This window comes from Saccopteryx bilineata, chromosome 3 (assembly GCF_036850765.1).
Source record: "Saccopteryx bilineata isolate mSacBil1 chromosome 3, mSacBil1_pri_phased_curated, whole genome shotgun sequence".
Lineage (NCBI taxonomy): Eukaryota > Metazoa > Chordata > Mammalia > Chiroptera > Emballonuridae > Saccopteryx > Saccopteryx bilineata.
Genome location: NC_089492.1, coordinates 201,133,213 through 201,196,533, shown reverse-complemented (window position 1 = coordinate 201,196,533; position 63,321 = coordinate 201,133,213). Strand labels below are relative to the sequence as shown.

General features: G+C 45.9%; 1 protein-coding gene and 1 non-coding gene across 3 annotated transcripts; one reads left to right on the top strand and one right to left on the bottom strand.

Moving 5' to 3' along the window:
* Positions 1–22,656: 22,656 nt before the first annotated feature.
* Positions 22,657–22,791, bottom strand: LOC136332378 (small nucleolar RNA SNORA42/SNORA80 family). The gene has a single exon (XR_010730648.1). It is a non-coding gene; the product is annotated as a small nucleolar RNA SNORA42/SNORA80 family (small nucleolar RNA).
* Positions 22,792–25,410: 2,619 nt separating this feature from the next.
* On the top strand, positions 25,411–42,742 carry THNSL2 (threonine synthase like 2). Of its 2 annotated transcripts, none has more exons than XM_066268541.1 (9): positions 25,411–25,532; positions 28,417–28,651; positions 29,707–29,901; positions 30,291–30,443; positions 33,336–33,566; positions 37,011–37,159; positions 37,279–37,404; positions 40,173–40,324; positions 40,869–42,742. In XM_066268541.1, exons 2-9 carry the CDS (start codon positions 28,429–28,431, stop codon positions 41,092–41,094), a joined length of 1,455 nt encoding a protein of 484 aa, XP_066124638.1. In that variant the 5' UTR covers positions 25,411–25,532; positions 28,417–28,428; the 3' UTR covers positions 41,095–42,742. The 2 variants fall into 2 exon arrangements, with proteins under 2 accessions (XP_066124638.1, XP_066124639.1); XM_066268542.1 differs by having other exon boundaries at positions 40,744–40,882.
* The last annotated feature ends 20,579 nt before the right edge of the window (positions 42,743–63,321 follow it).

Sequence of the window (63,321 nt, the reverse complement as noted above, 5' to 3'; positions counted from 1 at the left end):
CCTTCAGGACCCAACTGAAGAGTCACTTCCTCCAGGAAATATTCTCTAATTCATTAGCCTAGCCCTCACTGGGAAAAGGCACTGCTCACCTGACCTCATATGGATCACACCTTTGAGCTCCACTGTAGCCATTAGCACTCAACAACATCTGTCTTTGGATAAATGAAAATGTTTTCTTGTTCAAGCACATCCTTTCCTACTCTGGTCATCTGTCAGGAGAGGCCTGGGGCTGAAGGGAGAGCCCTACCCTTCTGTTAGCTGCTGTGAGGCTTTCCTGTGTAAACATTGTGAAATTTAGACAAGCCATTGGCAAGAGGCTGCCCAAGATAATGGAAATCGGTGTCTCACCTTGCCTGGACCTTACTAGCCAGAAAAACCATTTGACTTCATAGACTCACAAACCCTAGGGAAGGTGATGAGGGCTTTTGCTATAACCGTTGGTCTTCAGGGTAAACACAGGCATTGTTCTGCTTCTGATATACTCACTTTTTTTCAGAGTAAAATGAACGGGGTGTAATAGGGTTGGGGAGTAATGGATAGAAGCCAGGGAGGAAATATTCTGACAGGGTTTTATGTAGGAAGTTCCTCCCTAACTTGCAATTGTTCTAGTTAGGAAATAGAACAATTAATTACACTCAGTAGATGCCGAATGGTAGCATGACAGCAAGATTCCAGAACACGGAAACAGAGAAATGAAGGGCAGCCTCTGTCCATGGGACACCCAGCCCACGGCAGTGGGTGGGGAGGCCCGGGAAAGAAGACAAAAGACACCAAAGCACCGTGCGGGGTATGGGGAGGATCCAGCTATGAGAGATTAGCACGCAGTGTGCTTGCTTAAAGGAGCCCAGTTCAGTGTGAAGAAAAAGTCCTTCTTTTCCAATAACTTCTTTTCATCTGACCACCCCCTCCTGTGTCTCCTCTTGCCCTCCCTGCGCCCTCCCTCCCTGCTCTTGGCGACTGTGTCTCTCGTCCTCTGTCATCTGCCCTTCCAGTGTGCTTACCGACAAGAAACACGCATTTCCTCAGTGGATGTTCTGACCATAATTCAAAACTAAAAGTCTGTTACTGTACTTTCCTTCAAGAAATTCACGTGTTTTTCAGGTTTAAACCTGCCTCAAGCCTCAGGCGGCAATCAAATCATTATCAGGACTATTTCCAAGAAGCAGAAAGAAATGCAAAGGTTGTAATGGTCAACTAGGTGTTTTGGGAAGCTTTATCCAGTTGCTATTTTTGTTTTGGGCAGACAGTTATCATTTAAAATATTTTAAAAGGGAAACAAAAAGGTGATCCTCTTTAGTCTTCTTTTTTCAAATGATTGAATCGATTAGCATGATACTAGTTAACATAATCATACAGGTTTCAGTTTCCCAACTCCACAACAGATCTGTACACCAAACTGTGTTCACATCCCCCTCCCCATACCATTAAGTCTTCGTCCATCACCATTAATGGTTTTTTTGCTTGGGTTTTGTTGAGGTTCTTGCATTGCTAAACTTGCAATTTCCATCAGATTCGCAAAAATTTTGGCCATTATTTCTTCTAATATTACTCAGTCTCCCCCTCAGCTGATCTCTTTCTGGGACTCAATTATAATATATAGATGCGAGGCTGCTTATTATTGTCCAATAAATAACTGATGGTCTTTTGATTATTTTATTTTATTTTTCTCTTTGTGTTCCACTTGGGATGAATTGCTATGTCTTTAGCTGTTTTGTGTGTGTGTGTGTGTGTGTTTAATCTACTGTTAATCTCCCTAAGTATATTTGTTCATTTCAGACATTGTATTTTTCATCTCAAAATGTGTCATTTGTATCTTTTTTTTTTTTTTTTTCATTTTTCTGAAGCTGGAAACGGGGAGAGACAGTCAGACAGACTCCCGCATGCGCCCGACCGGGATCCACCCGGCACGCCCACCATGGGGCGACGCTCTGCCCACCAGGGGGCGATGCTCTGCCCATCCTGGGCGTCGCCATGTTGTGACCAGAGCCACTCCAGCGCCTGAGGCAGAGGCCACAGAGCCATCCCCAGCGCCCGGGCCATCTCTGCTCCAATGGAGCCTTGGCTGCGGGAGGGGAAGAGAGAGACAGAGAGGAAAGCACGGCGGAGGGGTGGAGAAGCAAATGGGCGCTTCTCCTGTGTGCCCTGGCCGGGAATCGAACCCGGGTCCTCCGCACGCTAGGCCGACGCTCTACCGCTGAGCCAACTGGCCAGGGCTCATTTGTATCTTTAAAATATATCCTTCCTGCCTGACCAGGCGGTGGCGCAGTGGATAGAGCATTGGACTGGGATGCAGAGGACCCAGGTTCGAGACCCTGAGGTCGCCAACTTGAGCATGGGCTCATCTGGTTTGAGTGAAAGCCCACCAGCTTGAACCCAAGGTCGCTGGCTCCAGCAAGGGGTTACTCAGTCTGCTGAAGGCCCGTGATCAAGGCACATATGAGAAAGCAATCAATGAACAATTAAGGTGTTGCAACACGCAACGAGAAACTAATGATTGATGCTTCTCATCTCTCTCCGTTCCTGTCTGTCTATCCCTCTCTCTGACTCACTCTCTGTCTCTGTAAAAAAAAAAAAAAAAAAAAAAAAAAAAAAAATATATATATATATATATATATATATATATATATATCTCCTTCCTTTTTTGTCCTCATGATGTTTTCCTTTAGGTCATTGAAATAAGTATGATAATACTTATGGTAGCTGTTTCTAAGGCTTTTGTGCGCTAATTCTATCATCTGTGGCAATTCTGGGTTTTTGTATTAATTGAGATTTGCTTATATTCATATCCCTTTTGTATTAACTGTGAGTTTTACATTGTTTGAAGCTTGATTTTGTTGGATTTATTGAGAGCATTGTACTTCGTTTGGCCAAGCAATTAGCTTTTATGTAGGTGTTTTACAGGTGGGTTTTAAAGCTTTGTTCAGGTAGGTGTAAGGTAGTCTTTGTTCTAGGGCACTTTAACCCATTGCTCAGGTGTAGCTCTGTGATGACTTGGCCCAATGTGTTCCCAGGTCTCTCCTTCTGCCTGCGCGAGTTCTGGCCGCTGTTTCTGGTGGTTCTGCTCATGCTTTGTGGAATTCTGTTTTATGCACTAGTTAGTTCTCAAAGATTCAAGGGTACTGCTGCAGATCTCTGAAACACTCTTTCTTTCCAGGTCCTTCTCTTGTACTACTCTGTCCCGTCCACTCTAGCCACCTTGGCCTCCTCGTGGTGTGATATCAGGGAGTCCTCTGGGCCTGCTCAGGTTTCCCGACCCGGTGCTGCAGCCTGGACTTGGCCTACCAGAAGTCAGCTGGGGTGCCTGGAGGACTTACCTTGTTTTCATCTTCTCTTAGGGGTTGATTTCCTGCATTACCTGTTGTTCACTCTCTAAAAATAGCCTTTCATTTATTTTATTTATTTTCTAGTTTTTATGGCAGGAAGGTAATTGCTGCAGCTATGTTTCACAGGTAGGGGCAGACATTCTGGACAAATTTTTTCATTGTTACTATTATATTGTTTCTTTTTTTGTTTTGTTTTTTTGTGTGTGTTTGTTTGTTTTTGAGAGAGAGACAGGCACAGACTGGGACAAACAGGAAGGGAGATGAGATGAGAAGCATCAGCTCAGAGTTGCGACACCTTAGTTGTTCACTGATTGGTTTCTCATAGTGCCTTGACCTGGGAGCTCCAACTGAGCGAGTGACTCCTTGCTCAAACCAGCAACCTTTGGGCTCAAGTCAGTGACCTTGGGCTTCAAGCCAGAGACCATGGGGTCATGTTGATGATCCCACACTGAAGTCAGCAACCTTAAGCTGGTGAGCCAGTGCTCAAGCTGACAACCTTGGGGTTTCAAACCTGGGCCCTCAACATCCCAGGCTGATGCTCTATCCACTGTGCCATCACAATATAATATTGGTCAGGCAATATTATATTGTTTAAAAAGCTCTCACCATAAATAAAAATTTCAAGTACACTTAATGTTGAATAGCATTCAGTGCCCAGAATAAATTCAAGGTTGAAGTAGAAACAATTGCCATGCCTGCAGCTTAGTGTGAGTACTTGACTATATTACAGAAATTAATTGTTGTCTGTACATCCTGTGAAAACAAAATACTTCTATAGTGAAATGTAGTTATGGTTAAGAAGAAAGTGATGAGCAGAAAGGGTAAAAAAAGTCTCATTAGTAGCTGGAAGGGAGCAACCAACATTAAAGGAAAGATGCTTGATGACTTGTTGCTTTTAAGGAAATTGCAAAAAAGCCAATCAGAAGGTGGTATAGGACCAATGCTTAGAGTCTAGGGTAAGTCAGGAAAATGAGAATTTGTGAATAACAGAAACTTCAAAACCTACAAAGGAGATGGGTTCTACCTCACAACGCTTTGTGACAGAGGGAAAGCAGCGGAACCCAACGTGCCAGAGACAAGTTCTCAGGAGTTTGGGTGTTGGGCTCAACATTGCTACTCACTAACTTTACAGATCGAAACTAAGACCAGAACAATCAACCACCATCTGTAGTCAGAATACAACAAAATGAGCCTGATCTCATGAGGGTCTTTTTAAAATCTGAACCTTTGCTTGTGTTAAAATGGATAACTTTTTTTCCATTTCAGGATGTCACAAAAGCAGACTGGTCCTGGAGCATCTATGTGATCTTGTTGTTTTATTAATGACTACACTTATGTGTTATTAACAACACATCTGTGAGCAGTTTGTTGTGAAGTTAAAGTGAGCAATCCCCTAGGGTTGGTCTGAGAGATACTAGGAAGGGTCATCTGCTTGGAATACTTTTCTGTGTGCCTGCTGTGAGGCCAAAAGTCCACCAAGTCACGCCCCACAAGAAGGGAGCCCACAAGCTGGCCACCAGCAGTCACACTGCAATGTGACATAATGCATTAGTTTGGCTTCCTCATAGCAAGTCACCAAGACTTGCAGAGAAATACCAGTTGGGTGGGTGTAGTGGTGGGATTAAAATAATTTAATAACCGGTTCTCTGCTCTAATGACTGTTTTAAGTATAAAAAAATGATATGCCGAAAGGTAGTTTATTATTTCATGCATTTAATCCTTAAATAAGAACAATAAAAGAGGTACACAAAACTAGATTACATTATAAGAAAGACTTTTAAAATATTATTGAAAAAATTATTAAATGATACCTGAAAAAATACAATAAAACTGTTATTTAAAGATATTTTCAATGACTGCTTGTTACTCCCTGGTTGTTTGGCACTTTTTCTCTTTACATTATGTTTTTTTTTTACTGAAGTAACAAGCGCAAGGGAATTAAAATGTAGTACTTCATTAAAGGTATAATGAGTTTTATGAAATGAATAAATAAAAATTACAATCATAGTTCTGTCAATTTTTTTTCACCTGTGGACGAAATGAACATTACTACAAGTGCTTAGAATACACTGTTGCACAGATGAATGTTAAGAAAGAGTAAAGAATGTAAATTTGTGATTTCCTCATTGGGTGGCTGCCCAGGCACCCACCTTAGAGAGAACCCCGACTATAAGTGCCTTTTAACAACTGGTTCGCCAAACTCAACAAAAAATTAGGTATCAGTTCTGCTGAACTAGTGAGAACGGGATGAATCCCAGCACTGGGTGGGTGGTAAAGAAAGGGGAGTAGAACTTGGAACATGAGAAATTCTCTAGACAGGACAAGCATGGAGTTTCAAAAGCTTGGGGCTGGTGGTTTTTAAAGAAGGACATTGAAGAGAGGGAGAGGAGACAGAGCAGACACAAAGGCCACTCTTGTGTTTGCATGGGGCAGGCTGTGGTCCAGGATCTCGTTCTTACCCACTGGTTTGTGTTCACAGAGTTTTAGTCTAACTCAGTGGCCACTGATTTACCTGGCATCCTGGCAAGGGCTATGCAAACAGTGCCTGAGGTCAGCGCTGTCTCTCTTACATCTCTCACACAGATGGCATCTTCAACCACACAGCGAGTTTGTCCTTAACCTTCATGGAGAGGGGACTCATTCCAGAGTGTTTCCTCTCTCTTGTTTGACCTTTACTTTCCCTGCCAACTTAGCTGTATCTGATCTTGTAAAAGTTCCCATCAAGAAAATGTTGGAGGGTTTGTATTTCTCAGTGCTTTTGGAAACTGCTAGGTTGAAATTCATGACCAGTTTATTTCCCTATATTTTTCCTTCCTCAATCTTACATTTTTTTCCAGTTCTGAATCAGACACTTTTTATGACAGCTGTCTCATAAATACACTGGTTTTTTCAGTATGACAACAGAGGTGTGGTTAGTTAGGTATGACCTGTTCTTCCAAGAGGCTTTTGTTCCCTTATGGGTATGCTTACCACATTCTCACTCACACCCTAACCTGAGACCCAATGGCATAATCATGATATCACAAAACTATAACAAACAACATTGATCAGATTTGGTGGTAAAGCCAAGAGTGAATTGTACAAAAGGTCTGTCATTCTAAATACAGGGTTTTAAGTGAGTGAGGATGGTTAATGTGAAGGTCAACAAAATAACAACAACAACAATTTAAGAGCAAAATTAATAAGAAAAATAGCTACATTTTAATCAAGCTACATTAGTACTAATTAAGACCCAAATGTATATAATAGTTGATTGGACATGAAATTGCTGAGCTCCCAAGTGTTGAGATGAGTCAGTTAATGTGGGTAACTGCTAAGGTTTGAATTGTTAGTGTTTTTGTATTGGGTGCTAAGCTGCGACATTTAATTTAATTTTATTATTTAACTCTAATAAAATAACACTGTGTCTTTTGAGCTGTGTCTGTTCCCTAACAGGATGAGTTCACATTCACTCACAACACCACCCGAATGTACCGCTGATGGTCTGTTTTCCATTTCTGCATGACAACTGCCTTTTTTTTTTTTTTTTGCCTTGTGGTTTGTTGTTAGAGTGTCTTTCCAGCTGAATATTCCTTCTTTCCCTTCCTGCCTCCCTATCTAACACGCACTGTCAGAATAAAATTCCTAAAGCATCACCTTGCAGATGTCCTCTCCCTGCTCAAAAACATAATTTCCTAATTACCTACTGGTTAAGTCCAAGCCACTGACTTGGCTACTTATGGATAAGACTGGTGACCACCATGAGTAGCAAGGCAAACTTCCATCTCTGGCATCATCTATAAGATACACCCTTGCTATGAAGCATATTGGAGCTGCCTGTCATTTCTTCCATCATCATTTTCTCAATGCCCCCACATCTCTGTGTATCAAAGAACCTATCCAGGCTGAGGGCAGTGGGTCAAATGAATTGACCCTTTCCGCCAGAGTTTATTGGCCCAGGGCAGAAACTAGATCTATCAGATTAGTTAGGTGACGATCTCTCCCACACATTTGGAAGTGGCCTCAGAAATCCCCGTTAGTCTATGTTGACACTTGAACAGGCTTCTTCTAGGCAGCCATGTTGGCACCCCATTGTTACCCAGAGCAGAGAACTGCCCTGCAGAGAGAAAAAAGGTAAAGCAGATGACTAAAAGAAAGGGCATTGAAAGTTAATAACAGGCCCTGGCCGGTTGGCTCAGCGGTAGAGCGTCGGCCTAGCGTGCGGAGGACCCGGGTTCGATTCCCGGCCAGGGCACATAGGAGAAGCACCCATTTGCTTCTCCACCCCTCCGCCGCGCTTTCCTCTCTGTCTCTCTCTTCCCCTCCCGCAGCCAAGGCTCCATTGGAGCAAAGATGGCCCGGGCGCTGGGGATGGCTCTGTGGCCTCTGCCCCAGGCGCTAAAGTGGCTCTGGTCGCAACATGGCGACCCCCAGGATGGGCAGAGCATCGCCCCCTGGTGGGCAGAGCGTCGCCCCATGGTGGGCGTGCCGGGTGGATCCCGGTCGGGCGCATGCGGGAGTCTGTCTGACTGTCTCTCCCTGTTTCCAGCTTCAGAAAAATGCAAAAAAAAAAAAAAAAAAAAGAAAGTTAATAACAGAAATAGCAATTAAGTGTGCCAGTACCTATATAGGCTGCTCCAGCCCTTTAAGGAATTATAAAAACACACAATGAAACAATAATCGCTTTCTGCTCATTGCTTCATCATATAAAAACAAAATGGAACTTATGCAGTGGAACAGCAGACTAGAAAGAGGATTAAGTAACAAGCTGGACACAAAGAGGATGCGCTGCTGGAGGCTTTCCTGCTGCCTTTACAGATGCTAGCTCCCACTCAGTCCTGTGTGCAAATGTCTGTTGGGGTGTGGTCCCCTGCTGTCCAGGCTCACTCTGAAGTCACAGCTCCCCAAGTCCGTATCGTGCTCAGCCATTGATGTCTAAGCACACACCTGGTCGGGGCAGCTGGGTCCCGAGCGTGAGACTGGTGCCCCGCAGACCCTCATGGCACCACGTGACACCATCTTCATGCTTGGCCTTCCCTGAGACTTAGGCAGGGCTACTTTGTCCAGCAGGCTTTTCCAAGTTTGAATTTTGAGGAAGGAGTTAAAGTCTCAGTCCCAAGGAGGTTTAGCACTGAAACAACCGGAACTACCACCTCCGCAGTTCTACTGACAGAGGTTTCGGGAATAAAGAATGGTTATCTCAAATTCAAACTTCCAACATACAAATCCTAATATACATCCCTTGTGAGGAGCAACACTGTTCCCTGCCCCTTCTCAGATAAACTCCAGCTGCTCATTGCATAAATCAACAACAGGAAGCCCTGGTGTCACCCTGGGTTCTTCCTTCTCAGATTCATACCCCAAATATTAGACTATTCTTCAAAACGTATTGCATATTCAAACCACTTCTCGAAACTGACACGCTGGTTGGAGCTGCTGTCACTTCTCACCTGAGTGGTCTCTTGTCTGCTCCTGCACCTGCTCCCAGACATAAATTAAGCCAGGCCATCCTCTGCTCAGACCAGCATTGGTATCCTTTTCACTCAGATCACGAGCCAAAGTTGTACTGGGAAAGAAGGTCCATGTGGCTTCTCTAAAGTCCTTCCACTCCAGCAGCCTGACTCCTGCTGGACCTTGGAGATGCCAGGCACAGCCATGCCTCTGGGGTTTTGCATTGGCTGTTCTCTCTGCCTGGAAAGCGCTTCTTCAGAAACCCATGTATTTGTTTCCTTCCCCCTTGGTACCAGCTTCCTCTATCATTGAGGCTTTGACCACCCACTTTCCCCAGCACCTCTGCTACCGACCCTACCCCCATGACAACTCTGCCTATCTAATGTAGTATACACTTCTGCTATTTGACATGTGTATTGTCTGTCCCCTTCCTAGCTTCATGAAGGCAAAAATGTTCACCGAGGGACTGGGACAATGCCTGGCACATAGTAGGCATCCAATAAATGTTTGTTGAATGAATGAATGATTGGTTACATCTGTCATCTCTTACAAATAGGTGCTGCCTTAGATTTGAGTGACCAAAATGGAGCACCAAGGGGTATTTGTTACCTTTCTTCCCAGAAGGTCTGATGCTAAGTGATGGCTATGGACTTGCTGGACTATGCTCAGGTTAAATTCCACCCCCATAGGCACTAGCACGCACTGGTGTACAGTGCTTCCCAGGGCACTGACTAAGCACTAATGCCAACTCACAGCACTTCTGTGGAGAGAGTGTGTCGGAGAGACCAAGGGGGATTTTTCGTTTCACTTTGTATAATTCTGAATTGATGGAATTTTTCCATATTTAGGCAATATTACTTTTATAATTCAATAGTGTTTCATCTTTTAGAGCAGTGGTCCTCAACCTTTTTTGGGCCACGGACCGGTTTAATGTCAGAAAATATTTTCACAGACCGGCCTTTAGGGTGGGACAGATAAATGTATCACGTGACCAAGACAAGTCAAGAGTGAGTGAGACAGATGTAACAGAGGGAATCTGGTCATTTTTAAAAAATAAAACATCGTTCAGACTTAAATATAAATAAAACAGAAATAATGTAAGTTATTTATTCTTTCTCTGCAGACCGGTACCAAATGGACCACGGACTGGTACCGGTCCGCGGCCCGAGGGTTGGGAACCACTGTTTTAGAGAATAAATTTGATGTACAGAGAGAAGCAGAATCTGAGACCATGATGACTGCAGATGGGGAAGCCAGCTGTAGAGACTGGTCCTGGAGGCTCCAGCCCCTGCCCGGGTCCAGCCCCTTTGCCGCTGGGCTGCATTGCCTGCCGTAATGAAATGTTTCAAGGAACAGGTGCAAACTACAGAAACAACTGGCTGATTTAAGCAGAAAGGAAATTTATCACAAGGATAGTCTCGACCCAGGCTTGGAGAAAGGGCAGGACAACCAGAAGCTGAGGAGAGCTGCAGGAGAAATTGTGCCACATGACTGCTGTGTCCCTGACCCAACACCCTGGCCCCTGGGTGCTGGTGCCTCCCCGGCTGCTGCTTCTGCTCCTGGAAACTGAGTGTTGCTCTCCTTACCGCCATCCTCAAAGGAGATTCACCCATCTCTGCTTCCTTCTACCGCTGGCTTTTGACTCAAAACCTGAGGTGGGTGCATCTGATTGGCCTACGTACATGCCCATCCTATAGCATCAAGGGAAGCTGAGAAAGTACGCAGCTCTTTTCAGCTCCCCCAGGTGAGGGTTCTCTAAACAGAAAAAAGGGTTCAGAAATGAGGCAGCCAAAGAATACCACAGGTAATCAGTGTCAAACAGCCTTTCGTTATAAAAATTTTGTCAGATTCAACCAACAATTCCTGACTGAGATAGAAACACATTTTGGGTGGTTTTAAAGGATAATTTGTAGGGGGAAAATGTGCCTTTAAAAATATCTCCTACTGTGATAGGCAGGTCCTCATTTTGTAACTGGCTACTAGAATAACTATCTCCACAGGAATGTGCTGAACCCTCGCTGGGAGGTGGAGGGCTGTGGGCCAGGTGAATGGACATGGGGTGGCAGGTTGGCCCACAGTGTGGGGAAGACAGGGCTGGGGCTATGGATGGGAAAAGGACAGGCTGGCTTTAGCTTAGGCAGGACAGAGAATGGCAGAGAGTGGACAGGCTGGCTTTAGCTTAGGCAGGACAGAGAATGGCAGAACCAGGGAAGGAGCTCAGCGGTGGGGGGTGGAGGAGACCCTGATGGGATGTGGTAGGAGACAAGCACAAAGAGGAGCTTGTGGGCTCCTCAGACACATCTTTGTTTAGCTGCTTGGCCCCCTCTGAGTGACAGATGGGAGCAGAAGGCCCTGGCCAGCCCACCTGGGCCACCTACTTACTGCTCTCAGACAGGTCAAGAGCACTCCTTTCCTTGAGCTTTGTCCTAGATCATTAACTCAAACCTGGTCCCTGCCCTCAACTTTTACTTTCTTCTATTTCATTTTCCTCCAGATTCCAGCTTACTGCTGATTCCTCCAGCCCATGTTTCTAGATTGTCTTCCCCAAAGTGGTCGTTCACTCCCCTGGCCAGCTCTGAGACCAGACTTTGGTTCAAGTTGGGTCTGTTCTAATTTGTTGCCCCCACTGCCTCCCCTTTCCTCACCCTGTCTAGGCTGCTTTGTCAAGACCTGTCACTAAGCATCTAGGGGTGGGGGTGCAGGTGCATGTCAACAGGTGTATTCAGTTGGGTAGTGAGTTCCACAGTAGCGGAAGCCTAGGAGGATCTGGGAGCACAGTGTAAAGTCACTGCACCTGAGTGGAGGAGGAAAGTACTCAGGAAGTCCACCTGAAGGACATCTTACTTGAACACTAAAGAACAGATGTTGAAGGAGTTGTTTGCAGATTGGACATGGCCAATAAAGGATAGGTAGAGGTGGAAGAGACCTCCTGTGACCCTCACCCCACCCCAGACCTAGACTCAGGGAGAAGGGCAGGGATACCCAGATTCTGCACCTGGGTTTATCTCCTTGCAAACCTATGTGCCTCCCCACCCAGCACGATGCAGTCAGTCACAGATATTTGCTGGGATACTACACGACTTATTTCTAAAACACATATTTAACTTTACAACTGTTGCTTAGTAACCCCTTGCAGGAAATTGGTGTTTTCTTAACCAATAACATGTTTTGGAGGGCCTTCTTAAGGTTGAATCCATATATTAAAGCCACTTAGAGTTGGTACACAACTACTTACAAAATACCAAAATGGTTCTTTTTTCCTTTTTCCACTGATCTTTTCTTGCCTTTCATCCTGGATGATGTATATATGTTTCCATTTGACACAGTACCTTCCATTTCCTCAGGTACACTTTCTAGATCCGTGATGGCAAACCTTTTTTAAAAACTGCCCACTTTTGCAGTGCTGGTCAACCTGGTCCCTCCCGTCCACTAGCAGGGGTTCCAGCTTTCATGGTGGGTGGTAGCGGGGAGCAACCAAAACCAAACGGCGCCAAGATTGGCCCACCATGAAAGCTGGACCGCCCACTAGTGGACAGGCGGGACCAGGTTGACCAGCACTGCAAAAGTGGGCAGTTTTTAAAAAAGGTTTGCCATCACGGTCCTAGATAAACCCCCCAAAAAGCAGTGCTAGGATTATGAATGAACCTGTTAGAAAACACTATACTTAGCTGGGCTAACATTCAGCTGGTATGTACCCACTGGGCACAATGGATTGTAGAATATTGACTAAGTCAGTAGTGGTAGATACTTTGCTGTGGCTCCCAAGCCTTTGAGTTGCACCCCTTCTCTTCATGACCCACCCACTAAAGGTAATGCCAGACAACTGGCCAGCAAATCAACTCTATGAGATGAAACACCAGGACAGCACTCATTCTCTTCTGCTTGGTTAGTGCCCATGCTGTGTTGGTCATTCAAGAATTTGACTAACCCCTTGTCCATTTAAATACTCTTTTCTCCTGAAATTTAGCCTCATACTTTTCTCTCTCAACCACACTATTTTAAAGTGGTGAATAAACATCTAAATGTTTAGATGTAAATAAAGCAAACAAAACCTCCTTGGTTTGAACTCCCAGACAAGACAGAGTTCTCTGTGCCTTCATGCACCAGCAGAACTGGTGTGTCCCATAGATGGTAGGCATAGAGCCATCCTGGTGAGGGTGGCAGGGGGTGTGAACTGGACATTTGGCACCAGCAGTGTGAACCAGTCTTCTGTGAAGAAACATTGGTGTGGCTTAGGAAAACCTCCTCAGCATCAGTTCTGAGAAACTCTTCCTTTGTGTCTCCAAAACAAGACCTTCACCTCCCTAATTCTTTGAGTGGCTAAACACCCCATTTACCTAGGATACTCAGTTTACAATTGGCCTCTTGATTCAATGATTAATAGCATCCCTTTCAGTCTGAAAAGTACCCCAGTTGGGATGAAAATGTTATAGCCGTTCCACATATTCTTCACTGCCTCTCTGGGTCTATAGGATGTAGTCATTGCCGATATGGTCAGGTTCTTTGATGGTAAAAACAAGATTTAGTACAAATCTTTGGTTCAGCACACCGACCTTGAGAGCGTACAGGATGTCTCAGGTCGTTTGTCTGGCCTCCTGCAGGATCATGGGAGCATTGGCTAACTGGAGTGGGAGGTTTCTGATGATCTATGCTCTGTCACAGAGTAGAAATTGTGGACTCCTGGCTCTTTTTTCTTTGTTGAGAACCCCCACTCTTCATCCCTCACCCCTATTAAACAGTCTCCTAGCACCACCAGAAAGTGAAATAAAAAAAGGTATTTTTTGGCCCTGGCCAGTTTGCTCAGTGGTAGAGCACCGGCCCAGTGTGTAGATGTCCCAGGTTTGATTCCTGGCCAGGGCACACAGGAGAAGCACCCATCTGCTTCTCCACCCTTCCCCTTCTCCCTTCTCTCTATCTCTCCCTTCCTCTCCTGTAGCCAAGGCTCCAATGGAGCAAAATTGGCCTGGGTGCTGAGGATGGCTTCATGTCCTCCACCTCAGGTGCTAAAATGGCTCCGGCTGCAATGGAGCAATGCCCCAAATGGGCAGAGCATTGCCCCTTAGTGGGCATGCCGGGTGGATCCCGGTCGGGCAAATGCGGGAGTCTGTCTGACTGTATCCCTGCTTCTAACTTCGGAAAAATTAAAAAAAAAAAGTATTTTTTAAAAAATCTTTCGTTATTTTTTCAAAATAAATTAATAAATAAACCCACTTCAGGCAATAAATTAGAAAGGAGATAAAAGGAAAAATATGTTAATAATAACCCATAATGTACACTCTACTAGACAGCTGTCCTGGTAAATTTCCAAAAGTCACTGTCATGGGGGAAAAGATAAAGTGATTGTTTCTAGATTGAAAAAGACTAAAGGTTACATAGCAACCAAATGCAATGCAGGAGGGGAAGAGAGAGAGAGATAAGGGGGAGGGGGAAGGGTGGAGAAGCAGATGGTCACTTCTCCTGTGTGCCCTGACCAGGAATCAAACCTGGGACATCCACACACTGGGCTGATGCCCGACCACTGAACCAACCAACCAGAGCCCCCACAGGTGATTCTAATGCACTGTGAGGGCTGAGGAGCACTCTACTTAAGCAGTGAGATAATGCAGTTACCCCACTAAAGTGATGATCTGAAAGAATTTGACATCTTAAATGTCAAACCAGGGATCCAGACACTAAATAGTGCCATTATTGTTTGCAGTACTGGTGGGACATAAGACATCATCTAATCCAATCTCCTTAGTTTTCAGGTGTGTACAGAACCCCCAAGATTTGAGGTTCTTGCCAAGGCTACCTGATTTTGCCCTTGTTCCCAAAAGGTTAGGGAGCTTTCTTACTCACTGTGTTGCCTTCCCTTGATTGTCACTAGCCCAGCCCCCAAAGAAGATGGCTATTGCAGAACAGTTCAGGAAAGCAGCTACTTGTCTAGCTATGCCTCTCCTCACCTAACTCTGAAGCCTTGTTCAAACTTGATCAACAGCATCAGGTAACAGACAGTGGTCCTGAAGGGCTAGTGCTGCTGCAGTGCGAGAGCACAGAGATCAAAATGAGAGCTGCCTCACAACATAGCAGGGGTGGCTGGACATAGAATAAATGCCTGAAATATTAATGGATCACCAAAGATCATGAAGACTTTAGAGTGGATACCGGACTGTATTAAAAGGATATTAAAAAAATTCTGTGGAAACATAAACTTTCTTTGCTGTACTCACTTCAGCTTTTTATTTTTCCTTTGATGCCCCCTGAAAAAATAGGCTAAGTCCAACATATTTGTCCTAAAGCTGAAAGCTGTCATACCAGAAATTCCACCCCATCAAGGCTAATGGAACATGAAATGTGTGATCTGTTTCCAAAGCAGCAGACTCATAAGAGTGAAAGTTTGTGGGAAAAAAAAATGCTGGGTGTCTTTAATCAATGAGAAGAGAAGGATGACATAGCAGGCAGCCATTAGAGGGAAGAGCCAATCACAAAATAACAGTGCTGGAATTTTTTTTTCAGAGGGCATCTTTTCTAGTCTATTTTAATCTCAAAGATAAAAAAACAAAACAAAACAAAAAACCCCAGGATTGTCCAGACACACCACTAGTTTGGTACCAGGATGCCAAACTAAAATGCTGCTGTCCTCACCCCTCATCCCGTGTTCTCCTCACACAAATCAACCCACCTTGTTTCTATTCTGTTGATGTCACTATGTCTTTTACTTTACAGATGAAATATAGCCCCCTCAGTAATATGTGCTGTGGGTGTCCCCTCATCACAGAGAATAGGACAGTCTCATGGATGCAGAAGACATGGTGGATACCAATGGAACTGAGTCTCCTTGGCAGGTGACCACCCTGCTCCAGTTCCTGCCAGAGAAGGGCGCCATCTGGCGGGCCCCAAACTCAACTCCTCTCCTGGGGCCATCTTTTGTCATATAAACCAGTGGTCCTCAACCCCGGGCCATGGACCAGTACCGGTCTGTGGGCCATTTGGTACCAGTCCACAGAGAAAGAATAAATAACTTACATTATTTCTGTTTTATTTATATTTAAGTCTGAACGATGTTTTATTTTTTAAAAATGACCAGATTCCCTCTCTTACATTCGTCTAAGACTCACTCTTGATGCTTGTCTTGGTCACGTGATACATTTATCCGTCCCACCCTAAAGGCTGGTCCGTGAAAATATTTTCTGACATTAAACCGGTCCATGGCCCAAAAAAGGTTGGGGACCACTGATATAAACCATTCAAACTCAAGAATTCTGTGCAGCAAGTCAGCTCACGTAGGGTTTTCAGTAACACAAGTATTTTAGAGGGAGTGCAAGGAAGCCCTTTGCTCAAGGTCAAGTGTTCTACAGCAGCTTTAGTGAGGGGGTCTGGGCATGAAGTGGATAGCAGGTAAAGAGACAATTTAGTGGAACCTAATTATGATGCTGAGTGAGCTGAGAAGCTTGCAGCTGTGCTGTGAGGAGAACTTGAGGACCCTATGGTGTCATGCATCTGTATCCTAGAGCAGTGGTCCCCAACCCCTGGGCTGTGGACCGGTACTGGTCCGTGGGCCATTTGGTACTGGTCTGCAGAGAAAGAATAAATAACTTACATTATTTCCATTTTATTTATATTTAAGTCTGAACAATGTTTTATTTTTTAAAAATGACCAGATTCCCTCTGTTACATCCGTCTAAGGCTCACTCTTGACACTTGTCTTGGTCACGTGATACATTTATCCATCCCACCCTAAAGGCCGGTCCGTGAAAATATTTTCTGACATTAAACCGGTCCGTGGCCCAAAAAAGGTTGGGGACCACTGTCCTAGAGAATACCCCAACATTTTGGAGAGAATCTTGGCTCTCCTTGCTGGGTGCCTCCTTATGCCAAGGCCAGTTGGCTACAGGTCAGATGCAGCCAGGGACAGAAATTGGAACTGACCCTTGGCTCAGTGCTTGTTCATAGCTGGAACAGAGAGCACAGAGTTCACTAGCCCTTTCTCCCATCTCTGCACTGTTCCTAAGGTTAGTGACTTCCCATTGATCCTCTTCTTATTGGGTGCAGTTACTCTCTGCAAGTGAGGAGCACAGGCAGAGGAGCATAGCCCCTGAGGACACTTGGCATCTAGCACAGGCCCTGTATGCTTTATAAAAAGCCAAACCCCAAGAGTACATTTGGTGCCCCTGCACTGATCTAAATCTGGGCCCTCGATTAAGTCAGCAGGGCACCTGCAACCAGATAAGGCCTGAAATTCTAAATGCTTGTTTTTCACCCCAGCACTTGCTGACCAGGTCCTGGAAGCTCTGAACCCATCTGCCTGCCCCTAGAAGAGTCAGGGCAACTGAGCAACTACAATGAGGGCTGTGAGGTCTTTACTGGGCAAGACTTCAAAAGGGAGTAGGGAATTGAGTTACTCCTGAAAAGGCAGATGGCTCTGAGGATCCCATCCCAAAAGGGGTCCATGAGCTTGTTACAGGAAACAATATTGATGGAGAATAATAGACACTCAGACAGCTTAATAGAGTAAGGAGAATGTATTAGTAGCCAGTGGAGCACTTGGGACTAGTAGCACCAAAGCACGAGCTCCCCGAAGTTAGATTTCTTACATCTTATATACCTTTTGCAGGGTCCATGCAAGGAGTGTGTGATTCCTTTGTCTGAGATCCTACATGTACTTCATGACTCAAGATGGAGCAGGAGAGTTTTGGTGGAGCAGCAAGGGGAGAAGGGTTTCCGGACCCCTGGTTCTGTCTATTTACAGATCTTGTTTTTCTTATGAATATCTTAAGAGTCTTCAGGAGATCCGTTAAAGATCTATAGGATGTGGCTGATCTGTAACAGTCATTCCTGCAGGCTCCTTCTCCTGCATTCCTCTGGCTTCTCTCTCTAAAACTAGGGTGAGAAGATAGAGTATTAGGCATGACCTTGAGGTGAGAGAGGAGTGAGGAGGACAGAAGGGCAAGGAGAGACTGAGGATACTTTGGTGGTCAGCCTCTGAGAGCCAGAGAGCCGGGAGACCACCCACCCAACTCATTCATTCACTCAGTAAACACTTGCTGAGTGATTACACATAGTGAAGAAAACAGAGCAAAGCTCTGGCTTTCATAAGCTTACATTTCTGGGTGGTAGAGGGGCTAGGGGCAGGGAGGGGAAAGACTGACAATAAATATAGACAAGGTTTTGCTGTTACACCCATCCTCCTTGCTTAAGGGCCTTCCTGGAAGGTTCCTCAGTAAGAGCAGGTCCTCCAACCTAAGTCCAGAGACCCTTTGCAATCCAGGTGCAACCCCAGCACATCTGTGTGTCCCACCTCCATTCCACAAGTGAAGATCTTGATCAGTGGTGAGATTCAAATAATTTAGCAGCCAGTTCTCTGCCCTAATGCCCATTTTAAGTATTAAAAAAAAGATACACCAAAAGATAGTTTATTATTTATGTATTTAATACTTAAGAACAATAAAAGAAGTACACAAAACTAGATTATGTACAAGACAAAGTTTTAAAATATTAATGAAAATATATTAAATAATACCCGACAAAAAAACAATAAAACTGTTACTTAAGATATTTCCATATTGCTTCTTAATTAGCATCCTCACTTGCAATTTTTTTCACCTATGGACAGAATGAACATTACTATGGGGGCTTAGAATATGCTGTTGTACAGATGAACAGTAAAAAAAGAGTAAGGAATGTCAATTTGTGATTTCTGCATTGGGTGGTTGCCCAGGTGCCCACCTTAGAGAGAACCCTGATTACAAGTGCCATTTTAAAAACCAGTTCACCAAACTCAGCAAAAAATTAGGTATTGGTTTTGATGAACCAGTGCAAACCAGCTGAATCCCACCACTGATCTTGATGTTGGAAAGTGATAGTGGGGTAGGAGAGGGGGTACCGGTGCCTGGTTTTGGCAGGGCCTAGACAGGGGACCAATCCACTGTCCTTGATATGATGCCCGTCTGCCCTGACCACCCTTGATGATTACTTTATCCCAACTGCAATTTAGTACTATGTCATTGACTTTCATTTCAGGAGAAGATGACCTCTGTCCCTGCAGGATGGCTCTCCTGCAGCATTCCTGCTGTCTCCGTGGCTCTAGGAGAAGCACTGTGGCATATTTAGCAGGGACCAAGTGCAGGACTTTGATCACCTGATTCTGTAATTTTTTCTGAGGACTCTCAGGAGAAAAGTCTGTTCTCAGTGCCAGGAATGGCACTTCTGAGCACTGCTGTGCAATATGGACATGGTGAGTCAAAAACTGAGGTCTACTCTTTAAACTGGCCAGTAGAGAGTAACTAGTTGATGGCACAGTGGATAGAGCACTGGCCTGAGACACAGAGGACCCAGGTTCAAAACCCTGAGGTCACCAGCTTGAGCTCCAGTTCATCGGCTTGAGTGCTGACTCATCCAGGTTGAGCTCGGGCTCATCAGCTTGAGCGTGAGGTCGCTAGCTTGAGCGTGGGATCACAGACATGACCCCATGGTGTCTGGCTTGAGCCCAAAGGTTACCGGTTTGAGCAAGGGGTCACTGGCTTGGTTGGATCCCCTGGTCAAGGCACATAAGATAAAGTAGTCAATGAATGACTAAAGTGCTGCAAGTATGAGTTGATGCTTTTCATCTCTCTACCTTCCTGTGGTTCCCTGTCAGTCTGTCTGTCTCTCTCTCACTACAAAATAAATAAATAAATAAATAAGCCACTAGAAAGCTCATAGCCCAATTTGTGGCTCCCAGAAAATGTACAGGACACCCAACAAGTACTTTGTGAATCAATTTACCCCTGACTTACCTTTTCCCATTTATTTTCTTTATTAAATTGTTGTCAGTCACCATTTTAACTTTAATTTACCATAAAGATCTTGGCAAAATTCTACTCAAGTACTTTCCTGGGAAGCCTTCTCTGAAAGTCCCAAGATCACTCAACCCTCTTTATGTGGGTCCTCACACAACTATGGACTGAGGCTTCAGTCCACTTGGAGCAGCCCAGCCTGGCCCCGGAAACATGCCAAATGAATGCAGAAGTGAGCAAACTTGACCCTTTGTAAACCTTGAGAAAGAAGATATCCTGGTGGTTGACTGGGCTCACATTAAAAAACCAAACCAAACCAAACAAGACAAAACAAAACAAAACAAAACAGAGCCCAGCAGTCCAGTGGTAGAGCATTGGCCCAGCATGTGGAAGTCCCAGGTTCAATTCCCAGTCAGGGCACACAGGAGAAGAATCCATCTGCTTCCCCACCCTTCCCCCTCTCTTTTCTTTCTATCTCTCTCTTCCTCTCCCACAGCCAAGGCTCCACTGGAGCAAAGTTGGCCCAGACGCTCAGGATGGCTCCACGGCCTCTGCCTCAGGCGCTAGAATGGCTGCAGTTGCAGCGGAGCAGCATCCTAGATGAGCGTCGCCCCCTGGTGGGCATGCTGGGTAGATCCTGGTTGGGCACATGCCAGAGTCTGTCTCTCTGCCTCCCCACTTCTCACTTCAGAAAAATACAAAAACCAAACAAACAAAAAACGAAACAGAGCCCGCAGCCACTTCTACACAGGAGAGTCTCCCACAAACCTCACTTCAGGGAGAAGCCTGCACTAACTGCCCCCCTGCCCTGTGTCCCCGCCATCTGAGCAGCCCTTATAAGGAGCTCCTAGAGTCCTGTTTCAACCAATAGGACTGAGGCTTTCCCTCTCCAATCAGAACAGTGCAGCTCTAACCAACCAAAGTGGCTCTATTCTGACCAGTTAGCACAGTGCCTTTGGGCCAATCAAATGCCAGGATTTAGAGTCCTGCACTAGGACAGACCAATCAGGGACCAGAGGTGGGGACTTCTTTCTATAGAAGCAGCTGCCCTGTAGTTCTCCAGGCATACTTTCTGTTTCTTCCTAAAAATGAGGGCTACTTGCCTGGCTGAACTGAAACACTGAAGCTGTCTCCCAGGAACAAAGCAGACCTATATAGGTCAGAGCAGACTGACTGGCAAGGAGAGGAGCAGGCCAGCACAATGCAAAGCAGACCATTGTAGAACAGAGTAGAGCTGTCTAGCTGAGGGCCTGGCCCCAGGGCTGCCTCACAGGGTTCTGTATCACATTTGAATTCTTTTTCACTGAACAGTTTCCTTTTCTATTGCATCCCAAATTGGAGATTCCTATTGGTGTTGAATTGGCACCAACAATCAAGGTCAACACTTTGTTATTGAAGACATGGTAAAAAGGTCATACCTGTAAACCCAGATTCCGCTTTTTTTTTCTTTTTTTTTTTTGTATTTTTCTGAAGTTGGAAATGGGGAGGCAGTCAGACAGACTCCCGCATGCGCCCAACCAGGATCCACCTGGCATGCCCACCAGGGGACGATGCTCTGCCCATCTGGGGCGTTCCTCTGTTGCAACCAGAGCCATTCTAGCACCTGAGGCAGAGGCCATAGAGCTGTCCTCAGTGCCTGGGTCAACTTTGCTCCAATGGAACCTTGGCTGCGGGGGGGAGAGACAGAGAGAAAGGAGAGGGGGAGGGGTGGAGAAGCAGATGGACGCTTCTCCTGTGTGCCTTGGCTGGGAATCGAACCCGGGGCTCCTGCACACCAGGCCAATGCTCTACCACTGAGCCAACTGGCCAGGGCCCAGACTCCACTTTTAAGTATAGTAATTTTAAGATTAACAGGGAAACCTGACCAGGTGGTGGCAAGTAGACAGAGCATCAACCTGGGATGCTGAGGACTGGGGTTCGAAACCCAGAGGTTGCCAACTTGAGTATGGGCTCACCAGCTTGAGTACAGGCTCACCAGCTTGAGCACAGGGTTGCCAGGCTTGAGCATGGGATCATAGATATGACCCCATGGACACTGGCTTGAGCCCAAGGTCACTGGCTTGAGCAAGCGGTCACTGGCTCAGCTGGAGCCCCCTGATCAAGGCACATATGAGAAAGCAATCAATGTACAGTTAAAGTGCCTAAGGTGACCAATCATCCTTCTTTAGGGAAAACAGTCCTTCTTTTGTAAGTTCCTTCCTCCCTCGAAAAGTGTTCTCCTACACATCCTCCTTTTTGGTATTGGAAGACTAATCTGTAAATGTCTGTATTCAATCGATGTAAAGTTGATCCATTGCATGTGATGTGACATATATATATTTGACATGACGATTTGTCGAGGATCAGTACAGTGCAGCGAGACGCAATTATGAGACGAATGCGCTCCGCATGGGAGACCTTGAGAGAGCGCATGATATACCAAGCGTGCAAATGGCTTTGTGTATTTCTTACTGAAACACGACATGGCACATGCGACATTGTAGATTCACAATTATTTCTTTCTCAGTGAATATTCAATCATAGACAGGTAAGCACAATTCATGTTTTATTAATTCATTACCTATTAATAATTTCCAAATACATATAATTTTATTTACAAGTATTTTCCCAAAATTCGAGTTTTAAAGTGGAAATCTAACCTCAAAACATATCTATTGCCCTGGCCGGTTGGCTCAGTGGTAGAGCGTTGGCCTGGCGTGCAGAAGTCCCGGGTTCGATTCCCGGCCAGGGCACACAGGAGAAGCGCCCATCTGCTTCTCCACCCCTCCCCCTCTCCTTCCTTTCTGTCTTTCTCTTCCCCTCCCGCAGCCGAGGCTCCATTGGAGCAGAGATGGCCCGGGCACTGGGGATGGCTCCTTGGCCTCTGCCCCAGGTGCTAGAGTGGCTCTGGTTGCAACAGACCGACGCCCCAGAGAGGCAGAGCATTGCCCCCTGGTGGGCAGAGCGTCGCCCCCTGGTGGGCGTGCCGGGTGGATCCCGGTTGGGCGCATGCGGGAGTCTGTCTGACTGTCTCTCCCCGTTTCCAGCTTCAGAAAAATACAAAATACAAAAAACAAACAAACAAACCATATCTATTAATAAGGCATTTTGATTAAATAGTTGCATAAAACAGATGTTTTTAAATTTTATTTATTTATTTTATTTCTTTACACTGTACAACCCCCTTCAGTGCTCACAACCCACAGATAAGGAGGCCAGGCAATGGTTCAAGGCTGCAGTTTACTCTAGCATGGGTATACTATGAGAGGCCCACAAAAAACAAACATTTTTTAATTAAGAAATGATAGATACATCCAAATATCACTCCAAATTAGTGATGTTGTTTGATATTTAGTTTTGTTAATTTAGCTTCCAGAAAATTTGCCTACCATGATGTAACATTTTCAGTTCCTAATGTGCTTGCATCGTTCATGTAGCTTTATATTTTATTTTTAATTTTAAATTTCATATAGGGAATGGAAAAATAAAAAAAAGAGAAAATGCCATTTCAACAATAAATTGAAAAAGGAATTTTCAGTCCTCATATCAAAGAAAGATACCATTGGTTTCTGCAATATTTGCAGTGAAGAATTTTGTATTGCCGTTGGGGGCAGGGCAGCAATAACGAAACACTTGACCACCAACAAACATAAGCAATCATTAGATGCATCAGCTTCCAGTTGTAAAGTAACACGTTTTTTTAAAACTTCAGATTATTCTGAAGATGAAAAACAGTTGGCTGCAATGGAGGGAACATTTGCATTTCATACCATAATTCACAAAGTTTTTGTAGTGTGGATTGTACAACTAAATTATTGAAAAAGTTTCACAATGCAAAATTTTCATGTGCCAGGACAAAATGCAAGGCTATTTTGAAATCAGTATTTAAAAATTACTGTGACAAAATACTTACAGAGGACTTGCAAACTGCAGCATTTGTAACGATTTTAACTGATGCATCAAATCATAATGAAATTAAATTGTATCCAATAATAGTAAGATATTTTAATGTTACCAAGGACATCCAAGTAAATATTTTACTTGAGGGTGAAACTTCTGACATTTTGTCAAACCATCTATACAGAGTAATAAATGAAAACAATTTAAAATCCAAAGTTGTTTCACTAATGACTGATGATACAAATACAAATTTTGATGGGTGAAGATGCAAAGAGGTGAATAATGTATATGTACAATTATAATAATTACTTTAAAAGAAAATATTAGGAATAGATTGTAATGCACATATTTTGTCAAATGCAGTCAACACAGCATCATGTGCCATACCAATTGATGTAGAAGTAATAATAACTACAATTTATTTGCATTTTAGTCATTTTGCCATTTGTATTGCTACTTTAAAACAATTTTGTGAAGAAGCAAATGTTGAATACAAAAAGCTTTTAGGATATTGAGAAGTTAGATGGCTTGCTCTAACACCTGCTATAGAGCGTGTTCTACAATTATTTGAGCCTCTCTGTTCATATTTTTTAAGTTTAGACAAATGTCCTAAAATTCTGGAATTGTTTATCAATAATAAAATATCTGAGATATTAATGTGTTTTGTACATAATCAAGCATCTATTTTTCACAAAACGATTCAAAAGATTGAAGGTGAACACATTTCAGCTATGGAAGTTAGTCTTATTTTGAATGACTTTATCCTTCAATATAAATCTCATTTTGAAGAAAAATTTCTTACTTTAATTATCAAGAGAAAATTGTCAGACTTAAAGGAATCAAATCCAGGCATAACAGAAAAGTTTATCAAAGAAGTGAAGAATTTTTACCAGACATGTTTTTAATATATCAAAGAATGGTTTGAAACAAATATCATGAGAAATAACAGTTTTCAATGGTGTTTTTTGACTTCATTGCAAGTATATTGGACAGATATTGAATCTTGTAGAGTTTTTATCTAAAGAAATGCCAGACATCAAAATAGGCGACAACTGTCTCTTTGAAGAAATTAGAAGACTGAATGTATATTTAAATTCAGAAAAGTTAATATGAGAAAATGAACACATTGAAATTGATAAAAGATGGGTGGAAATATTCAGCCATTTAAAAAATGAACATATTCCATCAAAAATTTATTTATTCTTGTTCAATTTACATTGTAAATTGAACCTAATGCAGCAGGTGAAAGAAGTTTTTCAGTTGCTAATGATTTTTGTATAAGTGAGAAATCGAGATTGAATGTTGATACTCTAGCTGCAGCACTTGCTGTAAAATTCAATATAAAAGATATTTTTTGTTCAGATATTTCCAATATATTGTTACAAAATGATACATTGACAAAAAAATTTATTCAATGGAAAAGTTCTCATTTACATAATATTATCTAAATGAGTACTTTTCTTACAATTATTATTAAAAATTGATAGGCATGTAAGCATAATTATAGATTACAAATGTTTTTATTATGCATTTATCATAATGTAGTATTGTTGCAATGAATAAAATGTTTCTTTTATTTACAATATTGTGTTCTTCAATTTATTTTTGTCCTCTTTTTCATTGCAAAAAAAGTTGGTCACCTTAAAAGTGCCTCAACTACGAGTTGATGCTTCTCATCTCTTTCCCTTGCCCTCAGTTTTTTGTTTTGTTTTGTTTGTTTGAGAGAGAGGCAGGGAGAGGGAGACTGGAACATGCAACTATTCCTGTATGTGCTGGGACCCGGCTGGACCCAGCAACCTCTGCGCTTGGAGAGGGTGCTCCAACCAACCCAGCTACCTGTTTTCTAACCTGAAAAATGAGGTTATGGTACTTCTAAGACTACCAGGAAGCTTAAGACATTGAATATAGCACTTAAAAACGCCCTATAGACGTAAAGGGCTGCACACTGTTATTCCCTTTCACTCCTCCTCCTCAGGGGCCTTCCTCCTCCCCCGCCTGCCTCCTCCCCCACTTTCCTCCGCCCTCTTCCTCGTCCTCCCTCCTGATCCACCCGCTGCCCTCCCTCCTGCTCCACCCGCCGGAAGCCTGAGCCTGGCCCTGCGGCACCTCCCGGGCGGGCAGCGCACAGCCTTCGGCACTCAGGACGGTAACCGCGCGCGACCCGGCTGGGCAGTACTTGGCCTGCGGGGGACGGAGGCCATCGATCCGACGCGGGCGGGTTTGGGGTCCCCCGTCCCTGGTTTGGGGTCCACCTTCCTGTCTGCGGTGACCACACCACCCCCGCCCGCCAGCCGGCACCCAGCGGTCTTGTTCTGACTGTGACTGGGGTACCTCCGCACGTCCCCTCCTGGAGGGTCGCGCTCCTTCCCCAGGAGGGCGGTGTATCAGTATTCTGAACTCCTGAGCTTCTTGAGGTTTCTTTTAACCCCGACTTCAGGGGTTGGCCGAGTGAACTCCCTGCCCCCTTCTGTAACTGATCTCTGGTTCAGGCCCTGCAAGTTACAGGAACCTGGGAAGCTGTAGGGCTTCCAGTGCCTTGCACCCTCTGCGGGGTTTTCTGCTTAGAGTAGGACCCTATCCTGCAGGCCTTTTCAGAACCTTCTCGGCTTAGAGCCTGGCTAGCCGGGGGACCAGGGACTAGTGACTGACCGTAGAGAGGCAGATGTATGCTTAGGACTGCATTAGCCTCGACCACCAGGAACACAGTCTGTGATCTGCCCACAACGGCCAGGGTTTCTGCTGCTAGGGTCCAAGTCTCCTCCCAGCTCTACCCCTTTCCAGAGAAGCCCTTCCTAAAAGGTTCCCAGTGTGGGGTGGTTTCCTGTTTCCCCTTCTTCGGGTTATTCTCTGACCTATATACTCTGGAATAGGAGACAGAGGAGTCACAAGGGTGAATAATGAACTCATATTTCAGAAATCATTTAGTCCTGTCCTCATCAGATTGTGTGCTTGGAGCCCCCACCCACACAACAACAGTCCAGCAAAAGTGCTTGATTTTCTTCCTCAACTATGTTACCTCCTGTGGCAGCAACTTCTACTTCTGGGCTCCTCTGTTTTATCTTACATTGAAACTTACGATGTGTGTTCTCTGTAGCTTTGCCCTGTTGGCCTGAGAGTGCTACCCATGGGGGCCATTGGACAGAGAAGGAGCAGTCTTTTCCAGGCAAAGATGGTCGCCTGCGTGCTCATCAGTCCATTTCCTCACACTGACACATGCCGTTCCTCTCCTTTGTTCCTGGGCGTTTGTCCAAATCCTTCATAAAGTGCAGAGCCCAGTGCCCCGGATGTGATGTAGTCCAAGCCACCTAGGGACGGCGTTCCACAGATGTTTTCTGTCTGTCCTTATAGCCTGCCCGCCCCGTCTGTGTCTTCTGCCCTTGGCCGCTCCTTGGGCAGTTCAGTTGCCTCCTTTCCTTTAGTCTAGTCCTTTGCATTGGCCAGGGATGGTCTCCCTCTTACTCCAGGGTCCTGGGCGGTTTGCATTGACTCTAACACTTGCCACAGTTACAGAAATTACTCCCCTTATGGAAGGTATTGCTAGCCCCTGAACTTCTTACCTTGGTTCTGTTTTGTGAAACACTGGGCCTGCTTTGCTTCCTGATGCAGTTGACTTTTGGAATTACCTAGATTTTACTTCTTTGACATGCACCCAGTTTGCCTGAGACAGTTCAAGCTTATGCGCATTGCCCATCAAATTATTAATAGTATTTGCTTCCACTCTCAAAAGGTTCATGACTTAGATGACTAAACTTGTCTGCCTCTAAGTTGGATGTATTTGTATTCGAAGGCAGAGACTTGCATAGGCTGGAGTGGTATCATATCTGTAGTCTGGAAAACCAGAGTTCCTCTAGGTCAATACTAACTCATACCTTTCCATACAGATGGGAAACTTCAAGTAGCTTTGCCCCTGGAGGACAGGGGTTCCCTCTTGCCTAGCACAGAATGGTCCACAGTGGCCCTGAGAGTTACTGTACATTTAGTCAGACTCATCCCAAAGGTACTGTGGGCTTCAAGATCAGAGCCCTGAATTTACAACTATGAACCTGAGGCAGAGAAAGATGCCCAGGGCAGAGGAAGATGCCTAGAGCTCAAGCCCAGCTCCTTGACATGGTACCTGATTTCTGGGACTCCAGCTGACATGGCAGTGTGATCAAAGCTAGGCCTGAGGTGCCCTTGGACACCCTCCCACCACACTCCAATCAGAAATCTTTGAGTCCACATGGCCAAGGGAAAGGAGTATTACGGTCAGCGTGTCAGCACTTCAAACTACTCCTCTAAGATTAGGCTGAGAGGGAGGGCACTGGTTTTCAAGTAGGACAACCAACTGCCCTAATTTGCGTGGTACTGAGGGGTCACCTGGACCATCGGACTTTCAGTTTTAAAATTAGGAAAGTCCTGGAAAGACTGAGATGAGTTAGTCATCCTGTTCTTAACACTGGCTGCACACCAGCTGGAGCTTCTCATTTAGAGATTCTAATTTAATTGATTCAGATAGGTCCCAGGTAGAAATATTTTTGTAAAGATCCCAAGTGATTCTAACAAATGACCAGAGTTGAGAACCACTGGGTTATAGGCAACATGACTAAATGACCTTTGAAGATGCTTCTTTTTTGAGCAGAAGTGGGCACAAACATCTCTCAAAAGGGTTTATGACCAAGTATGGTGGTCTTCTCCTTATCAAAAGAGATATCACAGTGGCAGTTACTTTTATTGCCAGTATCTTTCCCCGACAAAGGCCTGGCCTTCTTCCTCACTAGAGAAAAACAAGCTATCTTTCCCAGCATGCTCTGATACCCCCTCTCCTATGGTAATAAGTCAGTGGAATTACCTCATTTTGATTGGAGGGTTTATGATTTGCTAGTCCCAGTTGAAGTTAGCATGAGAGCCGAAGCAGGTGTCCAGTATTCTGGTCTGGGACACTGAGCCGTGGGTGGTGATCCGAGAGCTAGCTGATGGGCTGTGTACACTGCTGCTTGCCCATGGGGTGCTGGAGAAACAGACTAGCTTCCTCTGCACTGTCCCCTTTGTAGACCTCCAGGATCATGTGGTACGTCAGCACCAGGGGGCTGGCTCCCCACATCGACTTTGAGGGGGCTCTCTTCTCTGGCTATGCACCTGATGGGGGCCTCTACATGCCCGAGAAGCTCCCACAGCTGAGCAGTGAGACCCTGCGTCAGTGGAGCGCGCTTTCCTACCCCAGCCTGGTGACGGAGCTGTGTGCTCTCTTCATTGGCCCTGAGCTCATTCCAAGAAATGATTTAAGTGGTGAGCATGCCTATTCCACTTCCACTTCTCCCACCAACCAAAATAATCTGCAGGGAATTGTTTTTTCTTTAGTTTATTTTTAAAACACGTTTTCAAGACTAGTAGCTTAAATGTTGGGATTTTTTCTTTCCTGCTTATAAGGGACACGGACCCTCCGATTGCTGTTTTATTTCCTTGAGTGGTAATTCCAGAGGGATTTTGAGTTTGTCCTGAATCAGCTGGTCTCAAACTGTGCCATGCCCATGAGTTCCCCTCAGAGGTCTCATTAAAATGTAGGTTCTGATCCAGTAGATCTGGGCGTGAGCCTGAGAAACCTGCATTCCTATCATGTGTCCAGAATGACACCGGTGCTGCTGGTCCATGGATCAGATACATGATGTCATAACGTAATGTTGAGAGTTTGGGGTAGGTGCAGAAGAGGACCGCTCAAAAATGTGGTCCAATGACCAGTGCTGATGGTGTTGCCTGGACGCATAGTAGGATTCTCAGATCTCCTCAGACCTGCTGAACTAGAGTCTCCATTTTAAGATCCCAGGCGATTAGTTTGCCATTTAATGTTTGAGTAGTGTCGTTCTAGGCTGCCCTGCCTCAGGTAGAGTTGTGTGCTCACCCTCACAAGGTTCTGTCATGACAGGTGTGAGATTTAGTAATGCAACAAACAAACAGTATCCTGTCTTTAAGAAGAAACATTGGAAGAGATGAGACATTGATCTGTTTGTCACATACCTTTAATTGAATCCTCTACAGGAATGCAAGGTCACAGGAAATCCAAAGATGTTCATAAAATAAAAATTTTAAAAAGCAAACCAAAGTTTTACAATGCCATTACTGTTCTCTGGGGAAATCACCATGAGGCCTATCAACAGCCCAATTGCTTCATGTCTTTCCAGATTTTCTCTAAGATTATACAATTATATTCATGTATGATGTCTTTTGGGATGAGAATTGGCACACTTTTTATCCTGTAGCAGAGATAAAACTTCAAAAGTGTGAAGAAATTGAGAGAGAACTGGAGGGGAAAACATAATAAAGCCCTTCACCCCCTCTCCCTGCAGATCTGATCCACCGGGCCTTCCGCAGATTCCACTACAGAGAAGTGGTCCATCTGTCCAGGCTGAGGAGTGGGCTGAATGTGCTCGAGCTCTGGCATGGGGTCACGCACGCTTTCAAGGACCTGTCCCTGTGCTGCACAGCACAGTTTCTGCAGTACTTCCTGGAGAAGAGGGAGAAGCACGTCACTGTGGTTGTAGGTGTGTGCCTTGGGAGTGCACAGTGAAGCCTGTAGGGCCCCAGCTTGGTGGGATCCACCCACAGGATGTTCTCTGCTGATGTTTCTTTGGGAGTGTGTTACCGGCTCTTCTAGAGCAGGGCTCTTCACCTTTTCTTCTGTCATGGTCTCAAATACAGGCACCTTCTCAAAATAATATTTTTAAGTATACGAAATATATAAGATTATGTGGTTCCAAATTCACAGATGCCCTGAATTCTCTCCATGGGTTCCTTGGTGGTCCCTACCCTCAGAGTGTAATAGTAGGTATTGCCCTATTTGGCAACAGTTGCTTTAGGGACCACATTTTTTCCTTTTCTATCTCCCTTGTTCTAAAGGGGAGGGACACAGGACTTTTTTCTTCCCATCTAGGAACTTCTGGGGACACAGGCAGTGCTGCCATCGAGAGTGTTCAAGGGGCAAAGAACATGGACATCATTGTTCTACTGCCCAAGGGCCACTGCACGAAGGTCCAGGAGCTGCAGATGACCACGGTGCTGAGCGAGAACGTCCATGTATTTGCAGGTGAAGGTTGGCTCCCAGGCTCGGTGGCCTGCTCTGGGAGACAGGCTGGAACAAAACTGGTTATTGACTAGTACCACCCTCTCTCTTCCTCTTGTTCCCTTCCTCCCTTTCTTGAACAGTCATATCTCGAGATTGGTAAGAGGCCTTGGCTTAGCTCTGGGCAGATTCTTGGCTACATGGTCTCATAAACCATTAGAGGTGGCAGATGCATAAACCAGCAGTGACTATACAAACTAGGAAGTGCAGATTGAAACACACCCCACAGAACATTACTTCCACACAGGTTCAACCTGCTAGTGCGCTGTGTATATGCAGCGACCGAAAACCATGCCCTGAGCCAAGTGACCTGGGTTTTTTTTCCCTCCAGGGCACTGAAGTTTAGAGGGAAAAAATGTGTTAAACAATTATTTCAAAAGAATGTGTCATTATAGGTTGACAGTTCATGCTCTTATAGCATGGAAAGGACTAAGCCATGAGCTTGGTTAGCAGGTATATTTAAAGTAGCAAGCTACTTAGAGGCACTCATTGCTGGTGATGCCCCTTGAGCCACATCACAAAGCGTAGCACTTTGAGAAAGGCAAGAAACCATCTCCTTTAATGTCAGGCCATCTATTCCAAATGGATTTAATCTTTATGGAGATTAAGAATGGAGAAAGAGGGGGTGAGTGTTTATTGTCACCTCTCATATCCCACAAGACTCCAGGTAGCCTCAAGAAGGGGTCTTGGTGAGGTTTTGTACACTACGGTCTTGGGTAAGCTGTCCAGGCATCCTGGCTTGGTTTGGTTACTTCTCTGGCAGGACATCTCCTGTGGCAGAAGACATTCCTTCTACAGCTGTCCTGTCCTTCTGGTATAACACCAAGTTAGTTTTTCAGGAGCAATAATGCAGTGAAGACAAACCTCTCCCATGGGAGTAGCAAGAATATCCTTTGTCTAATTTGTTCAAGGGCGAGAGGAAAGCTCCCTGTGCTCTTTCTTCAGCGAGTGCGCACACATTCAGGTGAGGAGATCATGGGTTGGCTAATGCAGCTGTTGGCAGAGTCTTACACGTTAGTCTTGCTAGTTGTCCATCACTGGCTGCATTTTCCTGTAGTCTTTGCAAAATTTTAATGCGTAAAGTTCAGGTTCCTGAGGATCCCTGTATTACCCCAAGCACCAAAATTGCTAGTTGTAGAACTAGGATCATCTTTTCCTAGAATCAAAACAGAGTAGCTTTTTTGTACTTCTGTCCTGCTGCCTCCGCCCCCTCACTTTGTATAGATATTGAAGGCTTTTTACTGGAGGGTGTGCGTGGAAGCTTCATTCTTGGTGGTGACTTGAAGAATGGTGCCCATTTGCAAAATAGTAACAGAAAAGTAGGTGGTGATGAATATAGTTTGTTAGAAATGTGTCAGTGCTTGAGTTCAAGGGACATTTCTGTTTCATACATGTTCTGAGCTTTAAGACAGTGAGGCGACAGACTTAACACTCCTTCTTTCTAAACATCACGGTTCGAGTTCTTTCTTTCCTTTCTAGAATCTTCTGATTTGGTTGCCAGGAGGATGTGTGTTAGTTCAGGAACAGTGAATATGTATTTTCTTTTAGACTGGTGAGCTCAGGGAGTAGGGGTGGATCACCTGGGTTGCTATGTGTTTTGTAAGTCATTAATTTGCATACATATTGCATGTGTGGTTCTTCTTAAGTACAGAATAATTGGCACATGCTAGTTATATATTATTTGGGATGGTTTTGGCTGAAAGGAACAGACTATCCAACTCAGACCAGCTTGAACAAGAATATGCTCTGGTTTCCAGAGGTGGGTGGGCTCTTCCTGACTGGCTGACTCAGTGATTCAGCAGTACCTTCAGGGACCCAATTCTAAGACCCATTCTTCTTGAGGCCTTTGATGGTCACTTGAGGTAACCAGGTTTCTCTCTTCCTGTGGCTTTTTCTGAAAAGCCATAAGTCTTCTCCTGAAACACGAGCACACATTCCTAGTGGGCATGGTTTTAGAATCACCGCCAGACCTCACTACTGTTGCACAGTGGGGGAGGCAGAATGTCAGTAACCTCACTGTGTATGGGACACTTCTCCCAGTAAGTCTCACCCCGCTCTCCTGCAAATTAGGAGATGTACATCCAGGTTTCAGATATGAGGTCAATATCGCTTGATTGCTTATTGATCGAGGGTAGAGAATACAGCTTGTACTAGTAGCCAGTTCTCTCCTAAATGTACCCAATAATTCATCCATAGCTAAAGTGTGTACATACCCAACTCAGAGAGAAGTTCTGCCCATGCCAGCTTAGGAGCAGAGAACAGAACACCCACCTTATAATCTAGCTTTTCTGTTTTCTTTCTTTCTTTTTATTTTTGTTCTACTTTTCTTTGGCTTTTTTTTTTGGTGGGGGGGGGGGGTCATTGCTCTGCTTTTTTTACTTATTCCTTTCTGTCTCTGTTTTTTCCATCCTTGAGACCTAAACAAGAAAAGAAGGGCAGAGCCCATGCATTAGTGACTTCCCCCACTAACTCCTGGTGGAGGACCGTGGAGTCAGCCCCTCACTATCGTACTACCTGACAAGCCATTCCTTCTTACTCCCAGAGAGTGGGGGAGGTGGGCATGGATACCAGCAAGAATTGTTTCTTCCATATCCCAAAAAGGTGGCATTTTATATCTTATTTTATATCATGGTAGAAACATTGGACACATGACCACAAGAATATGAGACACGGTTTCTATCCTTGAGGAGCTTAATATTGAGTGTAGGGAGCCAGGCCAATCCACAGTGAAGAAACCAAGGCTAAGCCAGAGTCCCAACTGGATGGGTTTAGCCCAGGAGGGCCTTGTGGAAGCAGCGCTGACGGCCTGGGTCCTTCATGCTCCTGATGGCTGCCCTCTCCGCTCTCCCCTGGCAGTGGAGGGAAACAGTGATGAACTTGATGAACCAATCAAGGCCGTGTTTGCGGACATAGCTTTTGTCAAGAAGCACAATCTGATGAGCCTGAATTCAATCAACTGGTCCCGGGTCCTCGTGCAGATGGCCCACCACTTCTTTGCTTACTTCCAGTGTGTGCAGTCCTTAGATACACACCCGCTTCCGGTCGTGGAGGTGGTTGTGCCAACAGGGGCCGCCGGTAACCTTGCAGGTAAGGAGACTCCTGGGCAGACACAGGCTTTCTGGAAAAACCTCTGCATCCCCAGTCCTTTCCACTACCCTTGGCCCACCACTGAGCGAAGACTAAGCCATAGCGCTGAAGGTGTTGGGACACTATGCAAAGGAAGCTCGCCCAAACCTCCCAACTTCCCGGGGGGACAGCAGCCTCTTGCAGGGGTGGAATGGTGGGTGAACCCTGACATCCTCTGATGCCCTAGCTTGTCAGAGTGTGGAGAGATGAGGTCAAGGTTCAGCCACTGTGCTCAGCTGGCAGTGCCCTCTTTGGGAAATACGGACTTTGCCCCTAGCCCCGGCTGGCACAATGTGCTTCTAATCTTGGAAACTACCCAGAGACCTGGAAAGTGGAAAGAGTTCTGGACTTGGGTTCTGGCCTGTTCTATCCCTTATGAGTTGGACAGCTGTGGGCGGTCCCTTAGACTCAGATTCTCACGTATGAAAGGGACAGTGGGTCACTTACCATATCTCTCAGGGCTGCTGTGAGGTTCACATAAGATTATTTTGTTTATATGTGACCTTTGTACAGCTGCATGATATAAAACTCATTTTCTATAATGATAGTTAACATTTACCAGGCACTAACTATACAGCAGGCATTGCTCTAAGACAGCGGTTCTCAACCTGTGGGTTGCGACCCCAGCGGGGTCGCCTAAAGCCATCGGAAAGTACATAATGCATATCAGGTATTTACATTCCGAATCATAACTGTAGCAAAATTAGAGTTATGAAGTAGCCACCAAAATTATCTTTTGGTTTGGGGTCACTGCAACATGAAGAACTGTATTGCGGGGTCACAGCATTAGAAAAGTTGAGAAGCACTGCTCTAAGAGCTGTTCATGTATTAATGTATTTAATTCTCATGTGTGCCTAGGACCATGATGGCCAACCTTTTTAATAAAAACCACCCACTTTTGCAGTGCTGGTCAACCTGGTCCCTCCCGCCCACTAGTGGGAGTTCCAGCTTTCATGGTGGGCCAATCACGCCGCACCGTTTGGTTGCTACCGCCCACCATGAAAGCTGAAACTCCCATTAGGTCAGGAAGGACTGAAAAAAGTGGGCAGTTTTTATAAAAAAGTTTGCCATCACGGGCCTAGGAAGAGGACAGTAGTGTTATTCCCATTGTGTAGTGAGGAAGCTGAGGCACAGAGAAATTAGTTGGCTTCCCCCATCTCCACACTGGTCAGTAGCAGAGCCCAAGGGACAGTGCAGCAGCAGCTACCAGGCCACCCCCTCACAGACGTTACTATATCTGGTGGCTCTGTCAGCAGGTGCCAGTGCGGTGGCTCAGGTGAGACTATGCAGGCATCTTAGTGATCAGGAGTCTTCCTGACTTCTTCCACATTTAGGCAGATGACTCAGCCTTCTCCACCAACCCCAGGAGAAGCCACCATGCCCCTCATGTGCCTTCTCCTCTGATATCCTGGTCCCACTGCAGTGTCTGCACGGGAATGCACAATAGCAGAGGGTCTTCTATCCCAGCTCTGTCAGGAACCAGCTGTTTGACCTTATGCTCCTCAACCCTCCTGAGCCTTCATTTCTCCTCATTCATAGAAGGATAATTGTGGCATTTCCATGAGGATTAAATGAAATAACGTGAAAATGCTTTGAAAAATTAAGAGTAATATTGGGTTGGTGTGGTTATCCTAATTTCTAACCAATCATTCATGGAAGTATGCAGGGGTGAGCAAAGTAGGTTTACAGTTGTAATATAAAAAATATGACAATAGTTAATAAATAATACAATAATGAGCTTTTTGTGTACTCACACCTGTAAACCTACTTTTGCCCATAACTGTATAAAACCTTCATAAACTGTGTTACCTCCTGGGTTCTTTGTGTCTCGGACCTGCTGTTAGGGTGGCCCCAGGCGCAGCTGCTGTGTCATCCCTTGGTGCCTCTCCAGAAGGTGCAGTCTGCAGCACTGGCCCTAGGAAGGCTGAGTCAGAGGGTATGAGCACGTGCTCTGGACTTAGACTTAGTTTGAATCTTTACTCTGTCACTCGGCAGGCTTTGGATGGATCATTTAAACTTCCCAGAATCTCCATGTTCTCTTGGCATCTGCTCCTGCTCTTTCCTTCTGTTTTATTATTTATTTATTTATTTATTTATTTATTTATTTATTTTGGTTAACAGCTTATTGGTATGTGATTCACATACCATAGAACTCATCAATTTAAAGTACACAGTTTAATAGTTTTTCAGTTCAGTATTCCAAGGGTTGTACAACCATTACCACACTCAATTTTAGAACATTCTCATTACTCTAAAACAGTGGTTCTCAACCTTTCTAATGCCATGACCCCGCAATACAGTCCTCATGTTGCTGTGACCCCAAACCAAAAAATAATTTTGGTGGCTACTTCATAACTATAATTTTGCTACAGTAATGATTCGGAATGTAAATACCTGATATGCATTATGTATTTTCCAATGGCTTTAGGCGACCCCGCTGGGGTCGCGACCCACAGGTTGAGAACCGCTGCTCTAAAAGGAAACCCTGCCCGCATTAGCAGTCACCCCCACCCTCTCACTCCCCCAGCTCTGGGAAGCCATTAATCTATTTGTAGATTTACCTATCCTGGAAATTTTATATAAATGGAATCATACAACCTGTGACCTTTATTGGTAATTCCTTTCACTTAGTATAATGTATCCACAGTTCATCCATATTGTTACTTCATTCTTTATTATGTCTAAATAATATCCTATTGTACGACTAGACCACAATCTGTTTATCCACTTATCAGTTAATAGACATTTGGATTGTTTTGACTTTTTTAGCTATTGTGAATAATGCTGCTATGAACGTTTGTGTATACTTTTTAGTGTGAACCTGTTTGTATTTATCTTGAGTGTATATATACCTAGGAAAAAATTTCTGGGTCCTATGGTACCTCTATGCTTAACTCTTTGACTGCCAGATCATTTTCCATCCCACCAGCAGTGTGTGAGGTTTTTGGTTCACTCACATCCTGGCTGAGATGTGGTACTGTCTGTCTTTTTGTGCTGGCATCCTGGGGGGTGTGTTCTGGTGTGTCACTGGTTTGGGTTTTCATTCCACTGGTGACTAATGATGCTGAGCATCTTCTCATGCGTTCATTCACCATGTGTGTGTCTTCTTTGGAGAAATATCTATTCAAGTCCTTTGCTCATTTTTGAATTGGGTAATTAGTATTTTTATTGTTGGGTTGTGAGAGTCCTTTATCTGTTCTCTTATCAGATGTATGATTGACAAGTCGTTTTTCTCATTCTCTGGGTTGTCTTTACAGTTTCTTGATAGTGTCCTTTGAAGCACAGAAGCTTCAAAAACATGAAAGTTTCTTAAATTGATGAAGTCCAGTTTATCTATTTTTCCTCTTTTTTGTTTGTTCGTGTCAAGCCTAAGCAACCATTGTTCTTATCCTCTCTTGCCTTAAGCCGGGTGCATTGCGCAGAAGATGGGTCTGCCCATCTGCCTGGCCGCAGCAGTGAACTGCAATGACATCATTCACAGGAGTGTCCAGCGAGGCGACTTCTCTCTGTCTGAGGCTGTCACACCAACTCTGGCATCAGCTATGGACATTCAGGTGGGACCTGCCTGTGGGTGGGGGGCTTGCAGGTCTGGCAGATGTTGATTGGGTGGGGGTAGACAAGGGCTGACATCACATTCACCCCCCCCCCCCCGGGCTCCTGCCTTTCTGCCCAGGTGCCTTACAACATGGAGAGGATTTTCTGGTTGCTATCTGGCTGTGACAGCTGGGTGACAAGAGCCCTCATGGAGCAGTTTGAAAGAACCCAAAGTGTGAGTCTACCTAAGGAACTGCAGAACAAGGTCAGTTACCACTCATACACCACAGAGAGAGGAAAGGGTGCAGCCCCAAGACCCACCCAGATTTGGGGTGTGAGAATCTGTTCAAGGATGGAGATGCCTGTTTCTTGAGCACCTGCTCTGAGCCTGGAGCTTGTGCGGTTCCTTTATATGGATTCATTGGTGGAGGAGAGGCAGTAGAGCGTACTAGCTGAGAGTCAGACAGGGCTCCATTCCAAGCCAGCTGTGACCCTTGGAACCATTTCTTAAATTTGGTGCCTCTGTTTCCTCATCTGTACAATGGGGATAATAAGAATGCTGATCTCATTGCCTTTATGAAGAGTTAAATCAAGTAAAACTTATTAACCACTTTGAATACTACCAGACAATATAGGGCTGAATATATTAACTATTATTATATAATTTTTATTGTTGTTTATTTCCAATGCTAACAACAACTGGAAGTCACTTGACAGAAACCATTGTCCTGTTAGGTTTCTTTTTTTTTTTTTTTAAAGGAGATAAAATTTTATCTCCTCAGAGTCAGAATCTAGTTGGGAGGGATTGCTTTTATTATAATGCCACCTTTTTTCTGCCACGTTCCCACCTAGTGGTCATCCAGGCTGTGGTCATCCCCAGGGACCAGCACCTCACTACCCCACATCAACTCTAATCATTACAAAGTTCATGTGGAGCTGGGATCTGCCCCTCCTAGCTTGCACACTGGCAGGCAGTCTGATTCCTGTACTTGAAGAGGAGCTTTGTTCATCCACTAAGCCTTCCTGATTCCTTTAGCTGTGTCTTTTCTGACATAACTTTGAGTGGTCAGTGTCCATCTTAAAGGGTTGTTTCCAGAAGTAAATACTGTCTTCTGGGCTTAGCTGCTCCCACAGAGCGGAGTGGAATCAATGTGCTTTTGGTGTTCCCCATCTTCTCAGTCTGGCTGCTGTGACAGACTGGGGTCTTAGAACCAACTCAGGTTCACCTCTCATAGTCCGGGTACAGGCGGAAGCCCAAGGTCAGGGTGTAGCACGAGGGGCTCTGCTGAGAGCCTTCTGCCAGGTTGCAGATGGCACCTTCTCGTGTCCTCACGTAGAAGAAAAAAGATTTAGCCCACTCTCTGGCCTTTTTTTAATAAAGACACTAATCCCATTCGTGAGGGTTCCACCCTCATGACCTGAATATCTCCCCAAAGCCCCACCTCCTAGTACCATCACATTGGGATTATGGTTTCAACACATGAAATTTGGGGTGACACACACATTCAGACCACAACACAAGCACAGGTCAACTTGATTAATGTTTTTTTTTGTTTTGTTTTTCTTTTCTTTTGTTTTCTTTTTATAGAGAGGGGGTTAGAGAGAGAGAGAGAGAGAGAAACAGGAAAGGAGAGAGATGAGAAACATCAACTCGTAGTTGTGGCACCTTAGTTCATTGATTCTCATAAGTGCATTGACCCAGGAGCTCCCGCTGAGCCAGTGACCCCTTGCTCAAGCCAGTGACCTTGGGCTTCAAGCCAGTGACCATGGGATCATGTCTATGGTCCCATGCTCAAGGCAGTGACCTCAGGATTTCAAACCTGGGTCCTCAGCATCTTATGTTGACCCTCTATCCACTGCACCATCTCCTGGTCAGGTGGTTAATGGTTTGTTTTGACTTCACTGTCTTTCTCCTCACATGGATGAGGTGCTCCATGAACACACAGTATTCCCTGGTCCTTCATTCTCTCCCTGGCTGTGCACAGAGAGGACACTTCATCCACTAGAATAGCATCCATTCAATCATTCATTCATTCACACATATATACTATGAGCCAGAAACTGTGCTCAGTGCCAGAGATAACAATATAAATAAAACACATTTCTTTTTTTTTTTTTTTTTACAGAGAGAGAGAGTCAGAGAGAGGGATAGATAGGAACAGACAGACAGGAATGGAGAGAGATGAGAAGCATCAATCATCAGTTTTTTGTTGTGACACCTTAGTTGTTCATTGATTGCTTTCTCATATGTGCCTTGACCGTGGGCCTTCAGCAGACCGAGTAACCCCTTGCTCGAGCCAGTGACCTTGGGTCCAAGCTGGTGAGCCTTGCTCAAATCAGATGAGCCCGTGCTCAAGCTGGTGACCTTGGGGTCTTGAACCTGGGTCCTCCACATCCCAGTCCAATGCTCTATTCACTGCGCCACTGCCTGGTCAGGCTAAAACATTTCTTGTCTTCCATGAGCCTTAACGGGACAGGCCACTATATAAACAATTTATCACACCCTCTGGCTTCTGTTGTCATCAGTATATATGCAAGGTGTTTGGCATATTGTAAGTATGCAATAAATTTTTGGAGAATGATCAAATAAGCCATCTACCTGGGAGGGACACTGAGAAGGGAGTTTTTTCTGTCTGACGGGAGCAGGGAGGCTTCCTGAGGAGCTGCCTCATAAGTTGGGAACAGGAAGGGGTTCTCACTCCCACAGGAGGGGCGCACCAGTGACAACGCACTGGGGATGTCGGCATGCCCTTAACTTAATCTTTGGTATTTTTGAGGTTGTTGAACCAAACTCTATATTTGCTGATTCATGAACCAAATTCTAACTAAGTTTTTGACCTGAAAGTCAAATACATTCTCCCCTTGAGTTGAGTGAATCAGTTTACAACTGGGAAACGTGGAGACACAGATTTTTCTCCGAGCTGAATTGAAGCCACTCAGTGTGAACATTTCACTCGAGTCTCATGTTCATCTGCCTTTCTCTCTGCTTCCCCTCAACCCTGATTTTCACCCCTCTGGCCCGGGACCTGTCAGCTTTCAGCGGTAATGACATCGGTGTCGGTGTCCGATGAGGCCATCACCCGGACCATGGCCCGCTGCTGGGAAGAGAACCAGTACTTGCTGTGCCCTCACTCAGCCGTAGCCGTGAGCTACCATTACCAGCAGATGCACAGGCAGACGCCCAGGTATGGCTGTGAGCACCTGAGTTCCTGGTGGGCCCACTGAGGAGGGAACAGCAGAGCGGCTGAGGGGCGGGAGGCACCAGTGGTGGTGGGCAGGGTTCAGAGCGGGGTCGCTAGGTGTCTGCCATATGAAAAAATGTGCCCTTCAAGGGGACCCTTTGGCTTTCAGGGGCCCTCTTTTTATCCAATCAAGAGAGACGAGAAGGTGAACAGATGGCTTTAATGAGCACAAGGAGTCCCCTGTGGAACTCTGCCCTAAGAGCCATGGTCCCAGAGAGGGTGTGTGATAGGTATCTCAGGAACAGTCCACTAAGAGGTGTTAGGTGAGCTAGGCCTTTAACAAGAAGCAGCAATTTGCTCAGCAGTCATGGTAGTGATAAGTTTAAGGTACCAAACACCTGTCTCTCTCTTTCTCTTCCAAGCCCCTTAACACTACCCTTATAACCTTCCCTGCTCCTCCTCTCTCCTTCCCTTCCCCTTTCTATACTGGTCCCTCCCTCAATTGTCTCCCGTCTACCCACATGTTTTACCTGCTCCACCCCCACAGCTCTCCCCGGTGTTGTCTGGCCCCTGCCTCTGCAGCCAAGTTCCCAGAAGCTGTCCTGGCGGCCGGGCTGACCCCACAAACTCCTCCGGAGATCTTAGCCCTGGAGAGAAAGGAGACACGCTGTACCCCAATGTGGAGGAGTGACAACTGGACGCTGATGCTTCGGGACAAAATTGAGGACATTGGCCGGCGGTGGCGGGATCACTTCCTGGATGCCTCAGAATAGCCAAGCAGGAGTCAGCTTCCTTTAGGCTTCAGACCTAGGGTGTGTGGCGGGGGGCTTTGCCCCCTGAGCTACCTTGCACACCTTTCCCCTGTGAGGAGTTGATGTGTAGGAGGTTCTCCAGAGGCCACTAGTGGGACCTGGAGCCAGCTGGCTTTGCTCCGTTCCATGGCCGCTCTGTGCTCTCACCATGGTGCTGGGTCTGGGTGTGGATGGCTGCTGGCACAGTGCATCCCCCAAAAGACAGTGGAGGGTCATCACTGCTGTGTGCGGGGCCTCGGGCACAGAGTCGACCTTGGCTCTAGGGTTTAGGACCCCAGACCCTGAATCTGTAAAGGTGGGGGTTCTGCACTCCATTAGCGCAGGCCTGGGACTCACAGTGTCCAAACCTGCTTATCCAGAGTCTTGGCCGGCCTTGTCAGAGGTTTCCACCCTGTCGAGATGTCAGAATCCCTAGCGTACAAGTGCACGACCAGTGTGAAGGCGACTCTGCCGCAGAATGATGGTACCACGGCTTGAATGGGCCCACTGAGGAGGGAACAGCAGAGCGGCTGAGGGGCGGGAGGCACCAGTGGTGGTGGGCAGGGTTCAGAGCGGGGTCGCTAGGTGTCTGCCATGTGGGAAAATGTGCCCTTCAAGGTGCAAGCTGAGTTACCTGCTTTATTAAACTGGGGCCTGGGTCACGTAGCAAGAAGCAGTGACTCCTCGCTGACCATTAAGTGAAGCCCAGAAACTTCCGTCTCCATAGGTACCATCATTATCACAATGCCCCAGAGAAATCAAATCAGTCTTTTCTCTGAAGACGTGACTCACGCTGTCCCCTCCCCATGCCTCTGACCCTATACTCGCCCCTGCGACACTTGCCCCTGCCACGGGACCCATCCCATAGGCTACTTCAGTCTTGGTTCCTGCGTCTTGTTTGCCATGGAGCTGGCCGCCTCAGCCCAGCTGGAAGTAAGGACTCCTGAGCTTGATCATTTGGACTTTGTTGACAAGTGAGCTTCCCCAGAGCAGAGAGCCTTCCTTCATAAGGGCAGGCTTTATGCCTCCTGCTGTTTCATGACCTAGCCCTGTGTTGTCCATTTCGGTGGCCACTAGCCAGCCATATGTGACTACTGAATACTTGGAATGTGAGTAGTATAACTAAGGAATCAGATTTTAAATTTTATTTAATTTTAACTAATTTCTATTTAAATGTCAAAACTGTTACTTGATTTCAGTTATTGGAAAAGTTTTAAATGTGGTTGGAAAACTGCTGGTATGTGAATCAGACTTTTCAGCTCTATAATTTAAGAAGTACATGAAATACATGTAAGTATATTTCCAGTGAAGTTAGTTACGCACTAAGAACATTGAGCTATGCCCCAATTGTAAAATACATATTGAACATGAAAGACTTCAAATGAAAAAAAAAAAACCACTAAGATATCTCATTAATAATTTTATATCAATTACATGTTGAAGGTAATATATATAATATATATTTTTTATTTAGAAAATTAAATTTAACCAGATGACATTGATCAGTAAGAGTACATAGGTTTCAGGTAAACACTTCTACAGCATTTGAACTGTGGATTCTGTTGAGGAGGGTAATAGTTTGATGTTTGGAGTTAAATAAAATGTGTTCCACAGTTTCCATTTATGAGGACATTTGCAGTTTTATAGGTGGCTCATATTGTACTTGTATGGGCAACAGTGGTTTGGAGTTCAGCCTTGCCTTTGTGCACACATGAACACACAGCACATAGTTGTGGGTTTAGTTTTACTGCTGGATTGAACTCCTGTGTTTTGGGGGCAGAGGGTGGTTACACAAACACAAATACCATAGGTGGATGTCCACACCAGCCTCATTCATTCCCTGCACGCTTGGGGGGGGTGGGGGGTGGGGTGAGGCAGGCGCCGCATGCAGGGAGATTTTGGGCCACTAGAGGGCGCTGTTACTACTCTGAGGGAGGCTGTGGGAGGACCCAGTGATTACCTGATCTCCAGAGCCGCCTTCCCTGGCCCTGGGTCTGGGCCTCGGCCTCGGCCTCAAGGTCTACAGGAGTTGGTTGCCCAGGCTGATGTCTGCATACCATCCCCCACATCAGAACATGCCAGCCCTACGTCTCCGTGGCGCCCAGGACTGAGGGGAGCCACCCTCTTACTGGGAAAGTTGGCACTGAAGCATGGCATTATTCAGCACGAAGGTGCTGGGCACACTGAGGATGGACAAAGTGGTCCTGAAGGGATGGGCATGGCACTCACACCCCACAGCCCTGGACGGTTCCTGAGAGACTTGAACATCCACAATAGCGTGTGTGGTGAGCGGGTTCATCTCTGGGGCCCAGTTTCCAGGTACAGTAGGCCCAATGCTTGGGGTCTTGGTGTGTTTAGAGGCCCATGAACATATTTGAGTTTCTTTAAAGGAAAAGCTGGGGTGCCTAGGGCCCACAGAAGTCATAACATGGCAGTGATGTCACCTAATACAGCAGCCTGGGGGGTGCATGCTGCTGTGGTCTGCACTGTGGGGAAGAAGGGTCCAGGGAGCTGGGGGGACTGTGCCAGGGTGGCAGCACCAGGGCGCAGAGGGGCTAAGACTGGAGCCTGGCCTGTAGTTCCCGGCGTCCGCACATCGTGTGTAGCTGGTCACATTTTGTGCAGTCTCCACACTTCCCCAGGCCGCGCCTTGCTCTGGGCCCCCGCCCTCTGCCCCCCACAGTTGCAGGAGGACTGGGGAGCGCAAGTGCACCTCTCCAGCTCTCCGCTAGGCGCCACTGCAGCCGTGCCCTCTGCCTCTGTCGCCAGCGTGCTCTGTGCCCCAGGCCAGCTGCCGGTGGGCCGAGCACAGGTTCCTTCTCCTCTGCTCCATATTTCTGAGGGCTCAGAGGGCAGTGTTGGGGTCCCAGGGGTCACAAAATCCACTGTCCTCTGGATGTTTCAGAGGCCTAGACACTCAGAGGCCACCATAGTTATGAAAGGGGGCCCAGCATAAAGCCACTGGACACAGCGCAAACAGAAACATGAGCCTCAAGGGCAGGTCTCAGGCTGAGTGTAAGGGCCAAGAACCAGACTGAGATGAAGTCTGAAAAAGCACCCATCCCTGCAAACACACGTGCGCGTGCACTCACACACATCCTCCCACTTACTGAAAAAAGTGAGAAGCCTCACACCAATGAAGTCAGAGTCAGGTTAAGTTGTCCTTTCTGAGTCAATCACTCCCTGGTAGTGTGAAGACAGACAAGCCATTCCACCTCTGTCAACCTCGGTTTCCTCATCTGCCAATTATAATATTCATCTTGTTGGTTTGTGTTGAGGATTACAGGAGATGGTGTATTTCCAAGTGCTGGGGAAGTGCTAATATGCCGCACTGATGGTTCTTATTAACATAATTATAGTCTGTACCAAATAATTCAGTACTTTTAAACTATCTTGTGTGTTTAACTGATGGCTTTGAGGACCAGTCTTACCCTGCTAGCGAGCCACCTCTTCCTGGAGCCCAGAGCTCTTCTGGAGCCTCCGTGCTGGCACAGCTCTGGCACAGGCTGTAGTGACCACCGCCTGGAGAGCACGCCCAGCCACAGGCTCTGTGAGGGCCGTCTGGGCCAGGTGTCACAAATGAGTCAATGGTGGCTCTGCTAGCGGGTTAACAAGCCTTGTCAACATGCAGCGATGATGACAGAATACTTCCCTTTCTTGAGCACTAATGTCGTGCTGAGCCGTTGATAAAGCACTTTCCAGACATGGACCCTTCGATTCTTACAAGGACTGTGTGAAGAATAATATTAGTATCTCCACTGTAGAGATGAGGAAATGAAGCTCAGAGAGGTTAAGTAACTTGCCCAAGGCCACCCAGCCAGGAAGTGGCAGAAGAGAGATGTGAGACATGGGTGTGGGGGTGTTTGAATGTAACCCTCATGCTAGACCAGGAGAGGTGCTGTGACTTCTCTTCTTCAAATCAGAGTCTGCAGGCCAGACAGGGAGATGGCCATGTCTTTCAGGGGTCTCCAAACTTTTTACACAGGGGGCCAGTTCACTGTCCCTCAGACCATTGGAGGGCTGCCAAATACAGTGGTCCTCTCACTGACCACCAATGAAAGAGGTGCCCCTTCCAGAAGTGCAGTGGGGGCTGGATAAATGGCCTCAGGGGGCCGCATTGCGGCCCGCAGGCCGTAGTTTGGGACGCCTGTTAGGTAAAGGGGAAGAGAAGAGGGTTCATAGTTAGGAGAAAGATCAGGTGCTCTGATGAGGGGCCCCTGAGCTGGTACCTCTGTAGGGAGCTTTTCTCTGGCTCAGACTCTCACAGGGAGCTGGGCTCCTCACTGAGGGTGTCTGGGTGCAAGTGTCTGCTGAGTGGAATGGGTGTCAGAGTAGATTGTTAGAGGTGGCTCTGTGGGTTCCCAGCTGCTGGCAAGGAGGCTGAGCGAGTTGGCCACTGGGAACACTCAGACTGCAGCTGGCTGAGGCTTTGTTTTCTGCATCGCCACATAAACAAAGGGTGAGGGCTGGCCTGTTAGCATCTGGAAAAGAAAAGAGGGCTGACTTCTCACTGGCCTTCCTGCTGCCTTTGCCCATAAAAGCGTCTTCCCAGATCTCCCCTTTGCAGGCCCCACCTGTCAATTCATTGATTCTACAACCTGGGTGCCTCCAGGGTGCCAGGGCCTGGGCAAATGCTGAGGACCAGTGTGGTGACTTCCTACAAAGTGCCAGGCACTATGTTCGGCTCCAAGGGACAGATAAAAAGTAGAAAAATATGTGGCTGGAGTTGACTTATGGAGAAGGGTAAGAGTTTGTGACAATGCCCTGGGGCTGCTCCAAGACTTGATACTACTAGTTCTAGAATGTAAGAACTCAGCATTTCCCCTTCAGCCCCTCTTCCCTGTCCCACTTCAGCACTGACTCAGTGTCTTAGTGATTGGTTTAGGGTCCCCTTTCCTAGTACTTACACACTCCTGACGTCTGTTGTCAAATACCTCATAACCCAGGACCTAGCTGGAAACCTAGCCTTCAGAGAGTACAGCTCTGGGGTGGTTGATTGGGGCAGATGTGGCAGGAGGAGCTGCAGCTCCACAGGAGGAAGCTGACTGGGCAAGATGGGAGGGAGTGGGGTGGCCAAGTCTGGGCTGGTTTTCCAAGGGTCTGCTAGGTGCCAAGGGGGTCCTCTTCCTAGATTCAGAACTGTTTTCTCGATGGTTTGGTCATCACAAAGATCTTTTATAAACACTACGCCAAAGAAGGTGGCAACAGCCTCCTGTGACAGCAGGAGAGTCTGTGCACTGAGGGAAGGGCTCCTTTCCTCTGAACGAGTGCTCAGGGCAAGGTCCTGTGACAGGTACCAAGCCGGGACAGTGTTCTGAGTCATTCAAGCCAAGGCGAGACTCCTGGAACTTCCCCACGGTTTGGCCGCTAAGGGGATGGACACAGGAGTGCCACCTCTGGGGTTTCCCCCTCATCTCATCGTTTGTTTGGAAAACCCTTCCATACGCTGTGCCTTTTCCAGGCCTCAGCCCCAAGTGGGAACAACACTTGTTTGTCAAATTGATTCAACTGAGGTCTTAAGAGTTGGGAAGGGTCGGGGCCCAGCTCTGTGCAGTGTTCTGGCAAATAAAGGTCACCTGGAGCCACAATCGCCCCGTCTACCTCCTGTCCCCACCACCTGTGGGCAAACGCATCCACCAAATTCTCCAAGCTCAGGATGAGTCCAGCCAATGATTCTATGGCCAGCAGAGGGCAGCAGAGCACATCCCAAAGTTCCTGCCCTTCCCCAAGCCTCATGCTTGGTCTGTGTTCTGGAAATAAGAGGCCCTGAAGGTCAGAGGCAGGGACAGTCTCCAAATATATTTTTTAAGTTCATTGTTTCTCACATTTAATATTGGGAACTCTCCTTTTTTTTTAAGTAAAGGAAAAAAAATCACATTTGCTTCCAACATTGTTTCAAATAGCTTTTTCTGTTTTGTAGTAATGATACTCAAACCTGTACCAATATAAAACTACTTATAAGCTCCAAAGACTGATAACAGCCACACAGGGATAACCAGAAATAAAAATTAAAATTAAATGAGAAAAAATCGACAAACAATGTGAAATTCAAAGTTATTTCATTAATGTTTGTGCTGCACTCAAATAAATCTCGGGTGCATGTTACTGTGGACCTGCACTCCTGGGTGTGGTTTCTGTCGCACTGCTGTTTAGCATGTTTCTTTCCCACCTGTGAAATAACTGCCCTCTCCCAGCGCTTTTGTCTTCTACCCACAAGGAAGCATCCCCAGCACAGTATGCTCTGCTGCCACGCAGCCTTCGCTTGGCACCAGCTTGGCGCACGTCCGTCACATCTGTCTGCCTCTTCATGTAGGTGGATGGGGTTACAGGTGTGCTTTGAGCCATAGACTGGGCATGAGTATCTTCCAGGAACATATGGTTTATTTGAAGACTTGAGGGGGAGATATTATATTTATATTTACTAAGACAAAAAAAAGGTGCCTTAAGGAGTATATTAGTTTTCTGGGGCTGCCCTAACTATCACAGACTAGGTGGCCTGAATAACAAAATTTATTGTCTCACAGTTTGGAGGCGGAGAGTCAGGTGGAGGTGTGGGTGGGGCTGGTCTCCTCTGAGGCCGCTCTCTTTGACTTGTAGATGGCCTCTTCTCCTTGTGTCCTCACTCGGTCTCCTGCTGTATGTCGGCTATGTCCTAATGTCCTCTTCTTCACAACAACACCTGTCAGATTAAGGCCTACCCTAACTACCTCATTTTAATCTAATTACCCTTGTAATGACAAGTCAACATAAGACTACTTGGGAGTGATACAATTGGTCCATAACAGCGATATACCTGAGTCACTGCCTCCAGGATGTTTTTGTGAACTGCCCAACATTGTACCAGTGGTTCCCCTCTCAGAACCACCATGGGAAATTAGTGCTCCCACCACTTCACATCCATGTGTGTGTTTGGGTGTGCATGTGTGTGTGTGCACATGCACAGATACACAGATCTTCTAGCGGTTACTTGAGAGCAGGGTCTCCCTTCTTTGTCAGGACACCTCATCATGCCTAGCATAGTACCGAAAACATAGTAGGGGCTTTATAAATACTAAATGTTCAACTGGCCATTGACACCAATGCTGAGATAGAACAAAATGCTTTGCTCTGAGAAATCCCACCCCTCTTCTGTAGAACAGCTGAACAGAGAGTGGTCAGAGGCCAGAGGTGTGAGCACCGGGGAAGAGCACAGCCCTGCTCATCACAGGCGAAAGTACGGCAGCCCAGAAGGGACGGGTGTGTCTGAGGGCCCAGCTAGAGCTGCAAAAGCAGAAGCAGGAATGGGGCCCCAGGATACCCAGGCCACTTCTTTGTCCCCAGGAGGGTCTCAGGGCCCAGAGCCATCTATTCCAACCCTAGGAGCTGCCCACACACCCACTCTTTCTCTTGTCTAGAAAAAAAAATAGGTATCCTGATTTATTGAGAGGAACCACTTAAGTCATAGAAAGATCATTTATTCCAAAGAGTTTTATATGTTAGAAGGGAAGAGTCCTGGTACTAAAGCCTCACCTGGGGCTGATCCTGTCTTGAACAGTGCTGATGGCCCAGCTGTTGCAGCCTAGTCACCACCATGGAGATAATATTGTTTGCAATTGTAAATACAGAGGCAAATGCAGACAGTGAAATATATAAGACTTAGTTGTTAAATATCCAGAAAATATCTTAAAAAATTATATATATATATTATATATATATATTATATATCGAGATGAAATCATGCACAGAGAGAAACACATCACTCATTGAAAAGTCTTAGGCCCTGGCCAGTTGGCTCAGTGGTAGAGCGTCGGCCTGGCGTGTGGGGGACCCGGGTTCGATTCCCGGCCAGGGCACATAGGAGAAGTGCCCATTTGCTTCTCCACCACCCCCTCTTTCCTCTCTGTCTCTCTCTTCCCCTCCCGCAGCCAAGGCTCCATTGGAGCGAAGATGGCCTGGGCGCTGGGGATGGCTCCTTGGCCTCTGCCCCAGGCGCTAGAGTGGCTCTGGTCAGGGCAGAGCGACGACCCGGAGGGGCAGAGCATCACCCCCTGGTGGGCAGAGCGTCGCTCCTGGTGGGCGTGCCGGGTGGATCCCGGTCGGGCGCATACAGGAGTCTGTCTGACTGTCTCTCCCCGTTTCCAGCTTCAGAAAAGGAAAGAAAAAGAAAAAAAAAGAAAAGTCTTAGACACAGCCTGACCAGTAGGTGGAGCAGTGGATAGAGCATTGGACTGGGATGCAGAGGACCCAGGTTTGAGACCCCGAGGTCACCAGCTTGAGTGCAGGCTCATCTGGTTTGAGCAAAGCTCACCAGCTTAAACCTAAGGTCGCTGGCTTGAGCAAGGGGTCACTCTGTCTGCTGTAGCCCCCAGTCAAGGCACATATGAGAAATCAATCAATGAACAACTAAGGTGCCACAACAAAGAATTGATGTTTCTCATCTCTCTCTGTTCCTGTCTGTCTGTCTCCATCTGTCCCTCTCTCTGACTCTCTCTGTCTCTGACACAAAAAAAAAAAAAGAGAAAGAAAGAAAAAAAAAAGAAAAGTCTTAGACACTAAGAATGCAAGTCTGGAGCCTCATCTGACGAACATCTCCCCTAACCCTATTTTTTTCTTAAGCAAGAGAGACAGAGAGAGAAACAGAGAGAGGGACAGACAGGGACAGACAAGGACAGACAGGAAGGGAGATAAGAAGCATCAGTTCTTTGTTGCAGCACCTTAGTTGTTCATTGATTGCTTTCTCATATGTGCCTTGATCAGGGAGTTCCAGCTGAGCCAGTGACACTTTGCTCAAACCAGTGGCCTTGGGTTCAAACAAGCGACCTTGGGCTTCAAGTTAGCAACTTTTAGGTTCAAGCCAGCAACCATGGGGTCATGTCTATGATCCCACTTTCAGGCCAGTTACCCCATGCTCAAGCTGCTGAGCCTGTACTCAAGCCAGCGACCTCGGGATTTTGAACCTAGGTCCTCTGTATCCCAGACCAATGTTCTATCCACTGCACCACTGCCTGGTTGTGCCACCCCACCCCAATTGTTGCTTTTTGCAGATGAACGAACAAGCTCAGAGAGAAAAGTTGGCATTTGCCCTTTTGTGACTGCTCTTTTGCTGAGCACCGTGACTTCAAGGCTCAGCCATGGAGTAGTGTGCATCAAACTTTCCTTCATTTGTAAGCCTGTTAATATTACATTGTTTGGCTAAACCACATCTTGTTTATCCACTCATCTGTCTGTGGACACTTGGCTGACTTCCACCTTTTGGCTACTGTGAATAATGCTGCTATGAACATGGATGCACAACCATCTTGTTCCCATGGGGACAGCAGAGCAAAGAGGGGCCAGGCTGGGGCCTTCTGTGTTGCTGTGAACCTCTGAACTCAGCAGCTTGGAGCTTCCCACCTCTATACTTCTATTCAGGGGACATAACAAGGTTAGTTATATTTAAATACATTTTAGTTGGATTGTCTGTACAGTAGAATCTACTTTACTGAGGCACATGGTTTAGGCAAATTCATAGAGAAGAGACAGTCCAAGGGCAAGGAGAATGGGGAGTTAGCATCTAATGGGTCCAGAGTTTCTGTTTGGGCGGATAGAAAGTTCTGGAAATGGTTAGCAACAAGGTTGTACAACACTGTGACCATACTTAATGCTGCTAAGTCTGTCCACCTCAAAATGGTTAACACTGTAAATTTTATGTTATGTACATTGTGCAACAATTTAAAGAAAAGGTCGGAGTGGTTGAAGTAGAGCTGCAGGAGCAGCCTGGAGACTGGCAGCAGGGCCACTCCCCGCTCCGGGACTTCCCTGCAGGCTCCTGGGTTTCCGCCCAGGGAGCGTCCCAGGCCCATGCCCTGGACATGGAACTTGAGCAGAGGCCATGACTCTGGACCGCACGTGGGAACCACACTGTGGCCTGTCATTTGAAGTTGCTATTTTGCTGCTGAGTTGGGGAGGCTGAGGGGTGGAGCTGGGGCCTGCCGGTGGCGCCCCTTCACCTATACCTTTACCTCCCACCCCTTGCATCCTCGCCCACCCCCACCCAGGAGGAGCACAAGGACCGCAGCAGACAGCTCTGTGGGCTCCTCCATGCCAGGCCAGGCATTGCCTGGGCAGGCCCGCATGGGGAATCACCCTGCCCTGAAAAAAAAATGGTAAGAGAGGGAGAAAGCAGCACAATTAAAATCTTAGTGTATGAATAATTACATTTTAAAAATCCCCACATTTTTTTACATCAAAAGGAAATCTGTAATCAGAGGTTTAATTTGTGGATTTAGTGGCATTTGGCAGGTTAAAAGTAGGTGCTGTGAAGTGAGTAAGCGTGGGATTTGGGGCTGGAAGCAAAGAATAAGGGAATCTGCTTGGCCAGAAATCCTGGCTTTGCGCTGCCTCTAAGCTGTGGGGTCTCACTTCCGCTGCCCAAGGCCACCCTGGACTGCAAGCACCCTTGGTGAACACCAGGCCCACCTGCCCTGAGTCTTCACTTCCTCCTCCTGCTGCAAGGTAGCCTCACTGGCCTTCCCCACCCCCATGAATGTGCTCATTACAGAAAAAAAAATCCTGAAAATAAAGGAAAGCAAAACCAGGAAATGAGGGTGACCCGCAGTGTCACTGCCTAAAGGTAGGGATGTCTCTTCTTCTCTCAGGTGAGCACACCTGGACTGGCTGTGAGGACCACAGGCCATTCCGTGCTCCAGCCCTCCCCTTACCCCTTCTCTTCTCTTTAGGGTGGGGAGCTCGTCTCTTTCCCTCCCCACAAAGAAAACAGAACAAGCAAGACTGGAGCCAAGATCAGAAAGGAAGATTCTGGCCCAAGAACCTTTCCAAAAACGACACTGTCAGAGCAGCCTCATAGGAGGGGTGCAGAGTAGGAAATCCTGGTGGGGGAGGGAGCTAGCCAAGAGGGGACAGCAAAGAGCAACTCTAGGGTGGCCTTTGTGAGGACTTGTGGACAGCAAGGGAAGGCCCAGGAGTGGGCAGTGTTGATTCCCGTCCACCAGCCATGGATGCAGCCCAGCCTATGGAGGCAGGGCTTGGTGCGAGGTGATCTCACAGCTTAGAAAATCTTCACCTAGGGTCGGGGCTCAGTGTTGTCTGAACTCCCAAGGATGGTGGGGAATTCCCTTTAGTCCCCGAGAGAGAGGCAGATGGACAGACAGACAGAGAGACAGATGGAGGGGTTGCTGGCAATCACTAAGGCAAAATCTAAAACCAGGACCAGGCAGCTGCTTCTGGAGAAACATGACCACTGGCCAGGCTGTTGGAAGGTGCCTCCCGGAAGGCAAAGGTAGCGGGGCTGTCCTGTGGCTCTCGGAGACGGGACCAGAGTCATGGGACAGTGTGGCACTTTGAGGGGGGAACAAGAGAAAGGAAGCACTCTGAGGAGAAACTGAGATGAAATCCAGAGCAAAACTTCCTGGGGGAGCGGAGGCACCTCCGTCACCACTCCCTGACGGAAGCTTCCCTCTTGAGGACTCAGAGATGTCTGTCAAATACTCATGGCTACCGTTAATTTAGTATGACCGCCTTTTCTCCCAAGAAACTTGGGTTCTGCCCTTGTACTAGAGCTAGAAAATAAACATTATGAGAAGATGGGGAATAGCCTCAGACTCACAGAGAGAAAATGGTAAAAAAAAAAAAAAAAAAAAGGGTTCAAACCCAGGCGTCCCACACCCATATCTGCCATCTCTTGTGACTCTGCTTCTCAATTCTGTCATCATGAAGTATTTGAAGTGGGATATAAAACTGAGACTCATGGACACAGATAAAAGTGAAGTGGTTCCCAGAGGAAGAGGGAGGGAGGGGGAGCGGAGTAAAGAGGGACAAGCATGCAGGGATCAGAAAATGATTTGACTTTGGGTGATGGGCTAATAATATAATCTACAGTTCAAATAAATACTACAGAGATGTTTACCTGGAACCTATGTACTCTTATGGATCAGTGTTATCTCATTAAATTTCATTATCTAAATAAAGTTTAAAAAGTATAATGGATTAAAGGGACACCAAGATAATTAAAAGTCATTAAGGTGCTTGGATCACATCAGACAGCAGAACATACTAACTAATTGTAGCAAAAAATTACCAAAAGGAGTTTCGTATTTTTAATTTAAAATAGAATTGACAGATTCTAAGACTTAAACCACCTTTATTTTGTTAATAATTAAGATCAAGATTTTAACTATGTATTTTGATATTTTTACAAAATATTTTGTAAAATATTTTACAAAATATCAAAATATGGCTCAAATTTTTAAATTGAAACAATTATTTTTGCATTATTTAAAAACTATCATTTTGCTTAACATTAGGAGAAAGGTGCTTGGTTGGATCTTTGCTATCAAGTTTCAACATCAAATCTATTTTTATATTCTATTTCTGTCACCAGTACAATGTAGCAAAGGAGAAAAGATCAACATTTGTAGTGTTTGCAGTGTTTTATTGATAATTAGCAATAATTATCATTAATTATTTTATTTTGAACAGTCCTTCCTCCAACTCCTTAGAAACTACAGGGTCTCTCTTTGTTTGGAAGCTGCCTAATTTTGCGGTTGTATGATTCAAACCCTCCTTGGGAGCACATGAGCCTGCTTTTAATTTGAAACTTCCTTTTTCTCAATCCATTTAGCTTGATGTGGGGTAGTAGATATGTTTAGGATACAAGAAACATTGAATTGCATTGCGACTATATTTGGACCTTTTATGTCTGAACATACAATAGAAGCTGATAGTGATCAATAAAGAATCACACAACACAAGGGTCAATTGTTAAATACCACATGCACATCAAGGAAGGCTATTTTAGCTGCCAGGTGTATATGGTTAGGTAATTGCTGATGTCCTTCGATAAGGCACTTAATTTTTTAAAAGGCAGATTACCACATTAACAATGGCATCTATAAAATGGCACCAGTATTTTTCTTAAACAGATACTTTAAATATTTTTTAGGGCAAAAATATGACTAATAGAGCTTCAAACTTTTTTTTTTTGTGTGTGTGAAACATTTATTACATCCCATGGTGCACCATCTGAGTCTTTGCCTCCATGATAAGTTGGCAAAATCATGCTAATTGATTTGATAGTCAACAAAGTAGCAAATACACCAGATGCCTTGCTAAAAGGCATGTGCTCTAGACCCACATTCTAGAGAAAAACCATACTCAGGGATTTATCTTGATATAGTTTTTCAGTTTTGGAGGCATTGCCAGGCTACCCCCTCTGAAGTAAAAGACAACTATTACTCCCTTAAGTTCCTACTACTGAGAAAGAAGCAACACTTGGTAGGATGCGTTGAGTTTTGGAAGCTACATATCCCACACATAAGCAGTCCCACTATGATCCATTCACTGGGCGATGCTAGTCTTGAGTGGGGCCCAGAGCAAAAGCAGGCTCTTCAGCAGGTCCAGACTATAGTACAAGCAGCCCTGCTTCTTGGCTCGTACACCGTGGGAGCTCACACGCCATCAGACTAGTCTGGGGCAGGGAGAAATGTCAGGTAAGTCTTCTGCACACCCCAATGAGACAGAAAGAGCACAATCCTTAGGGTGTTCTGAAACAAGATAAAGTAATTCTCTGCAGCAGAGAATTACTTACTGTTATTGCAAAAACAGCTCCTGCTATGTTATTGTGCTCTCACAGAAACTCACCCTCTGACTATGAAAAGTCAGATGGCCATGAGGCCATGAGCTAAATGCTGTTAGAGTCACCAAGGCTGGGGAGTGGAGTACAGAAACCTATAATAAAATGAAAGTAAGTGATGCATTGGGAATTGGGCTTAGGCAGGTCCAGTGGGGATGAGGGAGCTACACAAATGATAGTTACCAAGATGGCTCTAATGCATCTCCCTCAGCTCCCTCTTACGCAGGGAGGAGAGTGCCCCCGTGACCAGCAGACAAAGCAGGAGAGGAACCATAGATGAGTCTGCTCAGTGGTGAGTGCAAGCCCAAAGTGGACTGCTGATATGTCACAGCCTGTCTTAGCAGTGGCGCTCAAAAGCAGCAGTGAGGAGATCTACCAACAAACACCTGGTCATCCTCTTTGTGTAGACAGAGCAGTTGCCTAAGGAAAGAGACAAGGCAGAATTGTGGGCAATTGACTTGGCCGATGTGTGAGGGGCCTGAAGGGACAAAATTGAAAGATCAAAGACAAAGAAGTTTGGAGAAGAGGCCTGTGGGTAGACCTGTGGGAGTGAGCACCACGCTGAAGATCTTTGTGTCCACCCGTGAATACCCATCAGAGAGTGTTTACTGCAGAAGAAAGGCATAGGCCACGGAGGGATTAGAGTCATTCAGCCACCAGTTCAGCTAACTTCTGTCCTCAGCCACCCCAGTGTCTACGCAATGGCTTGTGAACAGAGTAACCTTGGTGGCAGACATGGAGGTCATGCATGGGTCCAACAGGACACATGGACTCAATCACACCAAGGCTGTTTTTTACTTTCCATAAATAGCTGCATGACTAAATCTGTTCAAGCCTCTTGGTCCAAATACTAATTTACAGGAAACACAGAGGAGAGAGAGAGAGAGAGAGAGAAGAAAACTGTAAGTGCCACCAGAGGGATGCAATTGGCAAAATCCAAACTGTGATCAACTTCATACTACAAATGCCTCAATTCTTCAGCAAAGAAGTTGTGCTACGAGAGAGTGTATAGATGAAAAGATTATTCTAAAACCTAACAAAATGTGGTCCTTTCTTGGATTGTAATTTTTAATGGAAAAAATTCTGAATAAACAATTAGAAATGTGAATGCCAAATAAATATTTGATTATATTAAATAATTATATTTAATTCTTTGGATATGATCATGGTATTGTGGATATGTCTTCTGTGTGTGTGCATTTTTAGTGAGAGGAGTGGAGATAGAGAAACAGCCTTCCTTCATGCACCCAGACCGGGATCCACCCAGCAACCCCCGTCTGGGGCCTATGCTCCAATCAAACGAGCTATTTTTAGTATCTGAGAATGACATGCTCGGATCAGCTGAGGTATTCTCAGCACCTGGGGCTGATGTTCAAACCAACTGAGCTACTGGCTGCAGGACGGGAAGAGGGAGCGAGACGGGAGAGGAGAGAAGCAGCTAGTCACCTCTCCTGTGTGCCCTGACTGGGAATTGAACCCAGGACGTCCACATGCCAGGCTGGTGCTCTATCCACTGAGCAAACCAGCCAGGGCCTGTGGTTGTATTTTATAAAGAGAGGGAGAAAAGAATCCTAACCTTTTAAAAATATATGCTGGTCTGTGGCCGGTTGGCTCAGTGGTAGAACATCAGCCTGGTGTGCGGAAGTCCCGGGTTCGATTCCCGGCCAGGGCACACAGGAGAGGCGCCCATCTGCTTCTCCACCCCTCCCCCTCTCCTTCCTCTCTGTCTCTCTCTCTCTTTCCCTCCCGCAGCCGAGGCTCCATTGTAGCAAAAAGATGGCCCGGCGCTGGGGATGGCTCCTTGGCCTCTGCCTCAGGCGCTAGAGTGGCTCTGGTCGTGACAGAGCGATGCCCCAGATGGGCAGAGCATCGCCCCCTGGTGGGCATGCCGGTTGGATCCCGGTGGGGCGCATGCAGGAGTCTGTCTGACTGCCTCCCTCCTAGTTTCCAGCTTCAGAAAAATACAAAAAAAAAAAATGCTGAAATACTATGGATGAAAAAATATGACAGCAGGCGTTTGTTTCAGATAAAATCAGAGGAAGACATGAACAAGGTGTAGATAAGGGAGAACTGGCCATAGACTGATGGTTACTGGGGTTGGATAATGGATACTTGAGGAGTTATCACATTCTTATATCTATTTTTATATAGTAAAAAATAAAAAATGTTGTGTCATCTAGACCTGTTTCCTGGAATAAAAGAGATGTTCTTCAACTTACCTTGGGGAATGTTGAGAGAGTAAACTAAGATAATAAACATGGAAAAAACATTAAAAAGTTAAAATTACTAAGAATGTAAGATTAACTAATATCATAGATGAAACTCTAAATAGGGCTTGACTTGAGCCAGTGTGTAAGGATTGAGAGTATCTCCCCTCTCCCAGGACCAGGGGCACTCGGGTTTGCAGCCTGGCTGCTGATGGTCATCCTCAGGTCCATAGTCCTGCAGAGGCCTGCAGGGTGGGTGCCGGGGCGGGTGGCTCCTGGCTCTTGCCCTGCAGCCTCTAAAGCAGTCCTGCTTTGATTTGTTTGCTATAATGGGCTCAGGACCAAATGCAGGCCCCAAATACTGAGAAAATTGTGATGACTCCATCCTTACATACACCTTGTTTGTAATTACTGCCACTTAAGGAGCTCAGTTTTAGTTTTTCTGATAGAACAGTAGTAGCTGTGTTTATTTAAATGGAACTTTCTCCTCTCCCTCTTTCTACTTTACTGGTATTCTGAGAATGTAATGCCTTTTGGGTAATCACAGCATTGATGGGTGTTCATAGAGCATTTCTTTTGAAAAGGAAGCTTTATTATTTAAACTTTTGGTCACTCTAATGCCTATTAAATCCTATCTTCAATAGCTCACCAAGTGTTTCTCCAACTTTGGCTTAAACAACCCCTGCCCCCATGCTAAGAGATTTCCTATCTATTGAGTAAGCCTGGCACATCTTCAGATTATTATTAGAAAATCTTATATTGAAGCCAACCATGTCACCTTCTAACTTGCACTCTGGTTCTTCCACTGTCCTCAGTGCCACACTGAACAAACTCAGTTCCCCTCCTACTCTCCGCCTCGGCTAAGACAGACCCCCAGATAGAGTCACAGAGCCAGCCTGCTCCGCGTCTTCTCTCCCATCTGACTCCTCAGAGTCTCCCCAAAGTAATAACCATGACAACCACAATTAAGCAAACTTACCACATGCCAGCTGCCAAGGTCACAGAGGTGGATTTTAGGGCCAAATGATAGTTTGTCTCATTCTGGGGTCTGCGTATTTAGCCTCTACATTATGATTTTAACCTCCCATTGAGTATGAAACAACCTCAAAGTGCTATACCTTCAGAACGTTCAGGAACAACTAGTATGGGGAAAATATTTTTCAAGTACCCCTCAGACTTTGACAGAGAAGCATCATCTGGAATCTAAAGTGCTGACTCAAAGAATTTCCATTTGTCAGTCAGAGGCCCTGCCCCTGAACAGGATAGGCCGAGAACTACACTCTCTTCCTCCTTTAAGAGGGCATCTGTTCGGTGCAGGCACAGGGTACCACAGTGGCTTACAATGGCCTTGTCGCGGCAGGGCGAGTCCTTGGATCTGCTGAATACTCTGGGGTCCATCCTGGTGTCTGCACTGGTCTGCTGTCCTCCTGGGTGATATGTGCCTGGCAGTAACGTCATGACTGAGGTCTGGGGTGGTGTCATCCACACCTCATTCAAGCCAAAGGAGGTAGGGGCTTCTGGTTAGCTAACTTTGGTGCTGTGTCAGTGTTTTGACGGTAAAGAAGGCTGGGTTACTGCTTTCTTAGCAGGACGTGGGCTTTCCTTCTCAACAAGAGGTGGGGAATTCTTCCAGCTAGGAAGAAGATTCAACACAATGCATCGAAAAGTATCCATGCCTCCATGGTTATGGAATTTCTCGGGTCTTTTTAGTCAATGAATCAACACATGTTTATCAAGTCCGAGGTTACTGTTAAGCACAGTGAATGGAAGGAAACTGTCACAATTAGCTAAAACTCAGATCTCCTAAGAGATCAAGATCTTTCAGTACCTGCATGTACCGAGCCTTAACTGGGCTTTTTATTTATAAAACCAGGGGTCAGATTGAGGAGTGAGAGGGATTAAAATGACTCCCCTTAACCTCTCAGTTTTGGAATGTCCAGCCTGAATATCCCAGCTCTCATCCTTCTGTCAGGGCTCACACAGGGCAGTCAAGGTGATCTTCCTAAAACATACGTAAAATTTCGTCACCTCCACAGCTCAGAAGTCACTGATTAATCTCTATTACTCAGAGATGAACCCATTCATTTCTTCACTCACTCTGGCTGTATTGGTGCCTAGTATGTGGCAGGTCCAGTGCTAGACTGCTATGAAGATGACACCGCGGGCTCAGCCCTAGGGGCCCGAGTGCAGCGCAAGAGGAGGATAAGAACACATTCACACCGGGAGAGACGGAAACACGTGCAGGTCTGCGTCCTCATGCCTTTGCTGAAATGTCCTTAGTGTGGCAGCCCCCAGTCCCCACCCCATTCCCATGCCTGTGTCCTGTGAATCCTGTGCTTCCTTCAGATCTAATCAAAACACTACCAGCTCCCTTCACCCCCCAGGGAGAACTTAGATGTTTCTCTGTGTCTTTTTTTTTTTTTTTCAGAGCGAGAGAAAGACAGGTACAGACAGACAGGCAGGGAGAGAGATGAGAAGCATCAGCTTGTAGTTGTGACACTTTAGTTGTTCACTGAGTGCTTCTCATATGCGCCTTGACCGGGGGGCTAAAGCTGAGCCAGTGACCCCTTGCTCAAGCCAGAGACCTTGGGCTCATGTCTATGATCCCATGTTCAAGCTGGTGACCCTGTGCTCAAGCCGGTGACCTTGGGGTTTTGAGCCTGGGTCCTACATCCTAGGCTGATGCTCTAAACACTGTGCTACCACCTGGTCAGTTTTCTCTGTGTGTTCTGAATGCTGGCATCTGCTGGAGAGCTGCATGGCGGGAGTTGGGGGGGTGCGGGAGGCTGCAGACCATGACATTCTTTCTGAATCTCCTGCAGTGCCCTACAGAACACACACTCACAGTCTAACAGGACAGTGCCTCTGACTACTCTTCCAAAAAAATCAGCAGATGTTCGTTGATGCCTCTCAGGAAGACGAAAATACATTTTCATACTCAGTACCTGAATGTGATGGGGTTGCCTCCCAAAGTCACATTTGCCATGTGCTCTGCACCTGGTAGGGCTCAGGCACTGTGAGGGCCACCTGTAGGGCTTGTTCAGAGGCTCAGCTCCCGTCCTAATTAGCCCTGTTCAGGGTGGGGCTCCTTACATGGGGGGCTCCTTAAGCTAGCTGGGGGTTCAGGTAGGGCTGTGCTGCTTGGGGGGCACCCCACCTACATCAACTCTAAGTGAGGAATCTGGGCCCAGAAGAGAAAATGTTTTCTGCCTGACGGAACTTGCCACTCCTCAGATTGGCCAGTGAGCTCTGGTTTCCAGCCAAGTCCATGGTGGGCTTCCCTGCTTTGATGTGGTTTTGCAAGAAAAACATCTGCAAATGAGCAACAAGCAACAGTCTTTTTTTTTCTCTTAGTCCACTTGAGTTTATTAAAAGCAATGTTAATTAGCCTCTTGGAGTTTGTTGGGCTGGGAGGCCATAACCCTCTCGAGAGGAGAGAATGGGTACAGGCTTCAGATTCTAAATATCAGCATACATTTAGGTTAAGTTAGGATTTCCAGATAGTTACTCAAACAAATGTCATTGGAAGAAAAGGGGAAAAGGGAAACTTGGAGTTAGAGACCTGGGTCTTAAATCACTCATGTTCTACTTCTTAGTTAAGGTATGTAATTTTTATATCTGAGACTCAGTTTTCTCACCTATAAAATGGAGGTATCAATCAAGGCAAAACCTCAGAATATTAACCTCCAGAGAAATGATAATTGTGAAAGCCCTGTATGATCTAGAAAGCCATCTCCAGGTGAAGTATGAACCAGGGAGAAAGACCCTAAATAAGGCAAAAGAATTCTTTATTGATGTTAGATGCAAAACATGCCAAATGATTATTTTTGAAAAAAGGCTTTTTTAGTTGAATTCAATATGCTTTATGTCACATGGCAATAACAAATAGCCTATAGAAATAGATGCAATATTAAAATATTTTGACTTTTTTTTTCCTAATGGTGCAGAACAGTTTCTTTAACTTTTTATTTTGAAACAATTGTGGATTCAAAGGAAGAAGCAGACGAGTGTGTCGGGAGGTCTGTGCACCCTCCCTCAGCCTCCCTGGGCTTGAACGTTTTGTATGATGGTAGCACACTGTCCAATCCGGGACGCTGACCGTGGCACAGTCCACAGAGCTTGTTCACACTCAGCCAGTTTCACATACACTCCTTTGTGTATGTGCACACATGGTTCTGGGATGTTATTTTGTCACACATGTAGTTTTGTGTAACCATGTTCACAATCAAAACCCAGAGCTGCCCCATCTCCAGAGGGCTCCCTCTTGTTGCCCCTTTAGAGATGACACCCTCTTCCCCGACTCAGTCCCCAAGCCCTGCAACCACTAATCTGCCCTCTATCACTCACTACGGTTGTGATACTTCAAACTGGCTTTTTTTTTCAACTTAGCTTAATTCCCCTGAGGTCCACGTGGTCATCACAGGTGTCAATGGTTTGTACCATTTCTTTCCTGAGTAGTAACAACAGCATGGATGTACTATGGTTTGTTTAACCACTCACCCACTGAACATTTGGGTTGCCATTATTCCTTATTTTAAAAAAGGGAAGCATGTATCGGTTGTTTCAATAAAATATGAAGCCCTGGCTAAGTAGCTTAGTTGGCTAGAGCATTATCCTGATATGACAAGGTTGCAGGTTTGATTCTTGGTCTTATCTCTCTCTCTCTCTCTCTCTCTCTCTCTCTCTCTCTCTCTCAATACCAATAGAGAAAAATGAGATAAATATTTATGGAGTCCCTCCATTCACCAAGTTCTACAGTAAGTACTGGTGATATAACAGCAAGTGAGAGAAAAGACAGCAACCCTGCAAACAAGGAGGATGATTGAGGGAGTGACAAGGAATTTGAAGGAAATAAACAAATGGGCAGTGCAGAGTGACTCCTTCAGGCTAGCAGTAGTGGAGACCCTCAGGGGAAATAATAGTTAAAGGGAGACCTGAATGAGGAGGGATCGGCTCTTCAAAAGCCGCAAGGAAAAACCCAGTATGCAGAGGGAACAGCAGGTGCAAATTTCCTGAGATGGCCCTGTGCCTCATTGTTTGGGGAGCAATAGGGAGGCCTGGGTGAGTGGGTGGGGGGAGCTGCAGGAAAAGGAGGCAGGGATAAGAGTGGTCAGAGAAGCAAGAGGGCCAGACCAGGCAGGGCCTGGAAGATGCAAGAAGGAGTCCGTGTTTTATTCTAGGGACACCAAGCAGGGAAGGCATGATGTCATTAACACTTTAGAGTCTAGAGTCTAGAGACAAACTATTTTAAGGCCCTGAGTATAATTTCACTGAGTAACCACTCATTTTTTACTCACAAGCCCTTGGACGAGGACTGAACGCAAGCAGCCTTTACTGCCTCTTGCAGTGTAGATGGGCATCCCTGAGGAGCAGACAGTGTCAGACGTTCACTGCAGCTTCAAAGCCAGTGACTCAACAAGGAGAGAGTCATACAGCAGAATCGATAGTTGCTTCCTTTAGAGATGCCTCCCTGGACCTCATGGAAGGTAAATGCTGCCTTCCTCCCCACCCTACTGTGCACCTGGCCCCAGCCCCGTGCCCCGGTCAGTGGCAGGTGTGAGAGGAGCAGAAGGGATTGAGCAGATGGAAGAGAGAGAAGATACTCTTCAGGGGCCTCAGGAAGCTCTGGGTCTCCTTGAGGTGTGAGAGGCTGGGTTAGAAAGGAAAGAGAAAGGGATCAGTGTGGGCTGATGTGGGAAGCAGGAAGGTGAGGGACTGGGAGGCAAGAAGCTGAGTTCCAATCCCAGCCTCAAGCATGAGAGCAGTCATTTTGTCCCTCTGGACTCGGATGTCCTTACCAGTGGCCTATATGTTCTGAGGGTGCTTTCTAGTCCCAGAACAAATCAGTTTAGGATAAATACACATTCCCCCTGCCTGGCCTACCAGAGTGGAAATGAGAAGGAAATTGAAGTTCATGAGTTTGGGATAGAGTGTCTAAACTAACAATCTCTAAAACCTGACAGCTGAAATTGACTCCACACGGGGAGCCTGCCCTAAGGACTCCAACTCTGGAATAATGTGCATTAAGAAAACGTGATATGCAAAAATTTAATTTTTCTAACTGGTTAGAGTCAGGATTGGCCCACAGGCCAAGTCTGGTGCACTGCTTGTTTTTTATACGGCCTGCAAGCTAAAAATGTTTTTTTTTTTTTTTTATATTTTATATAGTTGGGGGGAAGAAAACAAAAGATGAATTGTACTTTGTGACATATGAAAATTATGTGATACTCAAATTTAGTGTTCATAAATAAAGTTCTATCAGAACAGGCTCATTTGTCTGAGAGCTGTCCGTAGCTGACTTTGCACTACGATGTCACAGGTGAGTAGTTGTGACAAAAACCATCTAACCGGCAAGCCTAAACTGTGTCCTCTCTAGCCTTTTATAGGAATGTG

Bases quoted from the DNA above. Each gene is read 5' to 3' on its own strand.
- THNSL2 (XM_066268541.1), top strand. From the start codon at position 28,429: ATGTGGTACGTCAGCACCAGGGGGCTGGCTCCCCACATCGACTTTGAG. The intron at 29,902-30,290 runs GTGTGTGCCTTG...CTTCCCATCTAG, and splicing joins GCACGTCACTGTGGTTGTAG to GAACTTCTGGGGACACAGGC. The intron at 40,325-40,868 runs GTATGGCTGTGA...CCACCCCCACAG, and splicing joins ATGCACAGGCAGACGCCCAG to CTCTCCCCGGTGTTGTCTGG.